Source organism: Camellia sinensis, chromosome 12, assembly GCF_055761805.1.
Source record: "Camellia sinensis isolate YWXY chromosome 12, ASM5576180v1, whole genome shotgun sequence".
Lineage (NCBI taxonomy): Eukaryota > Viridiplantae > Streptophyta > Magnoliopsida > Ericales > Theaceae > Camellia > Camellia sinensis.
The window spans coordinates 58423315-58493456 of NC_138972.1; the positions used below are offsets into that span (position 1 = coordinate 58423315).

A 70142-nucleotide genomic window follows, 5' to 3' on the forward strand; every position below is an offset into this window, starting at 1 on the left:
TAAAAAAAGTCAAAAAAATCAACTAAAAAAGTCATTGACAAACGAAGGCTACCTTTTTACTAAAATATGTGTATTAAATAATTTTTGTTGGAAAATATACAACAATGATAGAGACCACTAATTTTGTAGCTCTAAAAAGATCACTAATGACATAGTACTCAATAAAAAAAGAAAAAAAATATAACATCAAGGCCAAAACATCAAATCATTCGCGGTAAAATCTATAAAAAGTTTTGTTGGAAAGTATACTGGATTTTTTTCAGCCGTGGTCTACAAAAAAGTTTGTTTCTTTTTTCTTTTTTTTTTTTTTTTTTTTTTTTTTTTTGGCACTGGTACACGTGTCCCACAGTTATAAAAAAAAAATTCTTTTTTATTTTTTTATAAGTAGTGTTAACTTTTTATTTTTTATTTTTTAGTAATTTTTTAATTTTTTAAATTTTTTATAGTATCCCAAACAACTACTTAATATCCTAATTTTAATTTTTTTAATTGGGGAATTTGGCTAAAACTCAATCATAATAATAATTTTAATACATCAAGGACAAGAAAAATAAATTTTATTTGAAAAGTCCAACAAATATCACTATTATCAAAATATTATACTTTAAAATAATATAATTTTTAATATAAATGTCATGTTTTAATGAAATTAATATTTATTAAAATTCTCTCATTAAGATCTATCAAATAAAATCTACGTTGATTATGAAATTCTTTTTTAAAAAAATTATTACCGTTGAAATTGATTTAAACAGTAATGTTATGTTTGGTTGGGGAATTTGGGGAGAAATTTGGAAAGGAAAAGGGAAAAGGTGTGTGAAACTGGGTGAAATGTAAGTATATTTTATTCACATTTCACCTAACTTTTCCCTTTTCCTTTCCCTTTCCATTTCCATTTCCATTTCCATTTCCAAATCCCTCTTCAAATCCTCCAACCAAACACAACGTAAGAGTAAAATATTATTTTGTTTGACAATTACTCTGCCTCACAATAACACGTTACTCTGTTTGACTGTAACATGTTATTATCGCAATATTGTCCAATAATATATATATATATATATATATATTGCTTTGTCTTTACTCAATTATATATTTTCTCTTTAGGGGGTTTATAAAGAAAATTAAATTGGATTGTCATTTTCACTAAATAAGGGTCTAATGAAGGGTTTTGACTAAATTTCCCTTTTTAAATTTTTGATTTAAAAAAACAAGGTTAGCATTTATTAATTTCTCCCAACCCACAAGCCTTTTTGAATTTTCTCATACTTACTGCTACACCTTTTTCAACTTCTCTCATACACTATGGTTAGTGATGAGATTATTAAATTATTTTTATAAAGACAATCTAAAAAATAATAATTTTTATATTAAAAAAAATATAACAAAAATATAAATTCTTATTAAATCTATCTATATATCTACATATTATATAAATAAAAAGGGTTTCTAACCACAAGTCTTGTAGGAGTTCCAATATCTCAAATTAAAATTTCTAATTTTTTTATTTTAAATAATTAAAAATATCCGCTATAGCTCTCATTAAAAAAAAATTAATATATCTTGATTTATGACTTTCAAATGGAAAGTATATCAAACATATAAAATAAAAAATAGAAATTGTACTAATCCATTTCAAAATCAAATTTGAGGGCACTAAATATGGAAAACATTCTATTAATTTAAATTTAAAATTAAAATGATTTATCCCATAATATAAGTTTTAAATACTGATCTATTTCATGATTTATCTATATATCTATATACTAATATAATTGTAAAATATTATCATTTCATTAAGGTTGAAAGTTGCAATTCTTTTTTCTAATAATTTTTTTTTTGTTTAATTTTTTGTTAGTACTTGTTACAATATGATTGGTCTATAAGTTAATTTTATATTCTTAAAATAAAATTTTAAATCTAGATTCTTACTTAAATTATGTTGTTAAATTATTTTAATAAAAAATCTGAAAAAATAACAATTTGTATATTAAAAAATATCTAAAACAAATATAAATTCTTATTATATATCTCTCTATCCATCTATATTTTATATAAGCAAAACGGGATTTCTAACCACAAGTCTTATGAGAGTTTCAATATCTGAAACTAAAATTTTTAATTTTTTTATTTTAAATAATTAAAAAAAATCTTCTATAGCTCTCATCCAAGCAAAATAAATGAAATAAATAAAACAATTAATATCTCTTGATTTATGACTTTCAAATGGAAGGTATATCAAATATATAAAATAAAAAATAGAAAGTATACTAATCCATTTCAAAATTCAAATTTGAGAGACGCTAAATATGAAAAGCATTCCATTAATTTAAATTTAAATTTATAATCATTTATGCCATAATATATAAGTTTTAAATAATGATCTATTCCATGATTTATCTATAAATCTATATATCTATATAATATTATAATTTCAAAATATTGTCATTTCATTAAGGTTAAAAGTTGTAATTCTTTTTTCTCATTTTTTTTTAAATTTTTTGTTAATATGTGTTACAAATGAGATCAATATTCACATGTGTCATAATATTATTGGTCTAAATATAATTTATTTTGAATACATGTTTCAAATTATTAATCGCTATTAATTTTTTTTTTAATTTTATAAAAAAAAAATTATATCCTTCTAAACTATAAGGACTTAAACAATAATATTTTTTAATATAAAAATTTTTTTAACAAAAGAACAAAACATAACTTTTTTACTACTTACCAAACATGGTGGATTTTGTTAGATAATTTTTTTTTTAATCTCAATTGTCAGTTAAAAAAATTAAAATAAAGAATAACGATATCTTTGGCTCAAATCGTTAAAAAAGTTATTTTTGTTAAAATAAAATAGAAAGAAATGTTAATTTATTTTTATTTTTTTATTGAAAGTGATAGCTCGTTAAACTTTTTTTATTTAAAAAAAAAAGGTTATAAGTGATAATTTATTTTTTATCAGAATTATTTTCAGATAAAATCAAAATATCATACTAAATTTTATCCTTACCTTTTTTTTATTCAAATACTTTTAATTTGTAAGAATTTTTTTTTATTCTATTTAATATTTTATTGTTATTTTTAAATTAAAAATAATTTGTAAAAAATCATATAAAAATTATTTATGTCATTATAAAAAGAAATTTTTTAAAATATCAACTTAGTGATAATTTGGGAAGAAATACATAATTATAATTTTTTTATTTTTTACAAAAATACGTACAGAAAAATAGAGATGTGATGTGATCCAAAAAGATAATTACGTATACTTTTTTATTTTTTTTAAAAGATGTGTAGAAAAGTAGAGATATGATGTGACCAAAAAAAGATAAAAAGATAAAAAAGTGAGCAATATGGCACTTCCAAATAACTCTTAAAATTCAATGATCCCTTTCTAAAAAGTGTATTTTCTAAATATTTTCAAGAAAAATTATATTGGAAATCTTAAATATATTGCTTTTTCTTTTGTTCATTAATATTAAATTTTTAATTAATTTTATTTATTATTTAAAAAAAATTATGAAATAATTTATATATATATATGTATATATATATAATTTTATTTTGGTTGCTCAACTTATTTATTGTTGCTATCCATGTTCACTCAAATTTAATTGAATTTTAAATTTCTCCATAGGTTCTCACTTAATTAAAAATTATGTCGTTCAGTCTTTAAAAAATTTTAAGCTCGATTCAAGTTACTTGGATTGAATTCACCTAAGTTTGCAATTCTAAAAAGGGAGTTGAAAGTTATATGAATAAATTTGTAACAAATTAAAAACTAATAAATAAATTGTGATAAAATTGTGACACTTAAATTGTCAATTTCAATCATCTTTATTTTCATAATTTAAATATAAAAATTTAACTATTTATATTATTTTGTATAAGAATATATTATTAATTTTTTTTATATACAGTGTATAGCATGGATTACCAGTAGAGAATAATAATAAAGTTTGAAGCAAAAACACGCTGAACACGTGAAATTTTGCGCGTGGAACATGCTTCCAAGAGGCATGTTTCTGTTTTTGCTAATGTTTCATGCTTCAGCCTTTCAAAAAAAAAAAAGGCCATCTAGGAATGGCAATTTCGTCAAAATACATCATATTGCTATCATTACTACAATTTTTTTATTCACACTTTCTTATGTTAGTACATATTATTTCTCACTATATACATTTATTATTTTAATTTTTAATTATTCTTCTTATTCCATACATTTAATATTTCAATTATACCCTAACTCATATCCTCATGCATACTCTACCTAAAATCTCATTCCACACACATTTATGCCCTTTAACCAATATATAAGTAAATAGGCACAAATGGCCCCAAAGCTCTAGCCAAGTCAGTTAAATTGTAAATATTGTTGTTTCTGGTCTTATATTATTATTATTATTTTTTTATATTTTTTTTTTATAATTAAAGTGGTGTGCTATTGATATCCATTATAGTAATTTTGCTTTAAAGTATAATTATCATTAAAATAATATTTCATTAAGTGTGTGCACATAGACAAGTAGGTGTGTGGAAATAAATTTTTTCAATTTTTTGGGGATAATTCTACTTGCACAATTAATTTACCTTTTTACACCATTCATCTTATTACATCACTAAAAAAAATGTGATTCTCATTACATTCATTACACTACCAAAACTAATCATGAACTAAAAACTCTTCAAAATCTTTTTAGTTTTTTTCTCTTACACCAATAGCTTTTAATAATACAATGTTAAAGAATTTAAATTACTCAAGTGCCGTGTTACCAAACAAACTAATTTTTTTCAGCCATTGGTTGTCGATCGATTATATGATTTTGCTTTACTTTAACAAGAAATTAGTTGCAGCCCAGTTGTAAAGTATATGTTCGATGATATATTACTATACAAATTAGAATGGTCTAGTGACATGTTGCTGCAACATGCCCGGGAGGTACTTGTGGGCGTTAAACAATTCGAACCCTCAATTTCTTCGATCTAATCTCACGAGTGCAATATGAAACTTAGATGAGAGTCCAATATATATATATTTTATGTTATCTATTTTATTTATCTTAAAAATACCAACGTTAAGAACATAGTCAACTTTATTTCAATCTGAAGGATACACATGGGTCTTTTGGGAAGCACAAAAAAAGTCAATTTTTAGTTTTTTAGCTATTTGGAGTCACATCACTTCTCATATTTTTTATCCACAAAAAGACAAAATAGACTAAAAAAAGTCAAAAAGTCAACTTTTTACCAACTTTCCAAAACACTCCACAAACAAAGATAATACGTCATCACCATGACCTACAGAGGGCTACAAACAAGACATTTATTCTTAATACATAAAACTTGGAAATACATGGGAAGAAAGATAATAATGAAACCATCATTGACCATGATCCATCCATCCACAGGACTGGACTAGTTGTTTTAGAGAGCATCTTTGCTTGGTGAGGCATAATACAGCAACTCCTGGTTAGCTTCAACTATGGCCATGTCCTCTTCAATTAGAGCCAACCAAATTTCTACTCCCTCACCATCTCTTGTATCCATCAATGTAATTCCAGGTGGGGAAATAGAACCCTGACCAACAACCCCCACCCATGTCGGCTTCCCCCATCCAAAATCTGCTTCGTATAGAGAAAACCGACACCAGCTGCTATGGAAGTATATCTCCATATCATATTCCTTCTTCGCCTGCGGTGCCTTGGTCGACAAATTATTGTTCTGCATGACAGACTCTTCAACCCCTTTCCTCAACTTACACACCAAGCCCGACATGTCTGTTACTTCACTCTCGTAGTCATCGTCATCGTTATCAATTATTATCTGGAACGTTCCTACTACATTTCCTAAACTATGTTTTGGCAAAGGTGGTATAAGCTTTGACCGCAAGTTTATCGCTCCCGTCAGCGCATAGGACTTTCGAGTCCCACCAAATCTTGATCTGGATGCAGCCAGTGCGCATTTCCAAAAGAGTGCTGTGACAGCCTCGACACGTGTGGGTTGTGGCACGCTCGCGCTGGCAGTTTCGGCCTTGAGTTCAGCTAATTTTGAGGCATCGACCACAAACTTCTTCGAAACGACCTTTGGGCCTTTTCCACTGAATGTTAACGATGTAACTGGGAAGTCCTCTATTGGGGGGAAGCGAGAGGAAACAGCAGTGAAATCTGGGACTACGGTGTTGGGGGATCCAAGAGCAATTTCAGACCAAGCCTTGATAAATGAGGAATAGAAGGCTCCATCACTGATCTTGTGGGAAACGTGCACGGTAATAGCCACTCCGCCGCATGGAAAAAAGTTGACTTGAACGCGTGACAGGGGGGCATTGTTATAATCTGTGAGTTGGGGTGGAGCCAAAGGGACCATGCCTTGAATGCTGGGTCGTTCTGCTTCAAGAATGTCGGAGACACGACAGTTGTTGATGACACGAGCTTCAAAAAAATCAGCTCCCTCATCGTTGCAATCGACTGAGAGATTGTTTTTCAATCTTCCAGAAAGTGGGTAGAAGAGAGTGAGGGTTTCAGATAGCGAAACCTTTAGACGTTGGGATATTTCATGGAACACATCATCATATTTATCACCATTGTCATCACCACCACCAAAGGTAGCATTAATAGTACTGGGGGCATAGAAGAAAACGACTGGTATGTAAAGAAATGTAGCGCCCTGGTCTCTAGATGAGAGCTTGTGGGTTCTAAGGTGATGGGGAGTGGGAGAAGATGGCTTGATGGTTTCTCTAGAAATTACCTCAACTTTAATCTCCATGGGCTAGTTGGTTGCTTGCCTCTAGCTTGCTACTTCAATTTAACTCACTCTAGAAGACTCGAGAATACATAGGATTTATTTTATTTTATTTTATTTTTAATTTTAATTTTTTTATTTATGATTTATTATTGATTGAGATTGCTTGTCGATAGCCTGTGTTTGGCAAGGGCTTTTTCAGGCTTTTTTGACTATTTTAGCTACAAAAAACAAAATAGGCTATTTTAGCCATAACAAACAAAACATCACATCCAACCTATAATCATTACATTCTTCTCTCACAAAAAAAGTCAAAAAAGTCAAAAAGCCAAAAAGTCCTTCCCAAACCAAGTTTTTTAGCTCAAGCTAAAATAGCCAAAAAAGCCAAAAAGCCAACCCACTTCCCAAACGGAGGCTGAATGGGATTATTTGGGACCACACTAGCCCTAATGATTACTGGAAGGAAAATGACATGTCTATTTTCTAAATACATTTTTTAAGTTTAATAATGTATAAGTAATATAATTGGTTAATAATTAAGAAAACTATGAGATAAAATATTGTCATAAATATTCTAATTGATTGACATATCATTAGTCGTCAAAAGTCAATTTTAGTTTAGCAACCAAATTTTTTGGTCGCAAAGTTAGTGGCCGAAGAGTAGTCGGGAAAGCTAATTGGTGACTAAAATTATTTTAGTCGCCAAATGTATTCATTTGCCAACTAAATATTTAGTCGCCAAAAGGTTGAACATTAAATTAAATTAGACCATTTTCGGTGACCAAACTTTTAGTCGCCTAAAAATTTAGTCACCGAAAGTCCTCATCTTTGGCTACTAAATGTTTAGTCGGCAAAGAGTTCCTCTTTTGGCTACTGAATATTTGGTCTCCTAAAATTCTACATTTTTTGCTACTAAAATTTAAGTCGACAAAAGTGTGTTTATAATTTAGTTTTTTGTTTTTAGCTACGAAATATTTTAGTCGCCAAATATTTGATTTTCTTTTGGCTACTAAAGTTTTAGTCGCCAAATGTCTTTTTCTTTTTTTTGGCTACTGAACTTTTAGTCGCTAAATGTCTTTTTTTTTTTTTGGCTACAAAACTTTTAGTCGCCAAATGTCTTTTTTTTTTTTTTTTGCTGCAAAATTTTTAGTCGCCAAATGTCTTTTCCCAATTTCTTTTTAACTACTAATTGTTTAGTCGCCAAAAACATGATATTATGTTTTATCGCGAAATTATAATTTCTCCACAACCTGCCTATATACAATGCAACCTGTAATACGTATAAAAATAAAATGATACATACTATCAATCATTCCATAATCTGCATCCATATACCAATAATAAATAACATTAAATATCAAATTCCATACAAATCAACTATTGTCCAAACTAAAATAATAATTCCATACAAAATATATCATACAAAAATGAAAGCCCTCCGTATACAAAAGAATACATTTACTACCAAGCAAAATTATCATTTGGAGGCCACTATCTCTAGACTTGTGTTTACCTGTACTGTCTATAACTTGTGTTTAGCTAGGAATAACAAAATTTTCAACAAAATCTTAATTCCAAAAGTCGTGGTTATTAAATTGATTGTGGATATGATCAGATTCCGTATGTTGTCAATTACTAATCTGAAAAGTTGCCCTAGTGACAGATGGTTATTGAACACTTGGAGACTCCTTCAGTAAATGTGTGTTGACTGAAATATGAGCAAAATTGTGAGTTTCTAATGGTTTGTTTCTTGTGTAGTTCAATGACTACTGGAATGTTGATAAAAAAAATAACCAATGTGGGTTGAGGGACATGAGCATGTATAAAATTCAAACCTGTCATTGCCCATACAGTTTTATCATAACATACTACATATATAGCTATATTTTATCTGTTTTGCAGGTGAAGGAGACTATGGAGGTATATGGTGACATTATGCTGTGTAGGTTGAGTGATGTGAGAATATATATTGTGTGCTCATTATTTCTTGTCGAGTGCTGTGAGTTTCTAAATAGAGGGTTGAGTGAGGTGAGCATATATATTATCTGTGTTGGTGAATGTGATATGGAAACACTGTCTATGGTTATACAACTTTGTCAATTTAGGTTGTTCTTATGTAACACCCTATATTGGACCTAACTTGGAGGCAGAAGACTGAAAAGGAAACTGAAAGGGACTGGGAACATTGTGCTATAAGAGGCTGCTAGTGGCATTGACCCATGAGATTGAGAATTTGTAAGCATTGACCCCCAATGACTACACTAACTCAATGTCTTCCTGTTATAATCAGAATAAGATAAAATTAATTTGACGATCTCTTTTCATATCTTTATTATGCAATTTAAATGTACATACTAATTATAAAAGAAATGCAAGTCTAATAACAAGTAGTGATCATGGGCTACATCTCCATTTGCTCCATTTCTTTGGCCACCTAAATGAATTAAACAAACAGTTAGTCAAAAACCTAAAGCTAGGGATGACAAAAGTGTTATAGTAATTCTACACAAAAGTGAAAATTCTTCTCCATACACCAATATGGATTATCCACAAGTCCATGCAACAAAGCCATCTATAAAGAAAAACAAAAAACGAAACGTTAGACTTGGTTAATATCAATTCAGTCAGCCATATGGAACATGTTCTAACATGCATTTAAGGTAGAATAAACGCGAAATGTCTTCTTGGAAAAAAAAAAGTATATATATATGTATCATGCAATATTTATTCCAACCAACTGCACAAACAATATAATATATAATTTCTTCGTCCTATAAATATATAAAGGCAATTATTAGAATGTGTAGATGTTATTTTAATAAAGTTGTTGCTTTTTAAACTAAGTGTTGCGAGTTTTTCAACTAATTGTAAGGCGTATTCGGGGGCTATTATGAATTTTCGCTTCCGGAAAGCCCTTTTTCGAGTAAGTTTAGGCCGTATTCGGCAATAACTCCCAACCTACGGGTCCAAATTATGTTCCGTCAGTTCTCATAAGTCCTATTTGTCATGGAAAAACTATCCGTATAAGCCACATGGTTGTTCGAGGGCTGTTTTGAATTTTCACACTCGAAACGCCCTTTTTCGACTAAGTTTAGGGCGTGTTCGACTCTAACTCCCAACCTACGGGTCTGGATTACATTCCCTCAGTTGTCACAAGTCCTATTTGTTATAAGGGAACTGTCCGTGTGAGTCACATGGTGGTTCGGGGGCTGTTTTGAATTTTCGCCCTCGAAACATCTTTTTTCGACTAAGTTTAGGGCATATTCGGCTCTAACTCCCAACCTATGTGTTTGAATTACGTTCCTTCAGTTCTCACAAGTCCTATTTGTCATGGCGAAGCTCTTCGTGAGAGTCACACGGTCGTTCAGGGGCTATTATGGCGAAGCTATCAGTGAGAGTCACACGGTCGTTTGGGGGCTGTTTTAAATTTTTGCCCCCCTAAAAGTCCTTTTTCGAGTAAGTTTAAAGTGTATTCGACTCTAACTATCTACGTACGGGTCCGGATTACATTCATCAGTTGTCACAAGTCCTATTTGTCATGGGGGAACTGTCCGAGTGAGTCACAAGGTGGTTTAGGTGTTGTTTTGAATTTTCGCCCCCGAAACGCCATTTTTCGACAAGTTTAGGGCGTATTCGGCTCTAACTCCTAACCTACGGGTCCGGATTATGTTCTGTCAGTTCTCACAAGTCTTATTTGTCATGGCGAAACTATCTGTATGAGCCACACGGTCATTCGGGGGCTGTTTTGAATTTTCACCCACGAAACGCTCTTTTTCGACTAAGTTTAGGGCGTATTCGGCTTTAACTCTCAACCTACGGGTCTGGATTACATTCTGTCAGTTGTCACAAGTCCTATTTGTCACGGGGAAACTGTCTGTGTGAGTCATACAATGGTTCGGGGGCTGTTTCGAATTTTCGCCCTCGAAACACCCCTTTTCGACTAAGTTTAGGACGTATTCGGCTCTAACTCCCAACCTACGGGTTTAAATTACGTTCCGTCAGTTATCACAAGTCCTATTTTTCATGGCGAAGCTATCCGTGAGAGTCACACGGTTGTTCGGGGATTGTTTTAAACTTTCGCCCCTGAAAAGTCCTTTTTCGAGTAAGTTTAGGGCGTATTCGGCTCTAACTCTCTACCTATGGGACCGGATCACATTCCGTCAGTTGTCACAAGTCCTATTTTTCATGGAGGAACTGTCCGAGTGAGTCACATGGTGGTTCGAGGGCTACTTTGAATTTTCGCTCTCGAAACGCCCTTTTTCAACTAAGTTTAGGGTGTATTCGGCTCTAACTCTCTACCTACATGTCCAAATTATGTTCCGTCAGTTGTCACAAGTCCTATTTGTTATGGGGAAGCTGTCCATGAGAGTTACACGGTCATTCAGGGACTGTTTTGAATTTTCGCCCCCGAAACGCCCTTTTTCAACTAAGTTTAGGACGTACTCAGCTCCAACTCTCTACCTGTGGGTCCGAATTATGTTCCGTCAGTTGTCACAAGTCCTATTTGTGATGGGGAAGCTGTCCATGTGACTCACATGGTCGTTTGGGGGCTATTTTGAATTTTTGCCCCCGAAACACCCTTTTTCAACTAAGTTTAGGACGTACTCAGCTCCAACTCTCTACCTATGGGTCCGAATTACGTTCCGTCAGTTGTCACAAGTCCTATTTGTCATGGGGAAGCTGTCTGTGAGAGTCACATGATCGGTTGGGGGCTGTTTTGAATTTTCGCCTCTAAAATGCCCTTTTTCGACTAAGTTTAGGACGTATTCGACTCTAACTCTCCACCTACAGGTCCAAATTATGTTCCATCAGTTGTCATAAGTCCTATTTGTCATGGGGAAGCTATCTGTGAGAGTCACATGGTCGTTCAGGGGCTGTTTTGAATTTTCGCCCACAAAACACCTTTTTTCGAGTAAGTTTAGGGCATATTTGGTTCTAACTCCCAACCTACAGGTCCAGATTACATTCCGTTAGTTGTGACAAGTCCTACTTGTTATAGGGAAGCTATTTTGAACTACAAGTTAAGCAGTTTGAAAGTATGTAACTGATATTGCTATGTTCAACATAAATGAATGCAAATGAAGGTTGCATCTTGGCCATACCTGAAAGCAAGTTATTTTCCCCCTCAAGATGCTCAAATAATAGGCACAAGGAAGTATCAAGGTCTGCAATAGAAAATTTAGTCAGTACAATGTAAAGAACATAAATTTTCTGAATTTGATTACTCGGAAAGAAGTGAAAGCAATAGGAGAAAAAAATGGATAAAAATGGTACACAAATACTTACTACTAGCATTGTAAGTAAGGATCCAATCAGTGCCATCACCAGACCTGTCATACCAGAAACAGATATGCTAATGCAATCACTAACATGTTCAAAAAGATGAAAATCTAATGCGCTGTAAACAGCATAGCAGGACCAACCAAAGGACGGGTTCCAATCAAGCTTCTAAACTGAGCATTATCAAATAATTAGTAAAGCATGAAAACTTACCAAAGAAGGGCATGGAAAGACCCATAACCACAGTAGAAATCACCAATGCAGTTCTGGTAAGCCAAATAATTCTTTTCATTCTTTTCTATCCTCCAATCTTTAACAAGGAGCACACTTGAATTGTGTACATTAAAGTCATCCATTATGTTTAACAGGCTTTGGAAGCTAAACTAGTCTCATAAGTCAGTCATGAAGAAAATGGCAGCCATCTCAATAAGTAATGCCATATCATCAGCTAAGGACTTGATAAAATACTATCACTTCCGTTTTTTTAAATCATTTGTGATAATGGTCAAAAATTTCCACATGTCTGCATCTATGATCATATAGAAACGTAATAAAAAAACAATAGAAAATTTCAATTTCACAAGTCACCCCAATTTCCCAAAGTGAATTCATACTACCAATATTTATGAAGTTTCACAGAAAAAGATCAAACATACAACATAGACTCAGCAATCCATTCAATCTTCGACTAAAACAGAACATAATAAATCTTTCTTTTCTTTCCTTCTTTCTTATGAGAATAAAAATTTACTGACATATTAAGAATTAGTTTCTAAGAATGGTAGTGCTCAGTTCTCTTCAAAGCAAAGGGTATTATAGACACTTAAAAAATCATGCAAGAATCCTTTAGGATCATCAAAAAGTTAGCAGTTCTTCACAGACCATACTTTATCAATTACTAAAATGTCAAAATTTAAGTAGCTTCACCAAGTCATAGTCTGCACCAAGGTTACAAGCTCACAATTAATAGCCATGTGTAGTATCCAGACATTAATATGGTAGATTCAGTCTATCAGCTGACTTATGTGGAGCCTTTTATATACGATCCCAATGAGTTAAATCTGACATATATAAGTACTGAAAATGAGCTCATGTAACTTACCGTTTAGCACAGCTTGGCCATATGAGCTTTGTTTAGAAACTAGAAGTTCATGTGAAATCTTGACTGATTTCCTCACAGAAGACTTCCTTGATGGAATAGGAGGAAGCAAAGAATGTGAACTACATCTTTGTTTTAGTTGTTGCTTATCTTTTGGTGTTGGCAACAGAGGTTTAGACTCAGAAGGTAGAAACTCAGGAGTCTCGCCTTGTCAGTGATGAGGAAAGAAATGAGCTGCTTAATCTTGATAATGAAGAAGTGCCAAGAAATTGTATACTTGGAGATGGCACACTACTATACAGATCAATTGACTGCCTGAAAATTTAGTTGAGAAAAAAATTAAGTTTTTGGAAGTAAATATAAAAACAATACGTTATACATTACAATGAAAAGCTAACATTTGAGGATTCCATCATACGTCCAATTCACATGTGGAATAATTGAAAGAGTTTTGAACTATTCTCAAGTATTGTAATTTTTATTTCTTCACGTATGATTTGTTAATTTCAAGATTGTTTTTTATTTCTTCACGTATGCTTTGTTAATTTCAAGATTGTTTTCACATTAAGAAGATGACAATATTTAACCCTAATGTTCTAGAAACTTTCCCAAGTTCATGCCAATCCAAGAGTATATGCTGAACTGGTGTTTTCACTCCCTCTAAATTCTACACATAAAGTGAAAGGATGGAGTTACCCTTTTAAATTCACTACACTTAATCTTGACTTTTGAGCATTTTTGTCAAATTCACAAAAGTGTTACACTGGCAACAACCAGGGAGCATTTAACCTCATCTGGAAATTTATAGTCACTTCAAAATCAAATTCATCCACTTTTTCACTTTCACCATAATGATATGCGAATCCAGATCCTCTCTCAATCATTATTTTTTTTTCTCACTTTCTTCGGGTCTATAGCATTGCACGAGCTTAAAGAGTATCCAAGTTAAAAAGATTTCACCATTCATATTTTTTCACAAGAAACAAAACTTTCGGATCACAACAATCCAAGAAACACAGAAAAAGATAATGAAAAATATGTAGGTTCCCCCTGTTCAATAAAAAAATTCCAGATCACTAACTAAGATATGCATGAAACTGAGTAAAGCAAAACAGAGAAAAATGATAGAGAGACCTGTAACTTTGTGGCCATGTGGTGGTGTTGAGAGAACCAGTTTTGCTCTGCTGCCGATTTTCATTTGAATAATTGGAAGAATCTAAATCATTCCCATCATCTTCACCTTTGTTAAATTCATTCTCCTGATCTTCATCTTCGCTCTCAATGTAAAAACTCTAGTCCGACACCAAATTATTCATCTTCTCCTTCTGGGTATCCTAAACCTCCCTAATCCTCAACAAGTTTAACATAAAAATTGCGAAAAACACATTAAATAAACAAAATTTCTTCCTAAGACCTTTGACTTCAATAAGATTTTGAAAATTAATATCTAGGATTCAAATCCAAATCAATCAACAGAAGAAATAGAAATAAAGGACACTAAATCAAGGTTGAAATGCAAACTACATACCTTTTATATAGTTGATTCAGTTTGTTTTCAACTGCCTTAATTTTGGAATTTTTTTTTTCAATGGAGTAACTTGTTATAATCATTGTAGAACATCAAAACATAGAAAACAAATCACACACACACACACACACACACACACACACACACACATATATATGCTTGTGAAATATTACAATCAAATTAAAGATTGGTGAATAAGATACTCTTCTAAGCATAAAATAAGCTGTTTCTTTTATCACTGGTGTTCAGTAGTGAGATTCTATATTGAAGAGGTAAAAACAAACATCTCTATGAACTAGGACTAGGACCATAGTAGGTTTGTAAGCATGTCATCAAACTAGCTTCCCTAGTGAAGCACAAAAAGGGCTTGATTTCGCACAATGTTTAACCACAATTAGTTTCAAGGTGTTGATTTAGAAATTCATCGAAAAATGTCTCACAACTATAAATAAATAAAAATCAAAATTTGAAAATCAAATTGACATATTGAAATATCGAAAATGAAACAAAATGCATACTTTGGGAATTGACAACATATTTAACCCTAAATAATATCTTGGAATCAGACATCTTATTATTTTCAATGCTGTCAACATATTATTTCTATTGCATTCATCATCATCTAGTGCAACACTTTTTCATGTTTAGGGTAAACAAAAGAAAAAAAAATTGTTCACAAAACAAAAACATGTTATTACATATATATATATATATATATATATATATGTTCTTCTTTTTTAGAGGGAAATAAATAAAGAACAAGTATATTTTTGTTTTTATTTTTTGTGAATGTGTATGTTGTTTAATAGTGGACACTTTTTCTTCATATCCACTTTGGGCTTAAGATGGAAGGCAACCAGTAAGCAAAGTTAGAGCATTCAAATGCAAGAGAGGGGACTCAAAAACCTAGTGGATTCTATTAAAAAAACAATGGTACAGTGCGAATAAAATCAGGTTTCTCTATGCATAAGACGCATAAATCTGAGGTTAATTAAGTCTCCTAATCAACCTTATGTATTCCTCTACTTCACTTGTATTCTGTGAAATGACTGAAGGGTTTTTTTTTTTTCTAATAAATATTATTACAACACAATAATACCCAAGTCATAAAAAATTACAGGACACAAACTCGGTACCTTATGTAGTGTAGGTTGAAGGTTCTAGCTGCTATTGAGTGACAATAAGTGTAGTGATTGAATCACCTGCATATGTAGACAGAGCATTATATATAATCAGTTTGGTTGCTGAGAAAATTGAGCAAAAAAAAGGACAGAGTCTTCATAATCATTTTGTCTCGCTAGTTCAACAAAATATAAGGATAAAAATAAAATTCACCAATACCCGTAGGAAATTACTATAAACATCTGCATATATCCATCCATAAAATTCACCCATAAACATCTGTAGGATAAAAATAAAATTCACCCATAAACATCTACATATATATATCCACACATCATTATTTATATACACACATTCTACAATCTACATTATATATACACACACATTCACCTGCATATACATACACACATATTCATGTTTGAAATTTATCATAAATTACAGCCTCAAACACTAAATTTTGAATAAACCCTAAAGCAACAATGTGAGAAAATGAGGAAACAGAGCAGGGGGGGATAGAAAGAGACAGACAGAGACAGGGAGAGATAGAGACAGATCGACACTGTTCGTGAGAGAGCTCGAGCGAAGGAGAGAGAGAAGCCTACAATACGTGTACAAAGCATTTTATACACACACACACACACACACACACACACACATATATTAAACATCATCTTTCAAATTTTTAATAAATTAGAGGCACATACATTCAAATTTGAATGAACCCTAAACCAACAATGTCAAAAGAGAGGGAAACGGAGTAAAGAAAAGAGAGAGACAGAGAGACTGTGAGAAAGCTTAAGTGCCAGAGAGAGAGACACACGGACAGACCGTGAGCAAAAGTGAGAGTGCGAGAGACACACACAGAGAGAGAGAGAGAGAGAGAGAGAGAGAGAGAACCTGAAATGTACAACTATGATGGTGGTGATTTGTGCGGGGGGTGGTGGCCATCGTAATGTCAAAGCTACGGTGAGGGGGAGAAAGAGCCTGCAATATGAGGTTCAAAGGATAGTGTGTGTGTATATGTTACGAAGTGTGATGTTATATAACAGAGAGAAGCGCGCGCGAAAATAAAGGATTGGCGGGTTGAAAATTGAACATTTAGCGACTAATCTCTGTTTTTGTTGGCAAAAAAATAGATCTGCCGACTAAATTTTTTTGTAGCCAAAAGGCTACTAAACAGCGATGAAAACATTAGTCGCCAAAAGTACTATTTGGTGACTAATTTTAATCTTAGTCGGGAAAAAACCAATACTGCTGATTAATTTCTTTTTTTGGGCCTAAAATTTGGACTAACAGCGACCAATCAAAATTTTAGTCGCTGAAAGGGGATTTTTTACCGACTAAATTCAAATTTTGTCGCCAATAAGTAATATTTATTGACTAAAATATTACATCCTTGTTAACTTTTTTTCCCTGACTAAAATATAGCTTTGTCGTTAATTAAGGAGCCTGCCAAAAATTCAAAATCTTTCTTTAAAAGCTTTAATTACAATTGGCGACTAAACATTTTAGTCGGAAAAAGTCATCTAAAGGCGACTAAAATAATTTTTTGTCGCTAAAAGTAAGTTTTTGGCGACTAAAACTTTAGTCGCCAAAGAGAAAAAATAATTTTTTTATTTTCCATTCGGCTACTAAATATTTTAGTAGCTAAAAGTCAATATACAGCGATTAAGTTTTTTTTTTTGTCACCAATTCTGGCATTTTTAGCGACTAAATTTTTTTTAGTCGCCAATAATGTACGTACCCCGATTAAAAAAATTAATAGCTAAATATTTTACTTTTGGCGACTAAAAAAAATGTTGGCCGCCAATTCCATAACTTTTGGCAACTAAATTTTTTTGTGTCACCAATTTTGGTCGCCAAAGGTGCATTTTGTTGTAGTGAGCTTTACACAGTTCAAGATTAGCTCTACTAGCTCCTCACAGAGTCAAAGCAGTCCCTCAATATCAATTCCTAGTCGAAGCAGCTTAGGATGTAGTTCAACTGCTTTGTTATCAACACCTATGGTGGTTAGAAAGTTTGTTAGGGATTCTGTTGCAAGTCATTAGCATGTGTGCTAGTATTTTAGAATAGTTAGTTAGAATATTAGATACATATCTATTGTATAGATTTAGTGAGATGTATAAATAAGATACCCTATATCATTGAACAATTAAGAAAAACAATAAGCTCATCTTTTCTACATGGCATCAGAGCTACACAGCTCTTACGAGCAAGATAGCTACGGCTACCACCGCGTTTGTGTCTTCTTCAATTCCGTCAAATCTGACCCTTCTGATCTCAAATCTATCTTCGTATGTTACTGTAAAGCTGAATTCAACAAATTTTATCATCTGGAAAAGTCAGATCTCTAACATCCTTTGAGCTACCAATCTTCTCGACTATGTTGATGGTATTGTTTCTTGTCCTTCTTCTATAATCTTTGATGATACTGGTATAGAATCTGCTAATCCAGAGTTTCTTCAATGGAATTTAATTGATGCAAATTTGTTAAGTTGCCTTACTGCTACATTATCTCCTTACATTTACTCAATTGTTCTTCAATTTCATCACTGTGCTGAAGTTTGGTCTACACTCCATAAGAAATTCACTTCACTTTCATGATTAACTCTGTTGCTAAGAAATTTGATTCAATGAAGGAGTATCTCTCAAAGATTAAAGAGATAGTTAATCAGCTGGCCCTTGCATTAGTGGTTATTCATGATGAGGATCTTGTTTTGTTAACTTTGAATGGTCTTCTAGATGAGTTTGATGTCTTTAAAACTACAATCTGAGCTAGATCAGGTGCTATCTTAATGGAAGAATTGCCTTCTCTTTTACGTTCTGAAGCAATTCATATGGATGCAAAGACTAAGAAATTGTCAGAACCAACAGTTGCATTCTCCTCAGTAAAAAGTTTTTCTCCTCAATCTTCTACTCATTTTCAACCGAGAGGGCATACCTTTGGCCAATCTAGAGGTCGAAACTATTTTCGAGGTGGCAGAGAAAGCAGATTGGCAATGGTCGATTCTCTAGCAATTCTACTAGAGGCAGAGGAAGATATTCTTTCTCTCATTCTCAGTCTTCTCTAGTTTGTCAGATTTGTGGTACAGTTGGTCACTTAGCTCTTGATTGCTGGCATCAATTGGACTCTCATTATCAGTCTTCTTCTCATTTTTCTCATCTTCAGGATTCGCATGCTATGCCTAATTCTACACCTAGAGCTTTTGTTGCTTCCTCTTCTGATGCATCTTCATCTATATTCCAAGGTCCATGGTATTTGGACTCTGCTACTACTGATCACATTACTAATGATTTGTCTAATCTTACATGTTATCAACCATATCAATGTGGAACCAAGTTACTATTGGAGATGGAAATTCAGTGCCGATTACTCATACTGGTAATGGAATTCTACCTACTCCTCACTATTCCTTCTAACTTAACAATATTCTTCATTCTCCATCTACTTCTTCCAATTCGGTTTCAATTCAAAAACTAGCACAGGATAATCATTGTGTTATTTTTTTTTATGAATCTACCTTTATGGTCCAGGACAAGTATACCAAGAAGGTTCTTCACAAGGGAACTAACATCAATGGTCTTCACCATTTTCTTCCACCTGCTGTTGTTTCATTTGATCCATTTGAGTCACAAGCTTACATGACTACTTCTACTAAACCTAGTCCTGAATCTACTATTATCTAGCACAATAGATTAGGGCATCCTTCATCATTGAAGTTTCATCATCTCAAGCATCATTTGAAGCTAAAATCTGTTAATTGTGTTAGTCAAGATTGTGTAGATTGTTGTGTTGCAAAAAGCCATAGCCTTCCTATTCAACTGTAAATAAGCCTCTTTCTCTAATCCATAGTGATGTATGGGGCCCTTTCCATTCCCCTTCTACTTTCAATTATTATGTCATTTTTTGTTGATGAATTCAGTAAGTTCACTTGGTTATATCCATTATCTTACAAAAGTGAAGTATATGACAAATTCTTGGAATTTAAAGCCTATGTTGAGAAACAATTTGAGACTGTTTTGAAATTCTTAGAACAAATGGAGGTACTGAGTATTGTAATGCTAAAATGAACAATTTTATTTTAACACACGGTATTGTTCGCCAACATTGACGACAATATACTCCACCTCAAAATGGCATTGCTGAAAGGAAGCACAGACATTTCATAGAAATTGCTATCTCCTTACTTTGTCACTCCTCTATGCCTTTCAAATTCCGAGTACAGGTCCCTTACTCATACTGCAGCTGAATTAGCTTGGATTGGTATGCTTCTTCAAGACCTGTCTATTTCTTCTCCTGTGATTCCTACTCTCTGGTGTGATAATGTCTTTGTTATTGCTTTAGCATCTAATCCTATGTTTCACTCCCGTTCTAAGCACATCGAAGTCGACTGCCCTTTTGTGCGAGATCAAGTTCTTGCTAAGAAGTTGATCCTTCAATATATTCCCACCATTGATCAATTGGCAGACATCTTTACCAAGCCTCTCTCAGTGTCTCAATTTTTATATCTCAAAGCCAAGCTCATGCAGTTTCAGCATCACCCCATTCGCTTGCAAGGGGGATGTTGGGGATATTAAATCAGCTTTCTCTCCATCAAACCACACCAACTTTACATAGCCCAAGAGTAGCTCTACCAACTCCTCATAGAGTCAAAGCGGTCCCTCAATATCAGTTCCTAGTCGAAGCAACTCAAGATGCAGTTCAACTGCTTTGTTATCAACACCTATGGTGGTTAGAAAGTTTGTTAGGGATTCTGTTGCAAGTCATTAGCACGCGTGCTAGTTTGTTAGAATACTTAATTAGAATATTACATGCATATCTGTTGTATAGATTTAGTGAGATGTATAAATAAGATACTCCGTATCATTGAACAATTAAGAAAAACAATAAACTCGTCTTTTCTACAAGATTGTAACATCATTGATTTTGAAAAAACGGCTCTAACTTTTGGGCTATAATTAGACCAATGTTATATACAAGGAAAATGATATATAAGCTCACTTGCTAGATCTGTTTTGAAGACTCAATGATATGTTAAAAAAATAATTGATTGATGATTAGAGAAGACATGAAAAATAGTTGTTTTAATATTTCAATAAATTAACGCATTGTTAAATTTGAAAATTGAATCTAATTTTTAAGTTGGAGTACTACTGCTCATATGATCCACACACTAATGTCTAACAATAAAGGGAGAGGGGGGGAGGGAGGGGAAGTAATTGCATCGATGACTGGGAATTTGATATATCATATTCTAATAAAATATGAATATGATAAAAAGATATGGCAAATTTAAAACAAAAAAACTATAATTTTTTGCCAATTATCACGGATGGTTTTCAAATGTTTTTTAACCTCTTAAAATTAAGGAAAAGTGACTATTCACCGTATAATATAAATAATAAAATTATTTCTCTTTTTAATGGTTATTTATTGTAGGCTTGCTTATTTAGTGAGAAGAGTTCGGTTACATATCAAAACGTTCGTTGAAAATATAATATAAATAATAAAATTGTTTTTTTTTTTTAACAATTTAAACTTTTAGATGAACAACTACTTTAGAAATTGCAAGTGTAGCTGAAAAAAAAAAAAAACTTAAATACAACAGTGATATGAACGTTTCTAATATCACCATCCTATAACTTCTTGGTATTTACCCTCATATGTTATTGGCATCATAAATAATAATAATAATAATAATAATAATAATAATAATAATAATACATTCTCTTATTCACTTAGAAATTGAAAGAAGTTATGAAAAAGTTGGAACAACATAAAGCACAAAATGAAGGAGGATAGGCGGCGTTGTGAAATAAAGATGGACGAGTGGATAATTTTATCTTGTTGCTGGAAGATTTTTTTTTTTAAGGTAGCACTTCTCCCATATTGAGATTTTAACTTGAGAAAATTTAGCGTGTTTGTAGGACTCACAACGAGTTTTGTTTCGATGATTCAAACGGTTTTTTTTTTGTGAGGCTATCAATGCTTTCGTTTGGCATGCTGTGTTTTTTTGGCTTTTTGGCTATTTTAGCCACAAAAAGACAAAATAGGCTTTTTAGCCCAATAATACAAAACATCACATCCAACTCATAATCATTTCATTTTTTCTCTCACAAAAGTGAAAAAATTCAAAAAGCCTATCTCAAACGAGGCTTTTTAGCCCCAGGCTAAAAAAATCAAAAAGTCAAAAATCCAACCCACATCCCAAACGAACCCACTATAAAAAAAAATTAGGGTGATTCGATAATCGTAAACCCTTCATTTTGTCGCATTTGTCTGTAAAAAAATAAACGGTCAATTTTTAAAATGTATTTGCCGTCCATTTTTTTAAGAGACAAATACGATAAAATGAAAGGGTTACGATTATTGGATCGCCCTAAATTTTTTTCGAAAAAAATGTACGATTCGAATCATCAAAACGAGACTCGTGGTGAATTCTACAAACCCCTCAAATTCTCTTATATTAAATATTAGTATAAGGGAAACTCAACCTTTTTCTTAATAACCACCCTCATATGAAGATAACATCGTAAAGGATTTCCCCAGCACCAAATCAAAGAGAATTGAAATATAATTCTGTCATTCCTTCTATATTAAGATTATATATAACTTTGCATTTTACTCACACTTTTATATGGAAATAATAGGAGTAGATGTAATTCATTTTTAGTTTACTTTTTGTAGACGCGCCCGCGTGGGACCTCGTGCTACAGTTCGGACTCGATTTGTGTCACGGTTCTTAATCTGAACCAAAGAGTCCAAATCTGGCAAATCGTTTTGAGAAAACAGATTTTTGAAAAAGTAGTGCCAAACATGGACTGCTTTGCCAGATACAGAGTCGCCACCTAAATATTTTAAAATGGGGGAATTTAGGAAACCCTGACTCGGTGCCGAAGGCCACATGTCCGTCATCACCGGAGTTGTCTCGGCTCGGGAGCTTGGGTACGATCGGGGAAGGTCAGCTATGAGCACCCCCTTTCGCCCGGTCCGAAGACCGGCCTCTACTAACCGTGATATCCGTTTTTGAAAACTTTATGTATTCTTAAACCAATTGTTAGCCTAGAATTACTATGTTATGCGCGCAGCAAACAAGTATAGACCAAATCGCCCAAATTGGAACAAAACATTTCATGTTTGTTTTGAAAATGGTTTGCTACTCGCAAGTAGGCTAAAATGCAGGTTTTGCCACCCTTAAGTGGGCTTTTAGAAAAGATGGTTTTGCCACTATCTAGTGGGCTTAAAACTCACAGTTTTAATGCATTATTCCAATTTAGGTAATTCAACCTCCATCCACAGGCATTCAAGCAGTTATATCACATAAGCAGCTAGCCTCATGGTAATCATACTGTCATGGCAACACTCACACGCATGCGAGATGCTAAAGCATAAATACTTACATCGTACTCCGTGCCAAAACAAAGAACTTGTTAGCAAACATGCATGATCCAAGTCCATGTGAAGTGCCTAATGCATCGCATACAAAATGTTACTAGAATAAGCTCGGCTATCCTAAACATGTCATGTGAAAATGCACAGTTATCACATATTCGGTTTGAGAATTTGAAGTATTGATGCAATTAGCGTGATGTACCGAGCCTAATGCATGCAATACAAATGCATGGATGCACACATGCATAGCATAAGGTATGCTAAATTAGACGTGCCCTATTACTAACCATCAAAGCAGGTAAATAAAAGGGAAGAAAGACGTGAGGTTGGAAGACATACACACACTCACGCACACTTATTACAGATTTGCCCTCACTCGGAGGGACCAAATAAATATTACAAATTAATTAACTACACAAGCTAATTAATATTACAAATTAACTAATTAACAAATTAACTAATTAATTAAAGCAGAAAAACGCCTCGGGAAGCGTGCCACCATGCGCAAGCTGCCTCTGTTTTCCTTCCTTTCCTCCTCTGGAGGCTGTCAAAGCCTCAGGACTGCATCCTTGGACAGAGGGGATCATCACCGGCTGAATGAAACTTCCACCGGCAGTGTAGTATGGCCATCGGCACAAAATAGGGCCTGTCGGCAGAGAAAATTGTGCCGGTCGGCACATTACACTGCCGGTCGGCAGAGTATTCCTGCAGAACCTGCAACTCACAGCAACAGAGGGCAAAACAAGGCATGACAGCATATTTCAAGACATGTATGCACTAACCATGTCTCTTATCATTGTGATGACTCAAAGGGACATGTGCCTCGGTTCTCGGACCACCAATCACGCATTTCCATGCATGATGGCCCAAGGAACCAAGTATGCAACTTTGGTTTCAAATGCATGCAAACCAATCAAACAAATTAGGCCCAATTCCTATCACCAATTCAAGGAACAAGGCATGCATGCAAAATGCAATGCAACCTAGGCATACAAGCTAGGAATGCAACATGACATGGCAATGCACTTATGCAATCATGCAAGCATACATAGGGCAATGCAAATGGATGGCAAGATGGACTTACACATGAATTAGGCAGCTCTAATAAGGCCTAAAACAGTGGCCATAATGACCAAAACAAGAAGCCAAAACACATGCACACATACACATGATGGAAGGCCTACACTTGGGCACAATTTAAACAACCCTCAAGCACACTTAAAAGGGATAAACGAGAGCAACTAGCATGCAACCTAAGCATTGAAATCATGTCATAAAATGATGCCAAATCATATTAAGCAAGACAAGCAAATGCATGTAAGCATGGTCTAAGCACTTGAAGCAAGTCATGAAGCTTTGAAGCATGTTTATCACAACAAACATGGCATGCATTGAACAACCTAAAACAGGTTTTTAGCTCATAACATGAGGCCCAAAAGACCACTTAGATGGCGTCTAGATGGCTCAAAGACAAAGGCATGCAAAGGCACCAAAACATGGAGCATTGCAACATATGCTTTCAAAGCATTAAAGAGGCATGCAAGGCAATCAAACAAGCATGGAAATGGGACTGAAATGACATATAGAATGATCCCAAATCACCAAAACAATGCAAAGATGGCATGCTACACATGCACATACTCAAGGCCAACAAGCCCAAATGCAAAGGAGCCATATAATGCATGCTAAAATCGACCCAAACGACTATGGACAGATCTAAAACATGGCAAAATAAGCATATAATCTTCACAAATACAAGCCTAAAACATGCTCCAACAAAGGCTAACAACCTAGACATGTTAAGGCACAAATATGGCATTACAAGGCAACTATGCTAAGCATGCATGAGGTTCCAAAACCAACTTGAAATCATGTTATATCATGGATATATAAGCATGAAAAACATACCAAACATGCTCAACACACACTCAAGCATAGGCTTCTTTAAGAGGCCAAAATGTGCCCTTTTCAAGGACAACAAGGAGAGGGGGTGGCCCTCTCCTTCTTGGGACTTCAAAGCATCATCTTCACCACTGAAATCCCTCAAGATTTCAGTGGTGAAGAGACCTCAACACCAAAATCCCGGAGCTAGCACAAAATGGCTCAAAATGAGGCCTTTTGAGGCCTAAGGGTGGTCAACAACCCTCAAACAACAAAACACTCTTAATAAACAATAAAGAGGGCTTAAAAATAGAACTTTTTTATGTTATACAATAATCACAAAAACAGCTCTAAGGTAGATGAAAAATCAATGCAAAAAAGGGGGGAAAAGGGACTAGTTTCTCACCCTTGTAGCCTTCTTCAACAAAGATGCTCCAATGGCCTCCTTGAGCTTGAATCCAAGACCAAAACTTCAAAACACACTCTTTAGAACCTCAGCTCCTAGAGGAAGGTGAAACACTAGGTGTTTGTGTGCAATAGTAAGGCACAAAACACCTAGTGAACAAAATGGAAGAGAAAGAGAGATAGGTGAATGTATCTAACCCTAACCCTAGAAAACCAGAGCTCTCCTCTGTCTTTTCTCTCTCAAAAATGTCTAAAGCCCTCTCTTTTTTGCCTTAGAGAGAGTTCCTCTCTATATGCCTCTTGTAAAGCTTACAAGACAAGCTTTGCAAGAGGGAGATCCCTCCATACACGTGTATGGAGGGGAGCAAAAGTTATACAGCTGTCCAAAAATATCTGCAAAAGCAGATGAACAGCAATCGGCCGGCAAAAAATGCCATCTTGGCCAAACAAAGTGCCGACCGGCACAAAAAAGTGCTGACCGGCAACAAATAGTGCCGACCGGCAAACTATATTGCCGGTGGCAGCAAAAACCAGCCGGTGGCATCTAGCCACTGCCGGTGATGGGTGGGGATGGTCTACAAGCCCCACCCTGCCTCTCAAAGGAAAGATGCAAGTGTTTGGTGAAAAACCAGACACTAAACGGTCAAGTTCGGAGATCCTGAGATAAGGCGCGCGAGCCGAGGCCTCCGGGAACTCCAAACGAACACAAACAAGGATAATCACCGAGTGTTCAAACAGTGACGTCCAAGTCTTGAGGACGGTCAAAAATGGGGTGTCTACACTTTTCTTTCTTTTTTTCTTTGAACGGCAATCAAAGAAATTTTATTAAAAAATAGAAGTATACAATATAGCTTGGGAAAATTTGCATCATTGTCAAAGTTAAGCATCCCAACTATGTTGGCACCCAAAGCAAGACCAATCATATACATCCCCAAAGCCTCCACCAAGAGTTAGAGAGAATCCAACTCACTACACCCCAGTGCTACCCCCAAAACAAACAAGGGTTATACCCTTCTACCTAAACAATATCTAATCTGCATAATGTTGTAAAGAAAATCATTGATAGTGTAATGATAATCCTTATTTGCAATTTTCAACCATATAGCTAATCTGATAATAATTGCTGCCTGCAGCTCCCCCATATCTGGTTGAACATAATTATAGAGATAGTCATTCCTATGTTTCTAAATGGACCAACGGGCAACCAAAGGAATTGCATTCCAAATCCTCCTCTCAGCTTTGTAGAAATTGTTTCCAGCCCACCACTGCAGCAGACACTCCACTGAACCCGGCACAACCCTTATTGTTGTTTTACTTGTTATTTGATTGTTTATTCAATCATTTTACTTTATCATTTTCATCTTATTTTAATTTTTCTTTTTTTTCTATTCATTTTCCTCTATACTTGGTTGTTGTAAAAGTGCTCTTCGTTGAGATTAAAAAAAAAAATATATCCTTCTTTACATTTACTTGATAACTGACTCAAATTTAAATCTGAAAAGATTTTTAATCTTTTCTGATTCGCCAAAGTTAATAAAATTTTCATTTATTAAAAAAAAAAATGAAGCCAAGCACATGTATAAGTGGTAAAATAATTATATTTTGAAAAATATAAATTTATTATTAGTTTTTTTTATTGGAAATTTATTATTAGTTGATAATAAAGAACAATAGGAAGGTTTGAAGCAAAAACACGTTGGACACGTGAAATTTTGCCCTTGGAACGCATCTCAAATTGGAGGGGCTCGAATGGCTCGAATGGGTGTTGTGGACAACCAGGTGAAAGATTGTCTACCGCGGTTGTCACCTTTGTCGATGTAGACGTCCCCGAATGCCCCGGGAGGAAATCCCCCCCGTTCTGTTTGTTTTGGGTTCATTACAGTTCAGGACTCTCAAATTGTCACGGTTCTTAATTTGAACCAAAGAGTCCAAATCCGGCAAATCGTTTTGAGAAACAGATTTTTGAAAGAAGTGCCAAACATGAACTGCTTTGCCAGATACAGAGTCGCCACCTAAATATTTTTTATGGGAGAATTTAGGAAACCCTGACTCGGTGCCAAAGGCCACGTGTCCGTCATCACCAAAGTTGCCTCGGCTCGGGAGCTTGGGTACGATTGGGGAAGGTCAGCTATGAGCACCCCCTTTCGCCCGATCCGAAGATCGGCCTCTACTAACCGTGATATCCGATTTTGAAAACGTTATGTGTTCTTATTCCGGTTATTAGCCTAGAATTACTACGTTATGCGCACAATAAACAAGTATAGACCAAATCGCCTGAATTGGAACGAAGCATTGCATATCCGTTTATTTGAAAAAAATAGTTTGAAATTTGCCACTCGCAAGTAGGCTAAAGCACGGATTTCAACGAGTTGTTCCAACTCAAACAATCCAACCTTCACCCACAGGCATTCAAGCAGTTTATATCACATAAGCATCTAGCCTCATGGTAATCATGCTATCATGTTAACGTTCACACTCATGTGAGATGCTAAAGCGTAAAGAGCTCACCTAGTACTCCGTGCCAAAACAAGAACATGTTAGCAATCATGCATGATCTAAGTCCATGTTTAAATGCCTAATGCAACGCATACGGAATGTCACTAGAGTAGGCTCGGCTAGTCTATAAATGACATGTGAAAATGCACAAGTAGCATGTATTCAAGTTAGATTTGAAATACTTATGCAGTTAGCATGATGCGCCGAGCCTAGTGCATGCAAGACTAATGAATGATGCACGCATGCATAGCATAAGGTATGCTAAAGTAAACATGTCCTAATACTAACCATCAAAAGTAGGTAAATAAAAGGGAGAAAGAAGTGGGGGTTGGAAGACATACACACACTCACGCACACTTATTACAGATTTGCCCTCGCTCGGAGGGTCCGAATAAATATTACAGGTTAATTAACCTACAAGCTAATTAAATATTACAAATCAATTAATTAATTAACAAATTGACTAATCTAATGAAAGCAGTAAACAGCCTCAGGAAGAGGGCCCAATGCAATGCACGCTCGGTTCCACTCGGAAAGTCACTTCCATCCACAGTTGCCTCTGCTTTGACTGTTCTGCTTCTCTGAAAATTGCACAACTCCCAAGGTTGCTCCTCTGAGTGTTATGGAACACCACCGGCTGAGTGGGATCATCACCGGCCATTTTGAAGTGGTCATTGACCATCCATTGGGCTCTCGGCCAAATGTATTTGGTCGATCGGCAGTATATATGGCCGGCCGGCCAAAACTTCCTGCAGAAACCTGTTTGACAGCAGCAGAGGGCAGGCAAGGCATGGCAATGCGTTTCAAGCAATGTATGCACCAACCACACTCCTTATCATATTTATGACTCAAAGGAGGATGGGCCTCGATTCTCGGGCCACCAATCACGCATTTCCCTGCATGATGGCCCAAGGGACCAAGTATGCATTTTGATTTCAAATGCAATGCACACACACAAACAAAGGCCCAATCCCTATCACTAGATCAAGGGACAAGGCATGCATGCTAGATGGAATGCAACCTAGGCATGCAAACTAGTATGCTATATGGTATGGAGGGGAGCATGCAAACATGCAATGTACACTAGGTACGCAACCTAAGCAAATAAGGCAAATAAGCATGTCACAATTATGCAAGCTAATGAAGCATGCGAGATGTGATCTAATCATGAAAGTGTGCAAGACATGCAAACATGCTAGCAACTTGACCAAGGGAATGCATGCCGAATGCAAGTGATTTCAAGCATGCAACACATGTAACCAAAACATGCAAACGTGGATTAATGCAACAACATTTGAATAGCATGCAAAAGATAGACTTAAACTGAATTAGGCAGCTCTCAACTAGGCCCAAAACAATGGCTAACATGCTCAAGAATGCATGTAAGGTCCAACACTTAGGCACATAGAGGCAAATTTTAAGCACACTTTGAAGAGGAACAACATGGGCATATGGCATGCAATGTAAGCTCTGAAAATCATGTTAATGATGGTGCCAAAACAAGCAAACAAGGTAAGCATGACATGCGACAATGGTCCAAGATTCAAGGCAAGCCCAAGGGGGATTGAACTACACTTAATGCAACCACACATGGCATGAATTAAGTGACCAAAACCAGAGTTTTAGCATGCTAAAACAAAGCCAAAAGACCACTTAGATGGCATCTAAATGACTTACACATGGAAGTATGCACAATGACCAAACATGGAGCATACAACACAACCTCTTAAAGCATCAAAGGAGCATTAAATGCAAGCATACAAGCATGCTAAGAGGACTGAAATGATGCTATAAGTGGTGCCAAACCACTGAAATAAATCAAACAATGCATGCTCAACACTTCACATACTTAAAGCCTGCAGGCTAACAATGCAAAGGAGCTATGCAATACATGTTATGGTTGACCAAAACAACCAAAAATAGACCTTAAACATGGTAAAACAAGTATGAAAGCTTCACAAAGCTAGGCCAAAAGCATGCTTGAACAAGGGTTAAAACCTAGATGCATGTTAAGGCTACAATATGGCATTACAAGGCATGTATGCTAAGCAAGCATGGTGTACCAAAACCAACTAAAAACAGAGGCATATTATGACATAATAAGCATGAAAATCAGCTAAGGCATGGCCAATACACACTTAGACTAGATGCTCACTAAAGAGGTAAAAATGGCCATTTTCAAGGACAACAAGGAGAGGAGGTGGCCCTCTCCTTCCTAGGACCTCAAGGCACCATCCTTACCTCTGAAATCCCTCAAGATTTTAGTGGTGAGGAGGTCCAAACACAATGGTCCCGGAGCTCAACCAAAATGGCACAAAAAAAGGGCCAAACAAGCCTTAAGAGGGGTCAAACAACCCCAAAGCTTAAAACACCCTTAACAAACTATTTAGAGCAGGTAAAAACACAACTTTTATATGTTATACACTAAGCTCAAAAACGGATGCAAGGTAGGCAAAAATGCAATGTAAAAATGGGGAATAAAGGGACAAGTTTCTTACCCTTGTAGACCCTCTTCACCAATGGTGAACCAGCTGGTTCTTCAAGCTCAAACCACTCCACAACTCCAAAAACAACCCTCAAGGGCCTCAGCTCCAAGAAAAGGTGTGATGGTGGGTGTTTGTGTACAAAACTAAGACAAAACACACACAAAACACAAGAGAGAGAGAGATATAGAGATGGAGAATATATGAACCCTAACCCTAAAACTCAAAACCCTCTAAAAATGTTGTCTAAATTGTCTAACCCCTGAACAAGAGAGAGGAGGCTCTCTTTTAAAGACAAATGGCCTTGTAAAGCTTCCAAAGGAAGCTAACAAGAGGGCAATCCCTCCACACACGTGTATAGAGGGGGTGAAAGTGTATGCTAGCTGCACCAAAATATCTGCAAAAGAAGATGCACAGTAGTCGGCCGGTGGAAGCAAAACACAGCCGGTGGCCTCAAGCCATGGCCGGTGGAGTGTGGGGATGGCCCACAAGCCATTCCCTGCCCCTCCAAGGCAAAACACAAGTGTTTGGTGCAAAACCAAACACAAAACAATCGTGTCGAGAGATCCTGAGGCAAGGCGCATAGCCGAGACCTCCGGGAACTCAAGACGAACACAAACATGGATGATCACCGAGTGTTCAAGCGGTGACGTCCAAGTCTTGAGGAAGGTCAAAAATGGGGTGTCTACAGTCGACCGCGGTTGTCAACCTCCTCGCCAGACGACCGGCAAAGTGAATTTTGAGCCATTCAAGCCAACCTCATATTTAGGCTACCAAGCATTGTTCTTATCTATATATTACGTAGGGAAGAGGAGGTTCCTAACCCACAAATCTTGTGGGAGTTTCAATATCTTAATTTTAATTTTTTAATTGAAAGATTTGGTCAAAACTCACTCATAATAAAAATTTTAATGCATTAAGGACAAGTAGAATAAATTTTACTGAATAATGCTATGTACACCAATTAGTGTACTAATTGACGATGTGACATAATTTGAGAAGTTCTTGAGATTTATAATGTGATTAATGAGTGGAGTCAATAATAATGTCATAACTAGTGTTAGTACACTAGTTAGTAGACTAATTGGTGCATGTAGCACAACCGAATTTTACTTGAAAAGTCCAACAAATATCACTATTATCAAAATATTATACTTTAAAATAATATAATTTTTTATGTAGATGTCAGCTTTTAATAAAATTAATATTTTTAGAATTCTCTTATCAAGACCTATCAAATAAAATCTATGTTGATTATGAAATTCTTTTTTAAAAAAAAAATTATTACCGTTGAAATTGATGTAAACAGTAACAGTAAAACATTACTGTCTCACAGTAACATGTTACTCTGTTTGACAATTACTCTATTTGACAATAACATGTTACTCTGGCAATATTGTCCAAGAAACAAAAATATATATAGATATATTTTACTTTATCTTTACTCAATTATGTGTTTTCTCTTTAGGGGGTTTATAAAGAAAAATAAATTGGGCTATTCTTTTCACTAAACAAGGGTGTAATGAAGGGGCATTGATTAAATTTCTCTTTTTAATTTTTTGATTTTTTTTTTAAAAAAAAAGAAAAGCCCTCAACATTAATTGATTTCTCTCAACCCAGAAGCCTTTTTAACTTTTCTCATACCTACTGCGACACCCTTTTCAACTTCTCCCATACACTATGGTACTGATGAGATTGTTAAATTATTTTTATAAAAAAACCTAAAAACAATAATTTGTATATTAAAAAAATATCTAAAATAAATATTGTAGCACTTGAAGCCTTTTAAAACTTTTGGGAAGTGTATTTGAATCCTTTATTTTATTTTGGGAATCTTTGGTGTTGTTGTATCTTGGTTTTGGAGGAGTGCAAATCGATTTAAACTTGTTAGGATTGTCCGTTCACGCTTGTTTACGTTGAAAAGTTGTTTGGGAACTTAGAAATCTTGTTCTGAGGTTGACACTAGTCTTGGTGGTGTTGACACCTACCTTTTATTGTTGGCCTCAAGGGTCGACATCAATCTTGGAAGGGTCAACCCTTGTCCTAGAATTGCTTGCTGAAATTTGGTGTCGACACCAGTCTAGGAAGGGTCGACACCTTGCTTGTTGCAATCTTTGCTTTTCTGTCTGAAGGGTCGACACCTACGTGTAATTTTTCACTTTTTTGGTTGGTTTGGGCCCTAGTTTTGGGGGGTTTTTGACTTGTCCTTTTATTTGACTTTAGGGAAATTTTCTACTACTATAAATAGACCCAAAACATTTTCCTCTCATTACTTTTCCTCTTATTTTCCTCTCAAACCGTGATTTCTCTCTTCTCTCTCTAAAACTTGACTTTTCGCACTTAGATCTCTAGATCTACTCACCTAGAGTGATCTTTTCACCATGGTCGTTTGAGAAAGATTGTAGATCTCGTTAAGGGCTTCTTTTTGGTTCGAATAGTTCATGGTTTCGTTGCTGGTGAGTTTTGGATTGTCATCTCTTCGCTTCAAGAGGTAGGGATTTCTTTGCTCCTTTCTAATACCTCCTCTATAGATAGATGTGTGGTAGATCTTATTGCATAGAAAGCATATTCATTATGGATTTTCTTGAAAGCCATGAAAGGGGATCTAAGGTTTGATATTTGTTATTGGAATTGTTGAGTTGCTTGTTGTTTGGGTTAATTGGGGAAATGATTTAATATGTTTGTGAAGAGAGGGGGGGAAAGCTCTAATTTAATATTATTGATTTAATGGATTTAAAAAGGGAGGGAGTTGAATAATCTTTGTATTTTGCTACTATGGGTTGTATAATCGTGTTTATATCAAAAGAAAATAAAAGAGAAGTATCCACGGTGTTGATATTATTTTAGACTAATCATGTGAAGTTGAGTTGAGTTATGATTTTGATATCAATGGATTTGGTTTTGTAAAATAAAGAGGATGGATTCGGTTTCGATTTTGGTTTTGTAAAATGACGAGAATGAATTTTTAAAAAATGGTTGGAGTCGTGTGGATTGTAAAATAAAGAAAAGTGGTCTTTTTGAAAGAAAATGAAAGCATCACCCTTCGTAAATTGATAATGAACTTGAGGACGAATTTTGAAACTTTTACATATTATCATTGTTATTAGACTGAAAGTCTTACGAAAATTGGATTTTTGTTTTCCTTTCATATTAGATGTAGAAATGAGTAGATATGAATGTAAATCGCGGAGTTGAATATTTGTCATCTCTCACCTATGAAAATATAGATAGTTTATCTATTTTGGAGATTGTCACTACAAGAAATTACACCTTTTGCGACTAAATTTGGCTACTAAATTAATTTAGTAGCCAAAAGTCAGCCCTTTGGCAACTAAAATTTGAATTGGTTGGCAATGTTTCATATTTTAGCTACTAAAATTTTTTAGTAGCCGTATATTACTTATTGGCGACTGAAAACATAATTAGTAGCTAAAAAATGACCCAATCAGTGACTAAAAAATAGTTAGTCGCTAAAAATAGCCCAATAGGCGACTAAAATACAATTAGTAGCTAAAATGTTACTCAATAGGCAACTAAAAATGACTTAGTCGCTAAAAAATTACCCTATAGGTGACAAAAAATTTTGGTCCCTAAATGTATAATCTTTACTAAAAATAATTTAGTCGGTATTAATTTATTTTTAGCGACTAAATTTTAGTCGGCGATTATAATCAAAAAATTTAAAAATTGGACTTCAAATTTTGGAGGAAAAATTAACTGGCTACTAACACCCCGTTTGTTTTGGGTATAGAAGAGGGGAGGGGATTAAGATAGCAGTGGGACCCACCTAAAGTTCTGTTTGTTTGCAGGGTTGGACAACGGATTGCTAAGCCGGAGGCTTAAAGATGGGCCTTGCCATCAGGATTCATAGTCTGCCCCAAGCGTTGGTATTGAAAATTTAGTCCGTTGGTATTAGGAGAGAGATTACTTATCTACCCATTGTTGCCCTAGCTCTTCGTTGAAGAAGCAGCAGCAGGATGAAGGAGAGGCAAAGAGAAGAGCTCATCTTCTTCAGATTTTCGATCTGAGTCTGCCCTACTCTCCTTCACAGTGTGCCCTAGCTCTCTCATCTTCACATCTTCGATCTTCAGATTCTGTGGAGCATCTGCTGGTAATTTTTTTTTGCTTTTTATATCCACATCTCAATCTTCCGTACTGTCTATATATATACACACACACATATATACACAAATTGTTTTACTATTTTTTGAATCGAAATATTCGTTCTGATTATTGTTTTGTTGTTTTCTTCGCTTTTGATTTTTAAATAAATTAATCGAAATGAGAGAATTCTGTTGTCTTCTTAACCTATTGAAATTTATGTGCTGTGGTTGTCTTCTTAACCTACTGAAATTTAATATTTTGTCCCTTGCTGTGTTGTCCTGTTACAATATCAATTTCATGCTCACTATGTGTTTGACAATATGCCTAAATGGCTACTTTTCTATGAAGATTCTATACTTGTGTACTAATGAAGAAGGTACTGATGTTCTATGTATCTCCAAAATAACATTTTTGTTCGTACACACACTGCATCAGCTTTGTTGTATGTTCGAACTCGTATATTAAATTGATGTGGTCCACACTTTCAACCCAAATGCACAAATTCCTGAAACCAATTCCATGGGTGCGAATAAAGGTCAAGTTCATAAGATAATAAAGTCTATGCACTTCAAAACTAAATTATCTATGATCATGGACTCAATAAAAATCAACCCAGCTAAGATTAAATGTTGAAAAAAAAAACATTTAATAATAAACTGATAAAGATATGCTATCCTATTTGGAGGAGTGATAAACTGATAAACATTTAATAACAATACCATTGGTGACATGGTCATCTATTTGGAGGAGTGATAAACTGATAAAGATCTGCTATCCTAGCAATCATAATAATGAAGATCTGATAAACTGATTTTTCTTTGATATGTCCAAATTAGATCTATTTTAGCTACTTTTCAAGTTGTAGTTTGTCATGTTAACTATGACAACCATAATAATTTCATCATTGACCTAGTTTCAATTGCTTTTCAAGTTGGGAATTTGTTATAGAAGTCAAATTAAAAAATTGATCTTGAATCTTCCAATCAGTCAAATTTTCAAGATCTTAGTTTTGGGATTTATTATATGTGCAAAATCCTTGTGTTTTGCTCAATTACCACAGCTTTTCTTCAGTATTGATTGATTTGGGTTATGTATTGCCAATTGGAGAGATTATGTATGAAGCTAAAAAGAATATATTTAATGCTAAAAAGGAAGCCTTAAAAAGATCCTAATCGAGCAAGCCGCTAGTCAAAGACTATGGAAGCATTGCTTGTCTCTTAAGCAAAAGCATTGTAGATAAGGGTTTTGTTTATGAGGACATGAGTTTTATAGTTTGGCAAGTCAAGTGGTAGGATGTGAAGAACATACCAAGAAAGCAGACTGGTTGCTGGAGACTTGTGGGTTGAAGGCTAAGGGTTTCATTTGTTTAAGTACTGAAGTTCATACATATGCTTGACCCTAGTTTCATAGGATGGTTAACATATTAAGCTTTTACATATTAAGCTTTTACTCCACTTTCAAAATTTGGCTATGGTTATTATTATTATTTTTGGTTAGAAATCGTAGTTTTTCTACCAGTTTGTGTGCACGTGCTAAACATATATTATTTTTGGCAAGAGTATATTTACTATAATTTTTTTTTTTGTACTAAAAACAAAAAAGTTTGGGAAACAATGTTTCTTTTTTAACCTCTGCCAAACAGATAGTACCATAATGTTTATCACTGCTTACACATAAATAATGTGGTAAAATATTGTGTTAGACATAAATAGGTTTATCACTGCTTACACATAAATAGGTTGGGTTTCCATTGAAAATAAATATCTTTCATTTTCTTTGATGTCTTTGTGCATCAATGTAGTGCTAATTTTGTGTGGCACCAAATTATTTGTTTTTTCTTTATATTCTTTTATTTTTTTATGATCTTTTCCATTTCTTTTTTATGGGAAATTAATACTACTTTCACATTGTTAACATGTGGGATGGAAAAATTTGAACAATGCTCTACTTGCTAATTAATACTATTATCTATTATTTGTTTTACTTTCTGTGTTGATTTTAGCCGTTTATTGTTTATTCATTTTTTGTAGATGGATAATAATTATGCCACTAAGAAAGGAAGAAAGGAGTTGATAGAGGAATTTGTAGCCCTCCAACATGTTGTTTCATCCATTAATTATGCATGTGCTATGTATATAGTGATTTTACATGCTGCATTCAAGAAGAAAGAAATTAGGTTCCAACTACCTAGATCACCTCACCCCTATGGAAAACAAATTGACCATTTGAATAGATTGGTCAACGATAGTGACATAAATTGTCATGACCAACTTCGAATGAATAGGCGTACTTTCATGCTTTTATGTGGGTTGGTGCGAAGTGTTGGATTATCTGATTCAAAGTATGTCGTTTTGGAGGAGCAAGTAGCAATGTTTTTGAATGTGCTTGCACATCACACTAAGAACCGCAAAATTAAATTTAATTTCATGCGGAGTGGTCAAACAGTTAGTAAGCACTTCAATAATGTTCTGAAGGCTGTGTTGCGCCTCCATGGTCTCCTCCTTAAAAAGCCTGAACCGGTAACTGCTAATTGTACAGATGATAGGTGGAGTTGTTTTCAGGTACAATATATTTACAATTTCGCTTAATGAGCATATTATATTTTTGTATTACCTATATTAATTTTATAATTTTTTTTTTTTTTTAGAATTGTCTTGGTGCTTTAGATGGAACCTATGTTAAGGTTCTTGCCCCTGCAATAGACAAACCAAGGTATAGAACAAGAAAGGGAGAAATTGCCACAAATGTATTGGGTGTGTGCTCCCAAGACATGCAATTCATATATGTCTTGCCTGGATGGGAAGGATCTGCTTCTGACTCTAGGGTACTTAGAGATGCTGTCAGTAGACCCAATGGGTTAAAAGTCCCTACTGGTATGATAATTATATATTGTTATATATATAAGTATACTATATCTATATTAAACAATTATTTTGTTATATACATAGTGAAACCATCTTACATAATTACAGGCCACTACTATCTCGTAGATGCGGGTTACACAAATGGGGAGGGTTTTCTTGCACCATATAGAGGACAACGTTACCATCTTTCAACATGGAGAGAAGGGGGTGCCCCAACAACTCCACAAGAGTTTTTTAACATGAGGCACTCTTCTGCTCGTAACGTCATTGAGAGGTGTTTTGGACTACTGAAAATGAGATGGGCAATATTGAGGACTTATTCTTACTTTCCAATCAAGACTCAATTTCGTATTATCACTGCATGTTGCCTTCTCCACAATCTCATACAACGTGAAATGCCTATGGATCTTGATGATGATGAGAACGAGGAAATGAATCCTCCTCCTCCAGCTACTGAATTAGGAGATGAAACGATTGATGTTGTTGAAGCATCTGATCAATGGAGTGAATGGAGAACTGCCTTGGCAACCCAAATGTTTAATGAATGGCAAGCAAGCAGAGGTCAATAAATTAGTGTTGTATGATGATTTTTATGTAATACTGAGATTTTATTATGCCATGTAATTCGAACCTTATTTGTTTAGTTTTTGTGTGGTATTTGTAACAAATGTTGTGTAAGTTGATTTGTTATTTACGATTGACATGTGTGTTATGATTTAAACTTATGATATACATATATATAGGTATGGATGACTCAGGTACCACTAGTTCTCGTAAGAAGGGGAAACCTCGAAGGCTTTGGAATCACCGTGAGGAAGTATTCCTCATTACAACCATGAAGGATGTAATAGCAAATAATCCCAGGTGGAAGCTTGATAATAATCAGTTTAGGGCAGGCTTCTACAATGAATGTGAGAAGAAGATCTTAAGTGCATTTCCTGGAACTGATCTTCGAGCCACTCCTCACATCGACTCGAAGATTAAATGTTGGAGGAAACAATATAATGCTCTGCAAGATATGTTAAACATAAGTGGTTTTGGTTGGGATGATGAACAAAAGATGGTGCTTGTTGATAGTGACGACGTATGGCAGAACTATGTCAGGGTAAATCTCATTTTTATGTTGTTATTTGTATGTCTATGTACTTATAAATCAATTTGTTCTTTTTAATAATTAGATAATCACTTGTGTAGAGGGTGCCAGATGCCAAAGGGATGCGAAACAGGCCATTCCCATTCTATGAAGATTGGCTTATTCTATTTGGGAAGGATAGGGCGACTGGTGAACTGGCTGAGGATCCTGCCGATGCAGTTGCAGCCATGGAAAAGGAGAATGCAAATGCAACTACAGAAGAAGGAGAACAATCTCCTGCTGAACAGTTTAGTATGAACATGGGTGATACGGATTACTCAATGTCTACTGCAGGTAATGTTCCCAACCGTGCTGACTCTACTAAAACTGGGAAAAAGCGGGCTCGACATGCTGAGGGGATTCCCACTGAACTATCAGAGATGGCAAAAAATCTTGGATCATTCATTGAGAATACTAATACTACGATGGTGGAGATTGCTCATAGGATAGGATATTCACATGACCTATCCCAACAGAGGAGGTTGGTTAATGCAGAACTTCTGAAGTTGCCAATGAGTAATACCCAAAGATTGATGGCAGCATCTATGATAGTAAAAGATGAAGACAAAGTTGACTTGTTTTTCAGTTTAGATGAGAATGACAAGATGGAGTGGGTTTCTTTGCTATTGGAAGGTCATATTTAAATGTGACATCTACTGTATGATGGTCTTTTTGTTTCCCACATGACTTGTAATATATTGTGTGATGCATAAATATTATAGGTTAGGTAGTTTTTGCTGCTGCAATACTTTATGATGGTCTTTTTGTTGAGTAAATGTTGCTCCTGTGTTGGGCTAGTTTTTGTAACTTGGTAGTATAAAATCTGTAGTTCATGTATTATTGTTGTTATGCAACAAGGCATGGAACTATAAATATTATAGTTCATATATTATTGTTGTCATAGATCTTACTGCTGTTCCCCAATTAAGTAATGCGTTTTGCTCACAGATTTCAAAAGTGTGTGAATAAATTCAAACTCATTGAGGGTGGTTTAATTTCAAATGTTGTTGAGTGTTTATGGAATGAATGAGCCAATTAATTTCAAGGGAGAACAATTTGTTGTAAAATTGAATTGCATTGGGATTATTTCATTTTTTAAACTGTTATTGTCTTAGATTGAGCCACCTTTTTATGCAAATAAATCTGAAAACAACACAGTATATAGCCGATGGAACAAGGAATGGCATGACAGAGGAATGGAGAAATTGGAAAAGTTATAGCCGATGCTGTGTTGGATGATATTATCACAGTAACAATTAACTTTGAGGTATATGATAATTGAGCTACAGATAGTCTGATTTACCTATTTTGTCCAATGATTTTTTTTTGTCTTCTCTCCTGTTCTACACTGTCAATGAATTAAAAAGAAAAAAGATCTATAAACTACCGAAATTTCCAATTTTCCAAATTAATGCATTAGTTTAACAGCTTCATCAAGTTCAGCAAAGTTAATTAAATTCTAAAAGTGAATTGACATTAAATTATTGAGCCATAGGTCAAACCCATGACTGTGAGGTCATTCACGCCAAAATCAAGGTTTGCAAAATTCAGCTACTATGCCGTTTCACTACGTTTCTTATGCAAAAATTATATAAGTTTGATATGTGCATAGTGGAACTAAAAATAACTGCCATAATGCTGTTAGCTACAAACATAATCAGGCTAAAAATAACTGACCTTTCTCATTTTTATACATTATACCCAAAGCATGAAACAGTTGTATGAGGGGAAAAAAATTATGTACAAAAATTTGTGTAAAATAAATATGGATCAAATATTTTTCATGTTTTGATGCTAACTTGAGAAAAACAGATTGCTGACAAGGTGACCAATTGTCCACTCACTGAAAGCCCAATACTTCAATTTTGACACAAACAGTTCACAAACAACACAGTATCTGTAGCTCAATAAGGGTATTTGTGGAATTTCACATGGTTAATCCCATTCCTATCTCTCAAAACAAACATGAACTATTACTACTCCATTGATTATAAAACAAACACAATTTTACTAATCCCCTCACTATCAATCTCCTCACTAACAATCCCCTCACTATTAATCCCCTCACTATCAATCCCCTCCCTTCTATCACTGAAAACAAACGGGGCCTAAAGTCGTTAGTCAGAAAAACGTCATTATTTATTATTGGCGACTACAAAAATTGGTCGGGAAAGAAAATAAACTAGGTTTAAAAAATACACTTCCAGACGCTCAAACTCTCTCAGACGTTTGTTTGTCTCTCACTCTGTCACTCACTCTCTCTCTTTCTCACTCTCACTCTCTTACGCCTCTGCCCTCCTCCAGCTCTCTCTCTCTCACTTTTGTCTCCATCGACGTCGGGTACGGGAGCATCACCGCCATCGCACACGAGCACCGCCGTCAATCCACCATTGGAGCATTGCCCCAAGTATGTCCTCTCTCTATTTTGCCCTCTGTCTATCTTTCAGTCTCTCTTCCCCTAATTTCAGCCTCTAGGGTTTTCTTCTTCCATTTGCATACCTTCACACATACCCAACCCCAAATCGATGGGGTTTTTTCTTCTAGGGTTTTCTGCTCTTTTTTGATCTTAGGATTGTAGGTTTGATGGCTGCATTTGTTCTTGTTTATCATTTAGATTTATTTTTTTAAAATTTTTTATAGTGCTTCTGTTGTATTTTGGTGCGTCTGCTGTACTTTAGTGCTTCATTTGCTCATTTTTTGAAAATCTAATCTAATTAGAGGTAGGTAGTGTGTGGCTTTTGACATGCTAATGAAGGAGCATTGTTTTTTTTATTTTTTTTTTGGGGTACTTATTATGATGATGATTGAAATCGGAGGATAATAAAAGGTTGATATAGAAACATTGTAAATTAATGTTAATGATATATGCTCTACCTTTTTCATTGAATTATTGTGCTTGAATTCGTGCTTTTAAGCGCTATTCCAATATGCCAAAATTGTTTTCAATAGGAACATACTTTTTATTTTATTTTATTATATTTACTCCAAATTTCGTAAACATTTTGTTGTGCAAGAAATGCTCTGAATTCTATTATGCCAGGCAATTGCTGCAGAGTCTAGCAGTATTGCATTCCTGGATTGGTTTGTGATAAACATGGGCATAGTGTTCACTCTAGTTTTCTCATTGTGTAGGTTTAGTTTATACAATTTAAGTTGCTCGGCCCTAGTGGAGCAGTAGTATAGAGACCATGGGAGTGGATTTAGCAACTGAAAGGGCAGGATTTGCTGAAATGGAGGATGTTAATTTCTCTGATTCAGAATTGGTATGTCACGTCCGAGATGCCCTCAGATCAGTCACCCTGGTAAGCATTCTGTTAAGTACAGAAATGTTACGGTTCGATTTGGCTGTACTTTATTAATCATACTTTATTTCTTATGTAACTGTCACAAGGTCGTCATGTAAAGGTCAACGATGTGAATTTGTTTACTTTTTTTTTTCTTCTGGGTTACTAGCTATTTGTATTTAGCAAATTGAACTCCTGATAGCTGAATTTGACTTGATTAACCATACATAACATGGGTTTTTGTAATTTTAGTGACTTTATTTCTCTTTTTACTTGTAGTGACTACTTTTTTTTTTTTTTTGGATTTCCCTTTTGCACACTCTAATGACCCGTGGGTTGGTCATGATGTGATGTTAAATGTTGGGGTGCAAGCTCAGGAACCATTTTAATAAGTGAAGTAATAGGTTATTTTTTATTTTTGACTTGCATCCAAATTTCCTATGCTGTTGTCTATATCACTAACTTGATTAGTTACACATTCTTAATGTCTAGAAGCATATTAATCAGTTATTTTTATGTCAAAGGCTTGATAAGTGTATAAAAGTTTAACTTTAATGTCTTAGGGTGACGGTGACGGTTATAAACATCTAAGCTTATTAATTAAGATTCCATAATCGTTAAAGGGACAAGGTGCATTGAGGTTTGGGTGTTGAGCTTTGCTTGGGTCCAAGTGTGAAACTAGTGGCAAGGTATGAGCCTAGGTTTCAAAGTTGCATGGTTGCAGTCAAGGTGCAGAAAAGACCTGCCTTATTATCTACATTTATGTTTATGATATTTATATATATAAGCTTGAATTTTATTTGATAGTTATGCTTGTATTTGACCTGAATTTGATGCTGATAGGCTTAAAAATGTGGTGTATTATCCAAATTATGCATTGTTATCTGGAGTGATGCTTCAGAAAACTTCATGTAAAACTTACCCTATATGCTATTACAGTATATACTTTTTTCTTCTCTTTCTCTCTGTCTCTCTTTTTTTTCCTTTTCCTTTTTTCACCTGAAAAACAATTATACAGATATATGATTGTATTATTTTCTATTTTTAATACTACATTGTGTCCTTTTTGTCGATACTTGGCCTGCCATTCCAATACTTCTTGCTGTAGGTGCTGTGCACCAACACTTGATTCAAAGTGGCTTGCGAATGTCTGCTTCCATTGTAGCAAAAATTGCTCAGTGCTTCAGTACTCATCAGTTTGCTTGTATGATAGGATATGGTGCGAGGTTATTTTGCTTCTCTTTGACTATGGCGCTTCCAGCATTTTCCCTTAATGCTGATATAGTATTAGCTCTTTCGCTGTATGTTGGAGAAATTATATATTCTTATGTGCATTATCTTCAAACGTAGATTCGGTCTATTCAAAAGATACTAATAAGGTGGTTTTGATGCTATTATCTTGATTCATGTCCATTTCCTTAGTCCTATTTATTTATTTATAACTTATCTCGAATCTTTATTTGAGATTTATAAAGAAAAAAAAAATGGAGCTTCTCCAATGAATGTTATTGTCAAAAATTAAGATCAAGGCCAAATTGGAACTCTCCAAAGGCTAGATAAACATTGTGTTATATTTTACAATTACTAGGTTTTGTGCCAAATTCGATACAAGATTTAGCTATAATGTGTAAAATAAGTTACAAGTTTGCTATGGAAATTGTGGAAATGATAGTTAAATTTTCTCATTTGAGCTAAATTTTGTGTGAATTTAGGAGGGAGGTTGGTGTATCAGAGCACCAAGAAGAGGGCCAGTGGACCCAAATGTCTTGTTACTGGAAAGAGAATCCAAGGGGTATGTAGGCCTCTTGTTTATTTCATAATTGCTCTTGTATTATATGCTATGTCATTTTGTGATTGTGCATAATTTTCTAGAAGAAGTCACATTTGCTGGATGCTGCAGAACCTGTGTGAATTATATAGGCCATGGGTTGCATGAGTTCTAAAAGGGTAATCTATGTGACCCCATGTCCAACTCAAAGCTATGGCGGTCAACCTCCAGAGCCAGAAAGGAAGTTTGAGAACATAGATGAGGTAACATAATTTCTTAAACTTATTTCAGTAATAATAAAAGGGCAAGATGATTGCCAATAATGTGGAAATCAAAACATTAGGTGTACTATATTGCGATGTGTAGAGCTTTCTTGCAGTAGGAGGCATCTTTTGAAGGATCTACTTTAATTTCTAGAAAATTAATGCCATTTTAATCTTTGAGCTGGTTGTGATGTCTGAATCGTGCTACTCATTATTCTGCATGGAACCTAGATATTAGTGTTTTCATTGATATAATGATTTTTGAATTTTGAGTTTGATCTCATAAGTATTGAGGTTGGAAAGCATTGGTTATGGAACTCCTGGTATTAGTAATGTTATGGAACTTACTAGAGATTGTATGGTTATGGAACTCCTGATCTCATAAGTATGTTTTCATTGATATAATGTTATGGAACTCCTGGTATTGCTTATGGAACTTCTAGACATTGTATGGGTTTGGCTTTATTGCATTTGTTGTAATCATTTTTATCCACAACCAGAACAGAATCAGACCCTTGCTTATACTTGAAGACAGCAAAAACAAATACTCACAACTCAAATCATTGAAAGAAATAGACGAATCCATACACATATATAGTATAGACAGCTGCACACGCCATGCATATGTAATCAATGATGGACCTAGAGAGGGGCAAGAGGGGCCGATGATGGCCTCCCACGATGTCAAAAAACTCTTTACATATTAGTATTGACGAGGGGAACAAATTTTTGTGAAGTCTAAAAATTATAATTTGTCTTAGCCGAAAAAGGGTGTTTCGAGGGTGAAAATTCAAAACAGCCCTGGAATCACCATGTGGCCGACACGAACAGCTTCCCCATGACGAATATGACTTGTGACAACTGACGGAATGTTATTTGGACCCGCAGGTTGGGATTTAGAGACGAATACGCCAAAACTTAGTCGAAAAATGGCCTTTCGGGGGCGAAAATTCAAAACAGCCCTTGAACCGCCATGTGGTCGACACGAACACCTTCCCCATGCCAAATAGGACTTATGACAACTAACGGAATGTTATTTGGACCCGTAGGTTGGGATTTAGAGCTGAATACGCACAAAACTTAGTCGAAAAAGGGCGTTTCGGGGGCGAAAATTCAAAACAACCCTTGAATCGCCGTGTGGCCAAAACGAACAGCTTCCCCATGCCAAATATGACTTGTGACAACTAACAGAATGTTATTCGGACCTGTAGGTTGGGATTTAGAGCCGAATACGCACAAAACTTAGTCGAAAAAGGGCGTTTCGGGGGCAAAAATTCAAAACCGGCCCCAAACCGCCGTGTGGCTGACACGAACAGCTTCCCCATGCCAAATATGACTTGTGACAACTGACGAGATGTTATTCAGACCCATAGGTTGGGATTTAAAGACGAATACGCCAAAACTTAGTCAAAAAACGGCCTTTTGGGGGCGAAAATTCAAAACAGGCCTTGAACCACCGTGTGGCCGACACGAACACCTTCCCCATGCCAAATAGGACTTGTGACAACTGACGGAATGCTATTCGGACCCATAGGTTGGCATTTAGAGACGAATACACCCAAAACTTAGTCAAAAAAGGGCGTTTCGGGGGCGAAAATTCAAAATAGCCCTTGAACTGCCGTGTGGCCAAAACAAACAACTTCCCCATGCCAAATATGACTTGTGACAACTGAAGGATAGTTATTCGGACCTGTAGGTTGGGATTTAGAGCCAAATACGCCCAAAACTTAGTCGAAAAAGGGCGTTTCGGGGGCGAAAATTTAAAACAGCCCCCAAACCGCCGTGTGGCTGACACGAATAGCTTCTCCATGCCAAATATGACTTGTGACAACTGATGAAATGTTGTTCGAACCCGTAGGTTGGGATTTAGAGACGAATATGCCAAAACTTAGTTGAAAAACGGCCTTTCGGGAGCGAAAATTAAAAATAGGCCTTGAACCACCGTATGTCCGACACGAACACCTTTTCCATGCCAAATAGGACTTGTGACAACTGACGGAATGTTATTCGGACCTGCAGGTTGGGATTTAGATACGAATATGCCCAAAACTTAGTCGAAAAAGGGCATTTCGGGGCGAAAATTAAAAACAGCCCTTGAACTGCCGTGTGGCCAAAACGAACAGCTTCCCCATGCCAAATGACTCTTGACAACTGACGGAATGTTATTCGGACCCGTAGGTTGGGATTTAGAGCTGAATCCACCCAACACTTAGTCGAAAAAAGACATTTCAGGGGCAAAATTTCAAAACAACCCCCGAACCTCTGTCTGACTCTCACGAGCAGCTTCCCCATTACAAATAGGACTTGTGACAACTGACGGAATGTTATTTGGACCCATAGGTTGGGATTTAGAGCCAAATACGCTCAAATCTTAGTCGACAAATGGCGTTTGGGGGGCGATAATTCAAAACAGCCCCTGAACTGTTGTGTGGCTGACACGAACAGCTTCCCCATGCCAAATGACTTGTTACAAGTGACGGAATATTATTCGGACGCATATGTTGGGATTTAGAGCCAAATATGCCCAAAACTCGAAAAAGGCGTTTTGAGGGTGAAAATTGAAAACAGCCCCCAAACCGCCACGTAGCCAACACGAACACCTTCCCCATGCCAAATAGGACTTGTGACAATTGACGGAATGTTATTCAAACCCGTAGGTTGGGATTTAAAGACGAATATGCCCAAAACTTAGTCGAAAAAGGACATTTCGGGGGTGAAAATTCAAAACAGCCCTTGAACCGCCGTGTGGCTGACACGAACAGCTTTCCCATGCCAAATATGACTTGCGACAACTGACGGAATGTTATTTAGACCCGTAAGTAGGGATTTAGAGCCGATTACGCCCAAAACTTAGTCGAAAAGGGGCTTTTCGGGGGCGAAACTTCAAAATAGCCCCCGAACCTCCGTCTGACTCTCACGGGTAGCTTCTCCATTACAAATAGGACTTGTGACAACTGACAAAATGTATTGGAGATGTATAGTAATGGAAAATTATAGGAAAAATATTCAGAAACCAATATGAACTCAGTTTACGCCTTGTTTTAAACTTGCTAATTTTTTGAACATACAGATGTGTGTTATATTATATTTAAGCTTTCATACAAGTATGAAACATGCTCATGGCGTTTCTGAGGCCATGTGCGTCATGAGAAATCAAGTATTCTTTCTTTGATGAACCATTTATAGGTGTCTCAACATATATTTCTACATATTTCCTTTTATGATTGAAATTTATTTTTGTTATTATTTTTGTCACATGTTCTAATATCCTTTCTAAAATGGCACTGACATACATTAATAAGCAGCGATGGTTTTATATCCAATCTAATGATTCAAGTGCCTTTTGCATGCAAATAATGAGGAAGTTGGTAAAAAGAATACTTTTTATTCACATTAGGCTTTGATATTGGTTTAGCCATAGAATTTGGATACATGTTGCATACAAATAGAAGATTGTTACATTAGCTTTATGTTACTAATGAAAGATTTAGTAATGATTAGCTTTATGTTACTAATGAAAGATTTAGTAATGATTGTTCCGCATTTAACAATGTTCCTTATAACAAAAGACTCTAGAAAGACTGTACAATGACTAATAATTGATTCATCATGGAAGGTTGCTTCTCACTTATTTTTATTTGTCACTTGTTGCCAAATTCATTCATGAAGTTGGGAATTTTTAGGTCCAATTCTAATGTTTTTTTTTTTTTTTTTTTTTTTTTTTTTTTTTTTTTTGTAGATGATTTTGTTGCGTGGACTTTCAGAGATATTTTGGTGTATGGAGAAGAAATTGTACTTTTGTATAGAAGTAATATAATACTTTTGTTGTCTCCGGCTTTTGTGCAGTTAACTATTACTGATACAGAAAACTTTTGGCAGCGAACAGATAATTACTGGCATGGTAGATAGATCACTTTTGTTGCCGTACAGATATATGATTTTTTGTCGTGGTACATAGATGTATTTTTGGCTTGGTACATGCATCACCTTTTGTTGTAGTACAGATTACGATAGTAATTTGTATCATGCCAAACGGTCATTTCACATGGTACAATAAATGTAATTTTTGTATATGGAGGGCTTTACTTTTTGTATGATTTTATATGTTATATGGAATTATTATTTTAGTTTGGACAATAGTTAATTTGTATGTACTTGGACAGTTAAAGTAATTTATTTTTTGTATACGGATGCAGATTGTGGAATGATTGATAGTTTATGTATCATTTTATTTATATACGTATTGTAGGTTGCATGGAATACAAACAGGTTATGGACATATTATAATATTTGTAATAAAACATAATATCATGTTTTTACTGACTGAACGTTTTGTAGCCAAAAAAAAGGAAAAAAAAAAACAAACATTTGGCTACTAAAAGTTTTGTAGCCAAAAGAAAATCAAACATTTGGCTACTAAATTTTTTGTAGGCAACAGAAAAACAACCATTTGGCTACTAAATGTTTTGTAGCCAAAAGAAAATCAAACCTTTGGCCACTAAAAGTTTTGTAGCCAAAAGAAAATCAAATATTTGGCGACTAAAATATTTTGTAGCTAAAAACAAAAGTTGAAGAATAAAAATACTTTTGGCGACTAAAAATTTAGTAGCAAAAAATGTGAGTTTAGGTGACTAAATTTTTAGTAGTCAAAACTGTGGAAGTTTAGGCGACTAAATTTTTAGTATAGTATTTGCCGACTAAAATTTTAGTAGCCAAAAAAGATTGATTTTAGGCGACTAAAATTTTAGTAGCCAAAACACTAGTATTTTCTTTAGGCGACTAAAAAATTTAATAGCTAAAAATTTTTCCACGACTAAATCATTGGCTTTTGGCGACAAAAAAATTGGTCAGCAAAAATGTATTATTTAATTAATTTTCCAACCTATTGGCGACTAAATATTTAGTCGGCAAATGAATACATTTGGCGACTAAATCAAGTTTAGTCGCGAATTAGCTTTCCCGACTACTCTTCGGCTACTAATTTTCCGACCAAAAAATTTAGTCGCTAAAGGCTATAGGCAACTAAAAAATGACTTTTGGTGACTAAAAATTTAGTCGCCAAAAGAGAAAATTCTTGTAGTGTGTATATCTGTTTAGAAATATATGTTTTGGCCTATCGGTAAAGGATAGCTATGACTGTTGTAGAAATTGCATGAGGATTAGGTGAATTGAAACTAATATTTTGTTGGTTGTCATTAAATATGACCATGTTTTAAATACATTATATACGTATGATGTTTGGGAGGAAAAATGGGATGTACTCCATGTTTGGGAGGTGATAGGGGATAGATTCCATTGAAATTAAGTTGGCCAGAGTGTCTAGGGTGAAAGTCCTGAAACCGCGTGTATATATGTATATATATATATATGGGTGCCGATTTCCGCAGACGAAATTTTTGTAAAATAACAAATTGAAGTGTTTGTGTAATAATTGTGTTGATTGAGAACCACTGAGTTCAGTTGAGTGTCTAAAATGTAATGAATTGGCTCATGAATTGAAATGAAATAAATTAACTTGAAATGAATTGCCATGAAATGAAGTAAGACTAAAATGGCTTGAGGTGTATCTTTGGCCTGACATTTCGTTATGGGAATGTGCATCCTTTGTTTACCGTGCTTAAAGCAGGTAGAGCAGAACTAATTTATCGTTATTGTCTCAGTCTATTTGTGTATATTATGGGTTATGGTGGTTATGGTTCTAGAAGGCCGAGTTGCCTCACTCGTTGAGTAGATAGTTGTTGGTTGCTTGTTGTTTTCCCTTTTTACAAATATGAATGTGTTGGAAACAAATGTAAGTACTGCATTGGGATTGTGAATAATGTGAAGGACATCGGATACTTGTGAACATGTTTCCAAAAGGCAAATCAGGTTTAAGTCCGAAAAGTGAGAGAAAGCGTAATGGGCTTTGTGAAATTGTTTTCGGGAATTTGTTACTGTTTTATGAGTTTTGGAAAAATGTAACAAGAAGGAAGAAAAGTAAATTGCTTATGTTGTTGAACGAAATGAATAATTTTGAGAAATGTTTTTATATAAGTGTGTTTCTGTGTAAAGCGTTACATTATGCATATATTATGATTTAAAGCATTCATGATCATAGCTATCTGTATGTTGTTATTGTTTGGGATCCCTATTGGACTTTATGTCGATCCCGTGTTGCTAATCCTTTTTCAGGTGAACGTCGAGAAGTGTTTCAAAATCGAGAATCTTCTTTATGTGTGGGCCACGAGGCCTTTTATTTGTGGGCAGAATGCCATTGATGTAAAATGGTTAAACCATTTCCTTTAATTTAAATGATGTAAGCCTATGGAAAATTTATTTATTTTAAACTTATGTTGCATTCACTTCACATTCGAATGAGAGAACCTTCAATAATAGCACTCCTTATTGTATTGAATTTCCGCGCATGATCTCTAAAATTGTGTTATAATAAAGGATTTGGTAATGGTATCCGTTGGCATAAAAAGTGGGGCATGACAAATCTAAATCCTTATTAAATCTGTCTATCTATTTATCTATATATTATGTAAGTAAAAAGGATTTATAACCACAAGTCTTGTAGGAGTTCAGATACCTCAAACTAAAATTTTTAATTTTTTGATTTTAAATAATGAAAAAAATCTCTATAGCTCTCATTCAAGCAATAAAAAAAAAAAAAAATTAATATCTCTTGATTTATGACTTTCAAATGGAAGATATATCAAATATATAAAATAAAAAATAGAAAGTATACTAATCCGTTTCAAAATACAAATTTGAGTGGCACTAAATATGGAGAGCATTCCATTAATTTAAATTTAAAATTATAATGATTTATCCCATAATATAAGTTTTAAATAATCATCTATTTCATGATTTATTTATATATCTATATATTATTATAATTGCATAATATTGTCATTTCATTAAGGTTGAAAGTTGTAATCCTTTTTTCTCATTTTTTTTTTATTTTGTTTAATTTTTTGTTAGTACGTGTTACAATATGATTGGTCTATAAATTAATTTTATATTCTTAAAATGAAATTTCAAATTTAAATTCTTACTTAAATTATGTTGTTAAATTATTTTAATAAAAAATCTAAAAAAATAATTTGTATATAAAAAAATCTAAAACAAATATAAATTCTTATTAAATCTATTTATCTATCTATCTATATATTATATAAGTAAAATGAGGTTTCTAACCACAAGTCTTGTGAGAGTTCCAATATCTCAAACTATTTTTTTTTATTTTAAATAATTAAAAAAATCCTCTATAGCTCTCATTCAAGTAAATAATAATAATTATAATATCTCTTAATTTATGACTTTCAAATTCGTATATCAAATTTATAAAATAAGAAATAGAAAGTATATTAATCCATTTCAAAAGTCAAATTTGAGAGGCACTAAATATAGAAAACATTCCATTAATTTAAATTTAAAATTATAATGATTTATCCTATAATATATAAGTTTTAAATAATGATTTATTCCATGATTTATCTATATATCTATATAATATTATAATTTCTAAATATTGTCATTTCATTAAGGTTGAAAGTTGTAATTCTTTTTTCTCATTTTTTTAATCTTTTTTAATTTTTTGTTAATATATGTTACAAATGAGATCAATATTCACATGCGTCATCATATTATTGGTCTAAATATAATTTGTTTTAACTACATGTGTTCAAATTATTAACCGCTATTAATTTTTTTTTCTTTTTTTGTTTTAAATTTTATAAAAAAAAATTTTATATCCTCTAAACTATAAAGAGTTGAACGATAATATTTTTTAATATAAAATTTTTTTTAACAGAAGAACAATACATAACTTTTTTAGTACTTACCAAACATGACAGATTTTGTTAGATTTTTTTTTTTAAAATTTCAATTGTCAATTAAAAAAATTAAAATAAAGAATAAAGATATCTTTAACTCAAATTGTTAAAGAGTTACTTTTGTTAAAATAAATTAGAAAGAAACGTTAATTTTTTTTTAATTAAAAGTGATAGTTCGTTAAACTTTTTTTGTTTAAAAAAAAAGAGAGAGTTATAAGTGATAATTTATTGTTCATCCAGAATTATTTTTAGATAAAATGAAAATACCATATTAAATTTTCTTCTTACTTTTTTTTATTCAAATAATTTTATTTTGTAAGAAATTTGTTTTTATTCTATTTAATATTTTATTGTAATTTTTAAATTAAAAATAATTTCTAAAAAATAATATTTAAATTATTTATACCATTATAAAAAGTAATTTTTTTTTAATATCATAAAATTCGATGATCTCTTTTTAAAAAGTATATTTCCTAAATATTTTCACGAAAATTCTATTGGAAATCTTAAATATATTTCTTTTTCTTTTGCTCATTAATATTAAATTTTTAATTAATTTTAATTATTATTTAAAAAGTAAATTAGCAAATAATTTATATTTATATATATAATATTGTTTTGATTGCTAGGGTATTTAGTGTTTCTACCCAAATTCATTCAAATTTAATTAAAATTTTGAATTTCTATATAGGTTCCCACTTAATTAAAAACTATGTTGTTTAATTTTTAAAAATTTCTAAGCTCGATTCCAGATGTTCGGATTGAACTCATCTAAGCTTGAAATTCTAGTAAGGAAGTTGAAAATTATGAATAAATTTGTGACAAATTAAAAAATAATAAATAAATTGTGATAAAATTGTGAGACTTAAATTGTTTATTTCAATCATCTTTATTTTCATAATTTATATATAAAAATTTAACTATTTATATTATTTTATATAAAAATATATTATTAATTTTTTTTATATACCATGCATAACACGGGTTTACCAGCAGAGGATAATAACAAGGTTTGAAGCAAAAACACGCTGGACACGTGAAACTTTGCACGTGGAACGTGTTTTTTCTGATGTTTCATGTTTCATGCTTCAGCCTTTTAGGATTGGCAATTTCGTCAAAGTACGTCATATTGCTATCATTACTACAATTTTTTTTGACAAATTTTATTCACTTATATCTTTTATGCATATTATTTCTCAATGTAATTATTTATTATTCTGATTTTTAATTATTCTTCTTATTTTACATACTTGATATTTTAATTATATCCTAACTCTTATTCTTATACACACTCTACCTAAAATCTCATTCCACACACATTTACGCCCTTTAACCAATATATAAGTTAATAGGCACAAATGGCCCCAAAGCGCCAGCCAAATCAGTTAAATTGTGAATATTGTTCTTTCTTCTCTTATATTGTTATTATTATTATTTTTAATTTTTTTTATTAAAGTGGTGTGCTTTTGATATCTATTAAGTAGGTGTATGGAAATAGAATTTTTCAAATTTTTTTCTTCTTCTACTTGTACCATTAAATTACCTTTTTACACCATTCATCTTATTATATCACTAAAAGAAAATTGTGATTCTCATTACACCCATTATACTACCAAAACTAATCCTAAACTAAAAACTCTTCAAAGTCTTTTCAGTTTTTTCTTTTACACTGATAGCTTTTGGTAATACAATATTAAAGAATTTAAATTACTCCAGTGTCTTGTTAGCAGACAAACTAATTTTTTTCAACTATTTGTTATCGTTCGATTATATGATTTTGCTTTACTCTAACAAGAAATTAGTTGGAGCCCATTTGTGAAGTATATGTTTGGTGATACATTACTATAAAAATTAGATTACTCTAGTGTCATGTTGTTGTAACATGCCCAGGGAGTACCCGCGAGCGTTGAATAGTTCGGACTCTCGATTTCTTTGATTTAATCTCACGAGTGCAATGTGAAACATAAATGAGAGTCCAAATTTTGATAACTTTATAGAAAATTCATTTTATTGCAAAAACCTTTATCATAAATGAACTGCGTCATCAGATCTCAAAGTCGCCACCCGATATTTTGAAAAAATTAGAAAACTCATGACTTGTGCCAAGGCCACTGTTCGTCGTAACCAAGGATGCTTGGCTTGAATCTTAAGTATGTGAGGGGAAGTTCATTAATTGAGTACCCTCGCTCACCCGATCAAAAGATCGGCTGCCTCTACTAAACCATAATATAAATTTTATTGACTTTATATGTTCAATTCCGATTATTTAATAATGCTAAAAATTTCTATGTGAAGCAAACAAGTATAGACCATATCATTCATGAACAGCTTGATTCCATGCGTTTTTGAAAGAATTTTAAAGATGTGCAACTCAAAAGAAATCGAGCTCACAAGCATGAAATCAATATTATTCCAAATTAAATGACATGACCTCTATCCATTGGTATTCATAGAGATATATCACATCATCAAGTAATCACATAGTAGAATGCTTGGCATAACAAGAAAAACACACAAATGAGATGCTAAAACATAAAAACTCACATATTTACTGATGTCCCCCGAACAGCTATAAAACAAAGTTAGAAAGTATGCATGATCTAATATACAAAATCATAGTGCAATACATACACATAATGTGACTAGAGATTTGGCTACTAAAACATGACATGTGAACCATCTCAAAAGCATGAGGTAGCGCACGTAATTACACAATAATTGATTAAATCCATAGATGCAAATGAGTCGACTCTAAATGCATGAAATATGAATGCAAAGCATGGATATGATAAATATATATATATATATATATATGATGATATTTACAGAATATGAAAAACGAGTAAATAAAAGGGATAGAAAGAAATGGGGTAGGAAGACATATACAGAAAGGGGTAGAAACAAGCGGAGGTTGGGAATTATTACAACACAAACCGAATCTAATAAATCATACAAATAAAATAATTTAAAAAAATACTATTTATTCGGCGGTTACTATTCATCTAGAGGTTACTATACATCCACCATAAATTGTTCTGCCCGCTGCCCGGTGATTGCTCTATTTTGCCTGGGAAAACACATATGGTTAGAGCACTATTCATCTGGCATTACTATTCACCGCTGGTAGTAGTATTCACCACGGCAGTTACTATTCATCCTCCTTGGTCATTATTTATCTTAATAGGCATTTTTCGTCCGCAGTTACTATTCATCACTGGAGATACTATTTACCGCCAGTCACTATTCACCAGGCGGGGTCACATTTCTAACATATTAGGTGGTTTCAACCGACCATTCAAAGGGATAAATAACAACAATTTATGTATAACAATAAATTACAACAGATATGTGGGCGATGCATCATTCCCTTTAAAGCAGTAAAATAATTATATATATATATATATATAAAGTAAATTACAATAGATATGTGAGTGGTGTAGCCTTCCATTTTCACAACCTAAATATCACATATTTAAAACAGTAAAGAAAATACAAGAAAATAAATGATAAGAAATCTAAGGAACAAAGGCTCGGCCTTTCGTTTCCACAACCTAAATATCACATATATAAAATAGTAAAGAAAATACAAAAAAAAAATCAAATGAGAAGAAATCTAAGAAACAGAGGCTCACCCTTCTATTTCTACAACCTAAATATCACATATTTAAAATAGTAAAGAAAATACAAGAAAATAAATGAGAAGATTGCAAAAATTTACCTTTTGGAGGATATTGTGAATTTTCTGAGTATCAAACTTTCTTCTTTACACCCTCACAGTTATGATGTATGCTTTGGAATCTTAGTAAAAAATTTCAAGTTTTAACTTTAATGCGGTTTTGGATGGTATATATCGATGGATAGAAAGATTAATTAAAACAAATTTTAATTTTTGAAAATCAATTCCCTCAAGAATTTTTAAAAACAATTTATTTCATTTTTTTCCCCTCTCCACATTGAGCTTGTCCAGCTCTCTTTTTCCACCCCCTTAAATCATGATCCCCTCCCTTGCCTTTTATAGGTAAAATTATCAACAAAAACAAAAAATAATAAAATAATATAGATATTTATATAACGCAAATTTGATTTCTCTTTTTTTTTTTTTTTTTTTTTTTTTTGGAAGCAAGTTTAATTTCTCTTCTTCTTCTTCTTCTTCTTCTTCTTCTTCTTTTTTAAAATTATTTTTGGAGACAAGTTTGATTTCACTTCTTCTTTTTATTTTTTTAATTTATTTTTTATTTAATTAATTTTAATATATAATATAAAAATATTTAAAAATATTATTTATACTAATTGATGTAAAAGCACCTAAAATATGTACAAACACATAAATTATGTAAAATTATAAAATATTAAACAATAATAAACTTATAAGATATATTTCAATGGTCTAAAACAATTTGGCCAAAACGGATGAGAGTTGGGATTAAAGCTAAAATTCGATTTTTCTGCTGAGAAATTCATAAAATAGTATATTCCAATTTTCATCATTAGGTGATCAGAAGAAAGCACCCAAGTCTTAGGATCGGTCAAAATAGCGTGTCTACAGTTGTCCCTCTTTGACAGAGCTCGAAGTCATTACATGACGTGAGTGAATGTCAAAGCTCGAAGACGACCCTTTTGACAAGACTGTAAGACTTGGGCAAAAAAACAAGATGCAAATGCAGTTGGTTAAACCCGAAGGTTGCCTAAGTATCCCCTTGTAAGGAATCAAACCAACGTAGTTCAGAGGCAGAATGTAAATGACATGCTCAAAATACAATTTCAAAGTTGGACTTATACGCTTCGCGTAGCCAATTATTTTGAAAATTCATGATTATGCAATGCAATGTAATGTCATGGAGTCATGATAAACAAGCCTTGAGCAAATGAAATAAAGCATAACAAGGGGTGCATCACATACAAATGTGCTATATCATTGCATACAAATGTGCCACAACAAAAATGATAAAGGAACTTCAAGATCCAAATGCATCTCACGCGAGAGGAGAAATAGTGAACTCAGAATCCAAATGCGTTTCACATGAGAAGAGAAACAGTGGTATAACCAACAAGCGTACCTAATCGTATTTCATATGGAAAGCGGGAAGGTTTTAACCGGGTAGACTAACAAGTTTCACTTGAAACGAGAAAAGGTGGTGTAACCAACAGTCTAATTAACTGTATCTCATACGAAAATGTGAAAGGTTTTAACCGAGTAATCTGAAATGTTAGCGCGTTTCATGCGAAAGGAGGAAAAATGGTGTAGCCAATCGGCGTACCTAACCGTATCTCATATGGAAAGGGGGAATGTTTTAACCGAATAATCTGAATTTCTAACATGTTTCACGTGGAGAAAACGTGGTGCAATCAATAGGCGTACCTAATTGTACCTCATACAGAAATGGAAAGGTTTTAACCGGGGTAGACTAACACATTTAACGTAAAAAGAGAAAAGGTGGTGTAACTAACAGGAGTACCTAACCGTATCTTATACAGAAAAGGGAAGGTTTTAACCGAGTAATTTGAAATCCTAACGAGTTTCACATGAAAAGAGAAAAAGTGGTGTAACCAACAGGTGTGCCTAACCGTATCTCATACGGAAAGGGGTAAGGTTTTAACTGAGTAGACTTCAAATCCTAACACATTTCACGCGAGAGGAGAAATAGTGGTGCAACCAATAGGCATACCTAATCGTATCTCAAATAGAAAGGGAGAAGGTTTTAACTGTAGAGATTGATGCACAAATATTTTTCATTTTCCATTTTTTTCCTTTATTCTTTTGATTTTTTTTTTTGTATTTTTGAAATTGCTTTTTGTGATTTTCCTTTTTGTTTTGTTTTGTTTTTGTTTTTGTTTTTGTTTTTGTTTTTGTTTTTGTTTTTGTTTTTTTTGTTTCGTCTTTGATACATACAACAAACATTTGTATACACATACATGCCCATACCAAATACATACACACAAATACATGTACAAACAAAATACGGATACATATATATGCAAAATAAATTCATATACATACGTATGTAGATATAGATACATACATATACATACACACACACACACATATATATATATATATATATATATACAGACAGACATACAAATTCATATATGCATATACATACAGATACATACACAGCATAAATATACAAACACATATGAACATACAAATACGTATACTGTATACATATACTTAGACATATACATATGAAATATACACAAAATATATACATACATATACATGTATAAACAAAATACGGATACATTTATATATATATATATATATCCAAAATAAATTCATATACATACATATATGCAAATACGGTATACAATATATACAAATATACAGATATATACAGACCTCTCTCTCTCCTTCCTATTTCAGTCTCTTTCTCTCTCTACTCCATTCATCATCACCGAGCATTGTATCCAGCACACAATTTCAATAATCACGGCACGCCTGACCAACATCAGCTGGATCAATCGTGATTTTCAGCAATTGTGTGACAACCCTCACCACTGTTTACTGATAATACCACTAATTACTGCTAAACTGTGACTGAACATGATTAAGTAACTGATTTGACTGACATTCTGAACTGATTGATTGAGTGTATTAGTTTAAACTCATTTCTATCTGTTTGACTATTAATTGATCTGTTCATGTTTTAAGTGTTGAACTGTGAATTAAAGGCCTTATCGGCGGCCAAATCTGAAATCGATTAATGTTTCATGTTAATTAGAATTTATGTGATTTTACGATATGTTTAATTGATATTTGATTTGGTATAATTAAATTAGATTAAAAAGTTGTATTACATCAATTTGAGTTATTTACCAAATTGCCATTAGTAGACAATACTAGGCCATCTATTAGTCTTGATTTACCTATGCTTGGTATCACTCTTCATTCATCTTCCTAGAGACAAAACCGACAAGAGAGAGAGAGTGTTAGGAGAAAATTTGGGTTCAACAAGATTTGCTTGGAAAATTGGGAGAATTGAAAGTGAATTGGCAAATTGAGCTTGTATGCCTTGAATTCAAGACCTGAGGTAGGATAATTACCTTCTTGTTTGTGAATTTAAGTTAGTTCTTGCATGATTCATGGAAGATTAGAGTTTTAAAGTCAAGAATTGGTTTAAATGTTGAATTGAGTAGTAATCCATGCATGAATGTTTACATTGTTGAGTTTTGAGTTGATTTCATGGAAATCCTCACATGCATGTCTATATTCTAGCTATGGTCCATGAATTCATCATGTTTTTGAGTGAATTGACTCATTTGATCAAGTATTTGAAGCTTTGATTTCAATTGAACACTTGCATGTCATATGTTCATCATGTTCATGAAGTTTTGTTTGGATTTGTGTTTAATTGAACTATCTTTGGGCTTTGGTTTTGCAATTGATCTTTGAAACATGTCATATTATGAGTTTTAAAGTGTTTTCTAGAAAATTAGCCCAAAAGGATCGGATTTGATGTTTGAAATGTTGAATTTGAGCTTGGAGGTTCAATCTGGAAATTCCAGATTTTGGACCTATGCTCGAGCGTAAGACTTCACGCTCGAGCGTACACTCTGAGTACATGCATTCCGCTCGAGATTGGAAAGTAACGCTCGAGCGTGAAATGCGTGTGTCCAGTACTTTTCATATGTTTACAGTTCGCTCGAGCGAGGGAATTCACGCTCGAGCGAGGACTTGTGTCTCACGCTCGAGTGGAGGTCGAGCGCCCATCGAGCGTGAATTGCATGCATCCAGTACTTTTACTATAGTTTACAGTCCGCTCGAGCGGAGATCCTTTGTCTGTATGTCCGCTCGAGCGTAGAAATCCACGCTCGAGCAAGACCCCTGTTTTCTGAAAATTTTGAAAAGTGTTTTAAAGTGCATCTTTGCATCCTCATTCCATCCTAGGCAATCCTAGGCCTAGTTTAAGGTATCTTAATGAGCATATTAATGTAGAACCACACCGAGTCAGATAGGGACTAAGTCATTGATTCCCAAGTGTGTAACTTAGTGTGTGTTCATTCTGTGACTGTGTAGGGTTGGCATCCGAGGACGCTCTAGCCTATCTGTAGCCCAATGCTCTATGAGTAACAATGTTGTCAAGATATATTCAATCATGAATATTTTCTAAATGATCAGCTCTACTACTTTCTGAAATGATATTTCTTACTGAATAAATGCTTGTCCTGTTTGCGAACTGTATTCGTGGCATCCATAGAAATTTACTGTTACTGTACTGTACTGCTACCGTCACAGAGATCTCTGTCAGTTCCCATGTTTGGAACCACTACTGTTTACTGATATGATGGCCATCAACTGACTGTTCAGTCTGTTAAGACCTACTGTACTGTTTGCTATTGGATGTACCACTTATGGCTGCTATGATCGAATAACTGATATACTGTTCAAATGACTGTTTTAAATACTGGAAGGCCATTCATTCCTAACCTCTTTACGCATATGTTATTCACTGGGCTTTCGCTCATTGTTTATATATATATGTAGGTGTCCAGGCACCGGATCGGAGCTAGGAGCGTTGGGTTAAACTCCCTTTTTGTCAAGCCAACCAATGTGCCTCACTGCAAGGTTCCAAGTGTGCTCAAGCTAAGGCTGCTTTGGGCTGTTTTAGATTCCCCCTTTCTGCTTTTGTTTTGTATAGAATCTTGAGACTTGTACTGTACTGTCATGGTAGGGATTTGGTCTCTAACCTGAACGTCTGTATATGTTGTATGTACATACTACTTTTGTTCTGAATGTGAATGTGTTATGAAAAGTCTTTTTGCATACAGACTGTCACAGCTCATTGGACATCTTTCATTTACTGTTTTGGCTTCCGCCATCCCCTGTACTCTGTATTACCGTTATTACTGTTAAGCAGGTCTTCGGTAATCACGGATTATTGGCCGGTTATAGTGCTAAACCCATAGGGGCGGGTTTGGGTCGTGACAAATTGCCTCAGCAATCCACACTTCTTTAGGCCTTTTATTTCCCTCTGATCCTCTTCTTAAACATAACCTGCGAGAGAGCAGAGCAGAGAACTTCAAACTCCCCATTCGATTACTTTGCAAATTTTCCATTATGAGGCATTATACTCCCCTGTCATGGCCTCTTCTCGCTGTCGCCTCACTCTCTTCTCTAACCTTAACACTTCTTCAATTGAAAATGTTGAAGTCAGCTCCTCTGCACCTCGGCAGAGTGCCCCTGCCCTTGCCCTTGTTTTCAGCTTTCCTACTGTCACGACCCGAACCCGCCCCCATGGGTTAAGGACGTAATCGGCCAGTAATCCTAAGATTACCTACGGCCTCAAACCAAACCAAGCGTATTTTAACAGAGTTAATGGGGGCCAAACGGAAGCAATTTAAAACTTTGTCCATAGAGCTGTGCTTACATGGCACATCAAAACAAACCATACATATGTACGTTAATAACTCACAACAGAAACATAGTGATATAGGTTCTGTACAGACAGGATCATCCAAAACTAAGTCAACCCATAAAAACTATAAGCAGACATATACAAAACTTCGCCAACCTGACAAAATGCAAATACACAACAAAAAGGCGAAGGCGGGTCTCATGCGTGAGACACAAGGGCTGACTCTCTCAAAACCTTAGTGGTTCCATACAGACTTCTCTGAGGCTGGGCCTGGACTTCTCTTGGCTCACCTACAAACACATGAATGAGCGTGAGCGAAAGCCCAGTGAATAATATCAAATCAAATACAGAAGTTACATAACGATGTAGATCAACATGTTCCAAACAGCCTTAGGCCCAATTCATATTTCCATTTAACAGATATATAACTATACGAAATTCAAACCAAGTGACTGTAGTTCTAAACATTCTGGCCCTTGGCCCATTTAAATTTCCATTCATGTCAAAACGGCCTTTGGCCCATTCATTTATGTCAAAACGGCCTTCGGCCCGTTCATTTATGTCAAAATGGCCTTCGGCCCATTCGTTTACGTCAAAACGGCCTTCGGCCCATACATTCGTGTCAAAACGGCCTTCGGCCCACTCATTCATGTCAAAACGACCTTAGGTCCATTTATTTCTATCAAAACGACCTTCGGTCCATTTATTCATATCGAAACGACCTTCGGTCCATTCGTTCACGTCGAAACGACCTTAGGTCCATTCATATATGTCAAACGGCCTTCGGTCCACTCATTCATTTCAAAACGGCCTTTGGCCCACTCATTCATTTCAAAACGGCCTTTGGCCCACTCATTCATTTCAAACGGCCTTTGGCCCACTCATTCATTTCAAAACGGCCTTTGGTTTTCAAACGGCCTTTGGCCCACTCATTCATTTCAAAACGGCCTTTGGCCCACTCATTCATTTCAAAATGGCCTTTGGCCCATTTATGCTTATCGAAACGACCTTGGGTCCATTTATGCGTTCATATCAGACTTACGTCCACAATCTCACAATCCCAGTTAGCAATTCATAAAGCTTCAAAGGGAGTAAACAATTGGACATTTACAAGCATTCAAATATCGATATTACTCACAGTGATCGGCTTGTGGATTTGCCCTGGAGCTTGACCCTACACGTTTCATGAACACAAAAGGGTCATTAACAGTTCAATCCGTTCTGTAATTCACATATTCCTCTTTAGGCTTTATTATTATCTCATTAACTCATTTACAATGCTTAACATATGCCTAAGAGTGCTTGCAAGTGAAAGAGAACGGAAAACAGAACACAAAATGCAAAAACATGATTTCAGAAAATAGGGTCCCCGCTCGAGCGTGGACCTTCCCGCTCGAGCAGACCCTTAGGTCTGCAAAAGTACTGGTTGCCTTCAATTCCAGCTCGAGCGTGAACTCGGCCGCTCGAGCGTACTGCCTGTCTACATAGCTCCTCGCTCGAGCGTCAACTTCCCCGCTCGAGCGGGAACCATGTCTGCAGAAAATGCTGGGAGCTCGATTTCTTCGCTCGAGCGTCACTCAACCCGCTCGAGCGGACATCAAAAATCTGGGTTTTCCAGATTGAGTTCTTGAGCTTCATCTCAACATTCAAAGGCTCTAAATGCATGATTTCGGCCCAAACTTCACATAATCATGTATTAACATGGTACAAACATAGAATTACAACATATTGAAGCTCAATTTCATAATTTATTTACATGCATGGCTCATTTTCCACCAACTCATTACCAATGTAACCATTTCATGCATTCAAAGCTCATATCTTCTCAATTTGTACATGCATGTGATGGATTAGCCATATTCTCAACTTAGATAACACAAATGGTGACCAAGACATGAGTTTCCTTTAATATTTCACATGGGTTATACACATTTGTGCTCAAACATGCAAATTTCGAAGTATTTCTTACATGCATGCACATATTAAGCTTCAATTCAACAACACAACTCAACTTCATTACAATCTTGTTCTTGATCATCAAGATAGCTTGGACATGCACAAAATTACAATTATAATCCAAGAATCACTCACCTAGGAGCTTGATCCTCACAATCTATGGTTAATTCTTGAGCTAGCCTTCAAGACTCCAAAGCTTCAAGAGCAAACTCAGATGATTTCCCCCTTTCTCTCTCAATTTCGGGTCTCTCACTCTCTCTAGAGAGTTTAATCAGCCAAAGCCACATAAGGGAAGGAATTGAGGGTGTAGTGCCCTTTTACATCAAACCTCACTATTCCAAAATAATAATAATAAACAATTGGGCACTAAATTATCAATTTAATCAACTTAATCTGACCCGAATCAATTTCTAATTAAATTTCACTGTAGGCTCTAAAAATTATGCCAACTACAATGGCGTAATCGATTTCGGGTTCTGTGGCCAATAAGGCCTTCAATTTAATTCCCGAAGCGGTAAAATCAAACAGATATTCCTACGGTGAACAGATAGAAATTCAAAATCACATATTTTCACATAATGGCATACAAAACCAGGCTAAACACATAACCATAAACAACTTAAGGACCAATTAGCATAATACAGAACAGGGATGTCACAGTCTTCCCCCTTTTAGGAAGTTTGGTCCTCCAAACTTAATTTACCTTTAGTCGAAACAATTCGGAACACTTTTCATTCAACGGTTCCAATCATTCTTAATAGTCATTCACTTAGTCTCAAAATCAAGGAACGCTCTATTCTCAGTCAATCATAGATTTACCTTTTTCCGCAATACAAGGCTTATACGGTGCCATGCCAAAACTAGAGTGTGAGCTGTTGTTGGAAGCAAAGTTTTCCAACGATGGATAGATCTTTCCAACTCCCCTGAAAAATCTAATGCATATCTTTAGAGCATTCCTCCCAAAAATCTAACAAGTTCTTTCTGATCATACATCAATTTGCGGATGGAAAACAGCGCCGAATCATAATTCAGTTTCGTAACAAATTCATAATTTGTCCAGATCATACACAGAAACCATAAGTCATGATTAAGTTTACGTGATACATCCATTAGCATTAACAGATCAGAACGGAACGGAATAGAAAAAAACATATGCATGTGAGGTTACGAATAACCAGTTCCATAAAGGAACCTCCGGATCCGGGTAACATAACAGAACAGAAGCTGAGCCCCCATTGCCTCTTGAAGGCTTTTCAGAATTCAAACACATTTAGAATTTATGTCTAAACAATAGATACTGGGACTCCATGTAAACGAGCGATCTTATCGATGTAAACAGTGGCTAGTCTACAAGCATCATACAAAATTTTATAGGGAGAAATGGGCAACTTCAATAATTTACCTACAATAGCCCAAATGGGACTTATACCTTGGGTGCTCAAGGTAGCCCCACAACGAAATTCGTAGCCACATATTCCCATTTCCATTCCAAAATGGAGGGAGGTTGAAGTAGTCCCGCCACTATCTGAAATTTAACTTTGACCTGTTGGCACCGAAAAATATTTAGACATATTCACCAACTGCCCTCTTCAAGGTAGGTCACCAACTTATTTATTTCAACGTCAGCTATCTTTATCACAGAAGTTCGGTCTATTCCGTGTCACAAAAGTTCAATTCATTCTTCAATAATTCCCCAATTCACGATCTGATTCGGTATTTAGTCCAGTGACTCATCACAATTATCCAAGGTCAATTAAAAGTCTTCAGGAATATAAGGTGGATCCAGATACTGATTCCCGAAACAACAAAGGTAACATCGAAGTAATTACCCACACAATACACATAGTCCAGGCATCCCCATAATACTGATTGTAAAGTACAGTAACATCGAAACAGGCAATTTCTGACATAATACACGTGTTCTCAATTCATTCAACAGTTCACAGTTCACGATTCAGTTCAATATTCAATTCCCTGTTCTATCGAGTCTTTCCACATTATCTGATAGTCATCAAAAGCATAAGGCAATTCATATATAAACCTCCATAATGGCAAAGGTAGTATCAAAGGAGTCAATCACATGTTAAGCACAATTTACACATCATCAGGGCCCCAATTACAGAATATAATGGCGCTGGGCAGGCGTTCACAAGGTGTACTGAATTCGCACACTTATGGATAATCAGGATTTTTCAAAGCTTCTTGGATGTCTATAACATCTGCATAATACCAAATGATGACATTCCGGACAAAACAAAGGAATAATCGTCTCGGAATCAAGCACACCCGTTCACGACCGTTGGTGGCCGACTCGAGATCGATTAGTCAAACCCACCCGTACGAAACCGTCGGTGGCAAAAGGTATCTCGATCAAAGGTGCAACATGGGCTTGACGTCCCCTAGCACGAAAGGACACCCCAAGAATGTCATCAAAACAAACATAATACCACTCACCGTAACCTGATCTTCCAAAATCCGACAACACTAAAGCAACCACTCTCCCATACACAACATATTCTGATCAGTCAAGGACAACTGTTCGGCACTACTTATAGTCAAATCAATCTGCCATCATCAGTCCCCATAGCATCAAACCAACCAGGATGGGACAATACACAAGCATCGTTCCTTAAGACACCCAATCACGGGATTCGTACAATTCAGTTCATCTATAACACACATGTCCTCAATAGTTGAAGGTTGGTTCTCAATAGTGCTTATAGGTAGATCAATCTATTGATAGCCCACAAAAGGTCTTTCAAATAAGTCAAGCACTCCAAACGGATTCAAGTTTTGGGTCCATCAGTTTTCCTACCAATAATAATCCGGTCATTTATTTATAGACAATTCTTAGCCCCCTTTTTACAAAATCAACTTAGATAGAGGTTCTTATCAATCAACCCAAGCAAAGGTCTTGTCAAATTAAATCAAACAAAGGTCCCGTCAAATTATATCCAATGAGGGTTCTATCGGGTCAATTCAGACAAAGGTTCTATTGGATCAAGTCAGATAGAAGTTTTCTCAAATAGGGTACATTTGATTCTGTAAAGCTCATTTCGTTTGTTTAGGCACATGGTTGACAGTTTCACAACTGCCCTAAATTTATCAGTTCTCAAGGTCGTATCAGAATCATTCGTCACAACTGTTCATATCAAAGTGTTTCAAATCACGTACAATACGGTATTGTCTGCATAAGTTCAGGTATAGTTACATAAGTATGCAAGTGTTCACATCAGGAGGTACGTATCATAATCAGTATAGCAGTTCCCAAATAAGCCTAATATGCAAGAACATGGTGCACAGTAATACATTATACAAAGTTCCTCGGGCACACATAGTATGGGATTGTTACGCAAAAGTTCCAAATTAGTCACATTACCCAGTCAACTTTCTACCAATCAAAATATATGGTCTCACAATTATAGCGTTCATCATTTAGGGCGCTCAACTTGGTCACACGATTACAGAATCATAATTCCAATGGTTTAGTCATTGAAGGCGGTAACATAATAAATCACCCTGAGCATAGGTGTAGATATATATGTGCATGTGCAGAGTCAATCAATATCCCAAAACGTATTTCACAATTTTCCCAAGCGGGGCATATACCTCCAATGAATACAGTCTCGATCATGTGGGTCTAACCAATCTAGATACACATGCAGCAGATATGAAATATATGCCGATCCGAATCAAATAATATCCCAAGCGAATATGTACAACCGTACTAATTCAGAATCAATCAACACATAAGCATTCATTTGTAAACAGTATAGATACCTGGGATAATGGTTACAACATTCTGAGTGCTTTCTGGGATGAGTGTGATTACTCCATCCTGAGTAGCAATTCCTACCACTAGTACAGATTTAGCCAAGGCAGAGGATTCATTCACGTTTCGTTCAATCCGGGGACAGTTCCTTGCCGTATAGTCTATTTTACCATATCTATAACGAGCCCCAGAAGTTTGATAACAAACTCCTCGGTGTTTCTCACACTGGTGGTGGCAAAGGTTCTTGCCGTAGCGGCAACTGACACCGCTGTCTCAAGATCTCTGTCAATTCTTGTACTACTCTTTCCGGACTATCAAGTCGGGCTGTGGAAGAACCTTCCAACCGGTATGCCCTTAATTTGCCCATACTCTACACAAATTCTTATCAAACTTTACCAAATACTGGGATGCCCAATACGAAATTTAAACACAAAATCACATGAGTACATTCGCACATAGGCACATTGTTATATTCTCCTTTCACATATCGTACGCAATTAATCACTTACGTAACAGATAATTTCATATTTATCAAATATCGCATGCTGAACAATTACTAAGTAACTATATACTCAAATCATGTTCATGTTTCACATAGACACCCGTAAGCAGAATTGAATGCACATAGACAACTTTTCATGATGTGCATTATAACAAAACAAACTTATTGTACACATTAGTGTAACAATTTATATCTCATATTCGAATCATGTGTGGTACTTCTTTTAGCGTGACATATCATGTTGGTCAAGCATATCAACATATCTCATACATAGGCCACGGTATTATTTCCCCCGGGCGAGGGCCTGTGCCACGGTATTATTTCTCCCGGGCTAGGGCTTCATGACCATAAGCCACAGTATTATGTCCCCTGGGCGAGGGCCTCCGCTAAGGATACCACAATTATGTTTCAGGAAAATTTGGACAATCATTCGTACAAAACATAGCATTCCAGGGTACTTGTCATTTCATATCATTAACAAATATTTAAAGTTAAACATAGCTTTACGGAGTTCTTATTCACCGTCTGATTAAACTTGCATTATACAATATACAAAAGATTCTACAAATATGCATATACTAGAGAGAATATGTAACCAAACAGTTTGCAATGCAAGTACAACACAACTTATAGCACATAATTGCCCAAATCAAAACACTTAAGCATATTCTCGATGCTTTCGAATTCATACTTATCACATGAATGCATCCTAGATCTTTTCTAGACGTTTATTGCTCTTTTGGACAAGTGCGTGAGTTATTAACTCGTGCTCTGATACCACTCTGTCACGACCCGAACCCGCCCCCATGGGTTAAGGACGTAACCGGCCAGTAATCCTAAGATTACCTACAGCCTCAAACCAAACCAAGCGTATTTTAACAGAGTTAATGGGGGCCAAACGGAAGCAATTTAAAACTTTGTCCATAGAGCTGTGCTTACATGGCACATCAAAACAAACTATACATATGTACGTTAATAACTCACAATAGAAACATAGTGATATAGGTTCTGTACAGACAGGATCATCCAAAACTAAGTCAACCCATAAAAACTATAAGCAGACATATACAAAACTTCGCCAACCTGACAAAATGCAAATACACAACAAAAAGGCGAAGGTGGGTCTCATGCGTGAGACACAAGGGCTGACTCTCTCAAAACCTTAGTGGTTCCATACAGACTTCTCTGAGGCTGGGTCTGGACTTCTCTTGGCTCACCTACAAACACATGAATGAGCGTGAGCGAAAGCCCAGTGAATAATATCAAATCAAATACAGAAGTTACATAACAATGTAGATCAACATGTTCCAAACAGCCTTAGGCCCAATTCATATTTCCATTTAACAGATATATAACTATACGAAATTCAAACCAAGTGACTGTAGTTCTAAACATTCTGGCCCTTGGCCCATTTAAATTTCCATTCATGTCAAAACGGCCTTCGGCCCATTCATTTATGTCAAAACGGCCTTCGGCCCGTTCATTTATGTCAAAATGGCCTTCGGCCCATTCGTTTACGTCAAAACGGCCTTCGGCCCATACATTCGTGTCAAAACGGCCTTCGGCCCACTCATTCATGTCAAAACGACCTTAGGTCCATTTATTTCTATCAAAACGACCTTCGGTCCATTTATTCATATCGAAACGACCTTCGGTCCATTCGTTCACGTCGAAACGACCTTAGGTCCATTCATATATGTCAAACGACCTTCGGTCCACTCATTCATTTCAAAGCGGCCTTTGGCCCACTCATTCATTTCAAAACGGCCTTTGGCCCACTCATTCATTTCAAACGGCCTTTGGCCCACTCATTCATTTCAAAACGGCCTTTGGTTTTCAAACGGCCTTTGGCCCACTCATTTATTTCAAAACGGCCTTTGGCCCACTCATTCATTTCAAAACGGCCTTTGGCCCATTTATGCTTATCGAAACGACCTTGGGTCCATTTATGCGTTCATATCAGACTTACGTCCACAATCCCACAATCCCAGTTAGCAATTCATAAAGCTTCAAAGGGAGTAAACAATTGGACATTTACAAGCATTCAAATATCGATATTACTCACAGTGATCGGCTTGTGGATTTGCCCTGGAGCTTGACCCTACACGTTTCATGAACACAAAAGGGTCATTAACAGTTCAATCCGTTCTGTAATTCACATATTCCTCTTTAAGCTTTATTATTATCTCATTAACTCATTTACAATGCTTAACATATGCCTAAGAGTGCTTGCAAGTGAAAGAGAACGGAAAACAGAACACAAAATGCAAAAACATGATTTCAGAAAATAGGGTCCCTGCTCGAGCGTGGACCTTCCCGCTCGAGCGGACCCTTAGGTCTGCAAAAGTACTGGTTGCCTTCAATTCCAGCTCGAGCGTGAACTCGGCCGCTCGAGCGTACTGCCTGTCTACATAGCTCCTTGTTCGAGCGTCAACTTCCCCGCTCGAGCGGGAACCATGTCTGCAGAAAATGCTGGGAGCTCGATTTCTTCGCTCGAGCGTCACTCAACCCGCTCGAGCGGACATAAAAAATCTGGGTTTTCCAGATTGAGTTCTTGAGCTTCATCTCGACATTTAAAGGCTCTAAATGCATGATTTCGGCCCAAACTTCACATAATCATGTATTAACATGGTACAAACATAGAATTACAACATATTTAAGCTCAATTTCATAATTTATTTACATGCATGGCTCATTTTCCACCAACTCATTACCAATGTAACCATTTCATGCATTCAAAGCTCATATCTTCTCAATTTGTACATGCATGTGATGGATTAGCCATATTCTCAACTTAGATAACACAAATGGTGACCAAGACATGAGTTTCCTTTAATATTTCACATGGGTTATACACATTTGTGCTCAAACATGTAAATTTCGAAGTATT

General features: G+C 35.0%; 2 protein-coding genes and 1 long non-coding RNA gene across 6 annotated transcripts; 2 read left to right on the plus strand and 1 right to left on the minus strand.

Annotated features, from left to right (window-relative positions):
* Window positions 1–5430: 5430 nt before the first annotated feature.
* LOC114311698 (limonoid 7-O-acetyltransferse-like) lies at window positions 5431–6768 on the minus strand. Its single transcript, XM_082896901.1, has one exon. It carries the CDS (start codon window positions 6766–6768, stop codon window positions 5431–5433), a length of 1338 nt encoding a protein of 445 aa, XP_082753027.1.
* A 27390-nt stretch (window positions 6769–34158) lies between these two features.
* LOC114312695 (uncharacterized) lies at window positions 34159–39533 on the plus strand. The gene is made up of 6 exons (XM_082898692.1): window positions 34159–34542; window positions 36566–37096; window positions 37183–37408; window positions 37508–37960; window positions 38143–38504; window positions 38594–39533. Exons 2-6 carry the CDS (start codon window positions 36566–36568, stop codon window positions 39173–39175), a joined length of 2154 nt encoding a protein of 717 aa, XP_082754818.1. The 5' UTR covers window positions 34159–34542; the 3' UTR covers window positions 39176–39533.
* Window positions 39534–40654: 1121 nt separating this feature from the next.
* On the plus strand, window positions 40655–48344 carry LOC145804517 (uncharacterized). 4 transcript variants are annotated; one of them, XR_014346462.1, is made up of 5 exons: window positions 40655–40938; window positions 41664–41833; window positions 43528–43607; window positions 43688–43846; window positions 47693–48344. It is a non-coding gene; the product is annotated as an uncharacterized LOC145804517 (long non-coding RNA). The 4 variants fall into 4 exon arrangements; XR_014346464.1 differs by having other exon boundaries at window positions 43691–43846; window positions 47586–48193; XR_014346461.1 differs by having other exon boundaries at window positions 40657–40938; window positions 47586–48194.
* The last annotated feature ends 21798 nt before the right edge of the window (window positions 48345–70142 follow it).

Coding starts and splice junctions, on each gene's coding strand:
- LOC114312695 (XM_082898692.1), top strand. CDS start 36,566: ATGGATAATAATTATGCCACTAAGAAAGGAAGAAAGGAGTTGATAGAG. Junction 37,409..37,507: donor TGGGTTAAAAGTCCCTACTG/GTATGATAATTA, acceptor ACATAATTACAG/GCCACTACTATCTCGTAGAT. Junction 37,961..38,142: donor TGAATGGCAAGCAAGCAGAG/GTCAATAAATTA, acceptor ACATATATATAG/GTATGGATGACTCAGGTACC.
- LOC114311698 (XM_082896901.1), bottom strand. CDS start 6,768: ATGGAGATTAAAGTTGAGGTAATTTCTAGAGAAACCATCAAGCCATCT.